The sequence below is a fragment of the Procambarus clarkii genome, chromosome 68 (assembly GCF_040958095.1).
Source record: "Procambarus clarkii isolate CNS0578487 chromosome 68, FALCON_Pclarkii_2.0, whole genome shotgun sequence".
Lineage (NCBI taxonomy): Eukaryota > Metazoa > Arthropoda > Malacostraca > Decapoda > Cambaridae > Procambarus > Procambarus clarkii.
In genome coordinates, this window is record NC_091217.1 from 634,727 (window position 1) to 689,726 (window position 55,000).

The following is a 55,000-nucleotide window of genomic DNA, read 5'->3' on the forward strand; positions in this document are numbered from 1 at the left end:
CTCTCTCTCTCCACCCCATGGACTGTGGAGAGAAAATTACGGATTATAAATAGCTGGAGAAATTCGGCGACGTCGAGTCTTTTCCAGAAAATTAGCCATAAAGTTTTAATTGCGCAAACCGAGCATTTTTCTATTCGCTTCACCCGAAAATGACAAAAGAATAATGGACCGCTTATTTTTTATTTTTTGTTTGGTATTGGAAGGCTGTATGCAAGCGTGGGGGAGGGGGGGGGGGAGCAGAGACTCATGGGCGCGCAATGTTGACTGGGTGGGGGGTGGGGGTAGATTTCTCCCTTATTATCGCTGAATTTCATTCGCCAATTAAACTGTTGGTGTTTACGTAATGGCTTGTTGATGGTCGTTTGTTAGGTCCGGTTTTCCCAGCTACATGCATACATGCATGTAACTAAAATATGCACTCGCGCACTTGTACACCAGATGAACAAAAGTGCACGCACGTGAATACACGCACAGTGACATTAATGGGTGCACATAAGTGTACACGTACACACATCCATCCTCATCGCATTTCAGCATCCAAATCTGCCGATATCACATGTACCAGTTTCATCCCAACAGCCACTTCACAGAACTTTGCCCTAACCCTTACGTCCCTCTCCAGAGCCCTTTACTTCCCCTTTACCCTAACCTCTACTTCCCCTTCCCTAACCCTTTCTTCGCCCTATCCTAACCCCTTCTTCCCTAACACTAACCACTACTTTCCCTACCTTAAACCCCACTTTCTCTTCATAACTATTCCTTCCACCAACCTCTCCTGTAGATCCGTGCTTAATTAGCTCAGTCCTCTCACAACCATGGGTTAGATTTCTGGGCAGGGCAATGACGTTTGGCGAAGTTTCCTTGCAAACCAACATCTTATTGCAGTAAATTGGTACATGGGAGTGAGTGAGCTGTTGTGGGTGGCATTCTGGAGAATGTTCAGCCGTTGCCTACGTGGACTTCGCCCAGCCTTCATATCGCTAACAGAGGAAAGCCATAATATATTTACCCCCATTCCCCAGCACGAAATCCCACCTCTCCCTCCAGTAGAACCCATCATCTACTCCACATCGATTCTATTTTCACCCATAGTCACCCCCACCCCAACGACAACCGTCAACACCACCACCTCCAATCTCCATAAACCACCTGCAGCCACTCCCATGCCTATCACCCACCCCACTCTTATCCCCCTAACCTCCTAACCTACACCCCTCCCCTCCTCCCTCTGACTCCTAAACCCAACCTCCAAAAGTGATTGGGGACGCAACTCAATTGGTAACCATAGGTCCAAAAATATATTACACAAACATTGATGGAATCCTCAGACAATACACATTTAATGAACGAAGACAGCAGCAGCAGCAGCAGCAGCAGCATTAGGACTGGCAGAACAATATCTTTGATCAGAGGAGCGCCCCAGTCCATACGTGTAGCCTTAGGGGAAGAGACTTTTGTAGAGTGATGTGAAGGACCTCGCACCAAGGCAAGGCATGGGGGACGTACCTCCCTTTAACAGGATTAGGTCAATTGGGTGCCTGTAACAAGCACGGGTTTGAACACCAATGGCATTGCCGAACATATCTTCACATGGCCATCCCCATCGACAGTTTGTTGGGACCTCACTCTAATATTTTTTTAATTTTGCCCCGAGGGGCGAGTTTATTGGGCAGCGCCACTCATCCTGAGAGTGGACATACCGCCATAGCAGCATGTACAACACTCCCCAATGGGAAGAAAACCCGCTGGGTTGTTCATCCTGTCACTTGTACCCAGACACAACTGGGACTTGCTTAACTGTCACCTCACTCTGTAGGCTCAACCTGTCTCTTTATTGCCTTTCCATTAAATTGCCAGAGATATATGTTACGAAACTTAACGAGGCAGCGACCTCTCACTAGGAGAGAGATCTCTGCGATCACTGATCACTGCGATCTCTCACATACGAGATCGCAGTACAAGGTGCAGTACTGATGGAAATGTACAAAGAAACGTTAATTCGTCAGTAAACTGTTTCCGGTCTTTAAACTAGTACCCCAGCTACTGTTGCTGTTAGAGCAAGAACTATCCCAACTGAAAGACACAAGAAAATGTAAAAACAAAGGCAGGTCTGACAATCTATCCACTTGTTCTTAAGGGGAGCTTCAAAGATTCTGTCCTAGTTTCTTGCAATTTTTTTATATATTGAGAATGGAAGAGCTGCCAGACAGCTGAAAAACGGCAAATGTAGTACATAAACATAAGAAAAAAGATAGCAAGGAGGTGCAGATCTACAGACCAGTGTCACAGAGATCCATACCCTGCTGAGCTCAAGAGTCATATACAAATCTGAAGAACCTGCAGGAGTTATTATTATTATTATTATTAACATCTTTTATTGACAAAATTAATTACAATTTTGCCTAATCTGAGTAATTCAATTAAGTCTTTTTACAGTGAGGATAATGCTGGTATTCACTGTCACACAGGACAGAGGGTCATACACAAGACAATTAGTCTAAACTGTTGGCTGAAGCACATATATATATATATGTATATATATATATATATATATATATATATATATATATATATATATATATATATATATATATATATATATATATATATATATATATCATGGGTTACAATCAATGTTTTAATGTATGGATATGTGAAAACAACTTTCTATTGTGCACTGCCACACAAGGGCAGGGATGGGTTCATAAGTGATGCAGCTTAGAAGTAATATAAATAATAATTGTTCTTCATTCTTTAAAATGGACAAGCAAATTTAGGATAAATTGTTAGGATGTCGTCCAGAACACCTGAGTCAATAAAATAGTTACACAGTTGGTGGCCAGGAGGTCTAAAGTCCTTTACGTTTTCACATTCAACAATATAGTGTTCTAGTGAGTGCATTAAAGGTTTGTCACAGAGTTTACAATCTGAGTATTCTGGTAGTGGCTCAGCCTCACTAACCTGCCAGATGTGTCTATAGCCAAGGCGAATTCGCGCAATGACTACATCACATTGCCTGGTCCGGTTACTGTGCTGACCATACAAATACCTTACAGGAGCTATACCTACAAATACATACAGATACCTGCAGGAGTAAGATGAAGAACACTGAAGGAAGGGGTCGTGTACCTGTCCAAGCGTAAGCAAAAAAAAAAAAACTCAGGTGAAATCATGATAGAGTGATCAGCAGAGTAATACAAGGATTATGTAATAGGACCTTTCTTATTCATTGTATGTCCATGACCTCATCGATACAGTTTACTCATACAGTTCAGTATTCACCTAAGGTGAAAAAAAACTATTCGAATTGGGAAATTATGATGGTGAGGACTGCAGAATGCTGCAGATGGAGCTGAACAAAGAACAGGAATGGTTACGGAAATGTCGCGTGCCCATTCGTCATGTGACTTACTCAGTCACTAAATACAATTTTGATTGGCTGGCTTCACATGCCATTACATTGGAGGCACATATTTCCGTGGATGTCACTCAACCTTGTAACTTTAGAAGGCATGATTACGACATGTGTGATCTTAATGAGAATTTACAAATTAGATAAGACCAAACTTTTTGATCATGGGATACCAACAAAACGAGAAGACATGACGAGACACACGAGTCATTGGGAAGTAAAAACTAAATTATTTATTTATTCTAAGAATAGTGAGTAAATAGTGAATTAGTGGGAGGAAGGTGCAGAAAATAGCCTTTCTTGGGGGCCGGCTGGCCAGGATGGATCTCCGAGGGTGTCATTGCCCCACGAAGGTCCTGCGTCTGTTTGAGCAAGAGAACTTCGTAGAGTTTAGTGATGTTTGGAAGACCTTGGCCCGAGCTGTGTCATCGGTGATTGTTGCTCCACTGCTTCCTCACCTGACGCCCCCCCCCCCCCCTCACTCCCTCCTTGTCTCCCCATCGTCCCCGACCTTTGTTTTTTTTCAGAATAGAAGATGGAAAGGTGTAGGCGAAGGAAAAGTTTTGAAAATGTAGAATATAGAGTGATTTACGATAGCGGGCGGGCTGTCTGCCGTGCTGACACTGTATTTCACCTAATTGTATTCACCTAGTTGTGTTTGCGGGGGTTGAGCTTTGCTCTTTCGGCCCGCCTCTCAACTGTCAATCAACTGTTTACTAACTACTTTTTTTTCACCACACGCACACACACACCAGGAAGCAGCCCGTGACAGCTGACTAACTCCCAGGTACCTATTTACTGCTAGGTAACAGGGGCATTCAGGGTGAAAGAAACTTTGCCCATTTGTTTCTGCCTGGTGCGGGAATCGAACCCGCGCCACAGAATTACGAGTACTGCGCGCTATCCACCAGGCTACCAGGCCCCCCTGTGTGTGTGTGTGTGTGTGTGTGTGTGTGTGTGTGTGTGTGTGTGTGTGTGTGTGTGTGTGTGTGTGTGTGTGTGTGTGTGTGTGTTTGGTCAGCCCGTGCTCCTAAGGTTTCACAACGTCAAGAAACTGTCGTATTATAGTGCCCTTATCCTAACCTACCAGAGGACCCAAATCAGAAAACGGGACAGTATGTCAATTTCGCGAGCCGCTACCATTTTCTAGTACCATTCCTCTCACCAGCTGCCTAATTTAGTTCCTCCCGAAACTCTCCTCTTGGGTTAATGTCCCAGTTATATGGCGTTCAACCAAGAAAGTTGATTTTATATTATCTTCGTCATCATTTTAAATAGACTTGACTTCATCAAGTCTATTTAAAGGTGTGCTTCCGGTCAGTGTCCTATAGGAAAATCTATTTCCAACCAAGTCTTAGGCTTTTACCTCAGCTATTTGGCTATTATTTGAAATCCATCCGAACGTCAGACTTGATAAGGGCGTCAGAATCAGACGAAACTCCCCCCCCCCCACCCTCCACCCCTAAAAGAAAATCAGACTCGCCTTCGTATTTCACGGAAAGAACGGCATTTCGTGTTGAGTAGAACATCATGTTTTCTGCGGCCATCGTTTAGGTCATGTGCGTGTCTCAGAAGGAAGACATATATTACACCCGACGAAGTCCCGGTCCTCAATATGACATTTGGTTCGGTGGCATGAATCAAACCTCTCACGTGGTTTATACCTTTATGTGAGTGATATTATTGACACGGACTGCGTCTAGCCTGACCTTATCTGTCTATATGACGTCCTGACCTTACCTGCCTACATGACGCCCTGACCTTACCTGCTTTAGTGAGGCCGTGATCTCGCCTACTTAGGGGATATCGGGATATCTGTAGCAGTACAATTTTGTGCAGACTACGAGTCACAATAACGTGGCTGAAGATATGATGACCAAACCAAACATTGGAAAACGGAGAAACGAAAACGTTTCGGTCCGTCCAGGACCATTAACAAGTTGTGTAAGCGACTTGATAATGGTCCACTACGGACCGAAACGTGTGGTCACACGTCAATAGTCTTGTCTTCCGAAGCAGATAATCTTCGGCATAGGTGTTTTTGTCTTCTCAACTAGTACGTCGCATTTCGAACGCTATTGTCCTCGACGTACAAATTAAAAAATCCAAATATCCACGTTTTCTATGCATTGATTGGTTAGGTTGATTGGGTTCGTACGTTTCTGATTAGGTTAGGTTAGTTGTTTGTATTTTGTACGTTGTGGCAAATGATGAGAACGGGCTGATTAACATACACAATCCCGCCCCCCCCCCCCTCTCTCTCTCTCTCTCTCTCTCTCTCTCTCTCTCTCTCTCTCTCTCTCTCTCTCTCTCTCTCTCTCTCTCTCTCTCTCTCTCTGTCCAACCACTTGGGCTGGACGGTAGAGCGATGGTCTCGCTTCATGCAGGTCGGCGTTCAATCCCCGACCGTCCAAGTGGTTGGACACTTTCGTTCTCACATCCCCGTCCCATCCCAAAAATCCTTATCCTGACCCCCTTCCAAGTGTTATATAGTCTAATGGCTTGGCGCTTTCCCCTGATAACCTCCCCCCCTTCTCTCTCTCTCTCTCTCTCTCTCTCTCTCTCTCTCTCTCTCTCTCTCTCTCTCTCTCTCTCTCTCTCTCTCTCTCTCTCTCTCTCTCTCCATCTCCCTCCCTTTCTCCCTACCTCCCTCCCGACCCCCTGAATCCCACTGTCATTATTCCACATTATGCACAGTCTTTGAAGCATAAATTCAATATATTTAACATGCTCGCTAAAGAATTTGGGCTTTGTGTGCTGACTTTGACACGCGCCGCAGCACTAAATATTTTGGTCGTCCATATTTGCCGGAGGACCCCACTTTTGTCTCGCATCACTTTTAATAATTTAGCTTTTTTTAAGGGCGAGTCTTTTATTATAATTAGTTGTTACGATAATAATAATAATGATAATACTACTACTAATAATAATACACACAAAATCACACTAACGTGATATACATCAATCACGTGTGTGTGTGATTGATGTTTTACACGTCACCGTATACGTGATATGTGGTGTTGAACTACTTTACCTATTCAAACCTTAGTATTCAAATGAGCCAGAGGGATGTTAAAAAGAACCTTTTCCTGGAATGTATTTGGAAGTGATGTGATGGAGGCTGACTCCATACACAGTTTCAAATGTAGATATGATAGAGTCCAGTAGGCTTAGGACCTTGTATGCCAATTGAAGGACAGTTGAGAGGTTGGACTAAATAACCAAAGCTCAACACCCGCAAGCCAGCGGGTTTTCTTCCTATTGGGGAGTGTTGTACATGCTGCTATGGCGGTGTGTCCACTCACGAGATGAGTGGCGCTGCCCAATAAACTCGGCCCTCGGGGCAAAATTAAAAAAAAAAAATTGAAGTGAGTAGAGCTAGGTGAGTACACACGCACAAGTACGGCAGTCCCCAGGGACTAGCCAGATCCTGGACTGGAGTCGCTCCCTCACAAGAGATGTTTGTTGTGTGAGTTGTTGTTATCGGGCCCCGAGTGTGGTTAGTGTCAGGCCAGACAGATTAGTCCTCAGTGGCCTAACTCATGCCCCGGGCCACGGCGGGAGGGAGAGTACGGCCCTCGAGGGATGAGTGGAGGCCAGGCTGGGACGAAGTGTGATAAGGAGAGGTGGGCAGCGAGTCCGTGTTTGTAACGAACCCGTTCTCTTGATTTGCAACAACATACAAAGTCCCAGTCAGAGCAAAAATGCACGAATCCAAGCAACCCACCTGACCTAACCTTCCTATGCAAAGAAAATGTGGATATTTGTGAGCCGCTACTTTTCGTAGTACTACGTCATTTGTAAGTTGGAGACCATAGAGTACAATATGAGACGTACTGGTTGAGAGGACGGGTTGGTTGGAGACTCAGAGAGCAAGTTCTCATAATCCCAGTATGATCAGCTATTTTAATATATATCTTAAAAGGTCTTAATTTATTTATCAACTCTTATTTATCTCCCCCAGTGCTTTTTACGTCTATTTTGTATTTGAACGCTGTCGAACCTTAGATGCGTGAGCGAGGTGTGGGCTTCCCCACACTTTACAAAATAGTTAAAGGGTTTCTCCAAACAAAATTAGGTTCGGAATCACTGAGCCAGATGACAGTCAGGAGCCAGTTCCAAAATCGTTACGGAAGTTGCTGTTCTCTTTTGAATTGTGCTGACCTCGTCCCGACAATGTTGGGCAGGCACCCAACAGCAATAACGGTGCAAGGAGCGGGTTTTCTTCCTATTGGGAGGTGTTGTGCATGCTGGGACGTTCATGCTGTTCAACACGCTTCCGCTACACACAATGGGCATAACTGGCCGACCCCTCACAGTGTTCAAGAGAGAACTTGACAAACACCTCTAAAGGATACCTGATCAACCAGGCTGTGACTCATACGCCAGGCTGCGAGCAGCCGCGTCCAACAGCCTGATTGACCAGTCCAGCAACGAGGAGGCCTGGTCGACGACCGGGCCGCGGGGTCGCTGAGCCCCGAAATCACCTCAAGGTAACCTCAAGGTAAGGTATGCTACTATGGCGGTAAGTCCACTAAGAGGATGAATGGCGCTGCCCAATAAACTCGTCCCTCTGGGCAAAATTAAAAAAAAATAAGGTTGGATAAGCCTATCCTCAAGCGTCTGGCCTCCAACTTCGTACAGATACAGACATTATGTTTTATTGAAAGACATGAAGGACGCGCACATATATAGAATGATTATAATAAAGTTGTTGAGGACATTGTACATCATGTACTCAGTACTTCATCATGCGGACATTGTACATCATGTACTCAGTACTTCATCATGAGGACATTGTACATCATGTGCTCAGTACTTCATCATTCACAGAGTGAGGCGCGTCCTGGCTCAGTTTGAACACTGTTATAGGACACTAGACGTTCTGATATTATTCCTTCTTTGTGTACGGTGTGTGTAGCGTGCTGGTGTGTGTCCGCTCGTGCCACCATTATCGGTGATGCGTCAAACAATCAGGAGAATATAGATGGAGAGATGAATACTGGCGCCCCAGAACCAGCCCCCACCACAAACAAATACGCCGCCGCTTGGGTAATAATTAGGCGTAATAATAATAATAATAATACGTATTATTAATTTTATTAAGATTATAAATAACTTTGTGTTGCTAGTATTATTAATTAATAAATGAATAAATTATATTTATTCTCCTAGTCGGTAGAAGAAAAGGTTAATTATCTTCTCGTGTCACAATGCCGCAGTTAGCGACAACGCAGTTGGAAATATTTATTAGCAAAAATCACTTGACTTTCAGAGATTTCGATCAGTGGGCGCGAGAAGTAACCTTTGCGTGACAGTCTTCATCGTATCTGGCCAGGCACGACCACGCGACGTACTGTGCACTCTACGACCAGGCCTCTGGCCTTCTTTGTTCATGTTCACTCCTCAGAGACACGCTCAGGTCGTACGCATTCAACGCATTCGTCGTCCCTTCAACTTCTAGTGTGTGGTCTGGTCAACGTACGCATTGTGCATATCTTGTGCTACCATGCTGATTGATTGATTGATGAACGTTAAGCCACCAAAGAGGTGGCACAGAAGACAGAAGAAGCAGAAAACAGAAGCGAAAAAGAAATAGGGAAAAAGGAGGAAACCCCACCTCCATTTAATACTTTGACCCAAATATCAGAGTAACAAGGTTATTGGAATACCCGAACTTAATTATGGGCTCATCATAGCCCGTGCTACATGGACATTTCGTTCTTAGTAGCTAAATCTAAAACAACAACTCGTACTGTTCCTTTGTTCCTTCGTCCGTCCCTCCGTATGTCTGTCTGCCTGTCCGTCTGTCTCTCCGTCTACGATATAATAATAACAAATCATTGTTCAGTATCAAATATCAGGAAACACTGGTAGTCAATAACAACGGATATGCGAATGGTGTTGCCACCAGCGGCGCCTAGTTTATTGTCATCCCAAACTCATCGTGTGAACGGTATATCATTGTACATCCCATACACAACTTGCTCTCAGTTATAGAGAGGTTGTAACACAGCATTGCTTTCACCGCAGCTATATATTATAAAATATTGTTGCACGTTGACGGTAAGTAATTTTTGCAACACTTATTTTTAATATTGAATGTTACAGGGTAGTGAAAGTGTTAGGGATGACATTAGGGCAACACAACCTATGCTATCCCAATGTTAAAATATTTGGAGCAGGACGACGGGAGTGAACCTGCTCGATCTCGCGGTAAATTTTTCGCATAGATACATTACGTCATCGCGATTTTATTGCGTGTTTTCATCGTCATTTTTCCTTTATTTATTAGAAGCGGAAAATGGACACCGAGCAAGAATTTCAGATATTTGTTCATTTGCAATTAAATTGGTTTACCGTTTCATGCAACATAAGTTTAGATCTATCTGTAAATAGCTGAATTTCCACAGAGTACAAGTTGTAATGCCGGAACTCCCGTGCTGAAAGTTAAATGAACACACATGTACAATAGAGGAGGCGAGGCGTTCCGGCTGACAGCCTCCCTGGCCGGCCCCCCACACCCTTCACTGTGCAGGGAGGCTCTTCCCACCACCACTAAACCGTAGGCATTATTGCCCTCCCATTTTCTCATTCTGTCCTCGTTGTTGTGGTGTGTTGTGTGTTGGTGGGAAGTGTTGCGGGGTGTTGTGTGCTCTCATGTACACTGTGTTGCTACATTCACTACTATGTACTGTGTACTGCTGTATGCTCTCGCGTTAACTCACCTAGTTGTACTCACCCTGTTGTTCTTGAGTGTGGAAGGGAGGGGGGGGGGGGGGTGTTGAGCTTCGGCTCTTTGGTCTCGCCTCTGAACTGTCAATCAAAAGGTGTACAGGTTCCTAAACCTATTGGGCTCCATCATATCTACACTTGAAACTGTCTATGGAGTCTGCCACCATCACATCACTTCCTAATGTATTCCATTTGTTAACCACTCTGACACTGAAACAGTTCTGTCTTCGTGGCCCATTTGGGTACGCAGTTTCCGCCTGGGTTCCTTTGTGCGAGTACCACCCTTGTTAAATAGTCTGTCCTTATCCACCCTGTCAATTCTTCGAAGAATTTTGTAGGTGATAATCTTCTCTTCCCATAACTCTTCTGTTCTCTGGTGACGAGATTTAATTCAAATAGTCTTTCTTCGTAGCTTTCACCCTCGAGAACTAGTCTGGTGGCATGCCTCTTAACTTTATCTAACTTCTTATTGTTATTAAATAGATATGGACTCCATACTGGAGCCGCATACTCCTGCATTGGTCTGATATGTGGTATAAAGCGTCCCAAATGGTTCCTTGCACAAATTTTTAAAAGCAATTCTTATGTTGATCAGCCTCTTGAATATGCCGCTGATGATAGCCTTTTCATGTGGGCTTCAGGAGGTAGGTTCGGAGGAACGTCAACCCTTAGATCTTTCTCTACGCGATTCTTGAAGGATTCCGTTTACCATTTGGTATCTAGTGTCCTGCCTCCTACTTCCTGCACCTATTTTCATTACTTTACACTTGCTGGAGTTAAACCTCTAGTAGCCACTTGTTGGGCTATTCCATCAGTTTGTTCAGGTCGATTTGTAGTCGTTTGCTGTCTTCCTCTGTCTTAATCCTTCTCATAATTTTAGCATCAGTAAACATTGGGAGGAATAAATCTATAACCTCTAGAAGATCGTTGGTTTCGTATTTCAGAAACAAGATAGGTACGAGTACAGAACCCTGTGGGAATCCGCTATTTATCGCCATTTTAAGACGTGTACAAACCCTCCTAACACTAACTCTTATTTTGAGTTGCTTAGGAACCGTCTTATTATCTACAGGAGTACCTTACCTGTTACTCTTGCCTGTTTCTTTTAAGTTATGCATCCAATCACTTTTGGGGTAATGTGTGTAAGGCTTTCTGACAATCCAAGAAAGTGCAGTTTGCCAACCGTTCTCTTTTTAATTTTTATCACCTTGCTATAGATTTCTATTAAATTTATGAGACAATTTAACATACAAAGTCATGTTGTTGGTGTGTTACAAAGTCGCTTCTCTCCAGATGTGACGGAAGGGTTTTCTCACAATCTTCTCCATCATCTTGCATGATATACAAGTTAAGGACACTGGCCTGTAATTTAGTGCCTCCTGCCTGTCATCCTTTTTTATAATAATTCATTTTAGCGAGGGACAGACAGAGTATAAACATGCTAGGCTTTTATCCAGGTTTCCGCCCCCTTTCCCCCTTCGGTAGTGTCAAACTACTGACCCTCAGGAGGCAATCGACAACAAGCTAATTCCTGGGTATCTATCTACTGCTAGGTGAACAGATGCATTAGGTGATGGGAAACGGGCCAACCTTTTCTGTCCTGGCCGGGATTCGAACTTTGAACTCCCGATTGTGAGTCGAGAACGAACCCGAGTTTAAGTTGCAGTTGATAAATGTGCTCTGACATGCTTTGACGTATTCTGGCAAAGCCTGACGTACTCTGAAGTGATCTGGCGTAGCTTGCTCTGGGTGCGATGGTCTGCTGTACGGTGGGTAACACTGTGGGCGATGGTCTGCTGTACGGTGGGTAAACTGTGGGCGATGGTCTGCTGTACGGTGGGTAACACTGTGGGCGATGGTCTGCTGTACGGTGGGTAACACCGTGGGCGATGGTCTGCTGTACGGCGGGTAACACCGTGGGCGATGGTCTGCTGTACGGTGGGTAAACTGTGGGCGATGGTCTGCTGTACGGTGGGTAACACCGTGGGCGATGGTCTGCTGTACGGTGGGTAAACTGTGGGCGATGGTCTGCTGTACGGCGGGTAACACCGTGGGCGATGGTCTGCTGTACGGTGGGTAACACTGTGGGCGATGGTCTGCTGTACGGTGGGTAACACCGTGGGCGATGGTCTGCTGTACGGTGGGTAAACTGTGGGCGATGGTCTGCTGTACGGTGGGTAACACCGTGGGCGATGGTCTGCTGTACGGTGGGTAACACTGTGGGCGATGGTCTGCTGTACGGCGGGTAACACCGTGGGCGATGGTCTGCTGTACGGTGGGTAACACTGTGGGCGATGGTCTGCTGTACGGCGGGTAACACCGTGGGCGATGGTCTGCTGTACGGTGGGTAACACTGTGGGCGATGGTCTGCTGTACGGTGGGTAACACTGTGGGCGATGGTCTGCTGTACGGTGGGTAACACTGTGGGCGATGGTCTGCTGTACGGTGGGTAACACTGTGGGCGATGGTCTGCTGTACGGTGGGTAACACTGTGGGCGATGGTCTGCTGTACGGTGGGTAACACTGTGGGCGATGGTCTGCTGTACGGTGGGTAACACTGTGGGCGATGGTCTGCTGTACGGTGGGTAACACTGTGGGCGATGGTCTGCTGTACGGTGGGTAACACTGTGGGCGATGGTCTGCTGTACGGTGGGTAACACTGTGGGCGATGGTCTGCTGTACGGTGGGTAACACTGTGGGCGATGGTCTGCTGTACGGTGGGTAACACTGTGGGCGATGGTCTGCTGTACGGTGGGTAACACTGTGGGCGATGGTCTGCTGTACGGTGGGTAACACAGTGGGCGATGGTCTGCTGTACGGTGGGTAACACAGTGGGCGATGGTCTGCTGTACGGAGGGTAACACTGTGCGATGGTCTGCTGTACGGTGGGTAACACTGTACGATGGTCTGCTGTACGGAGGGTAACACTGTGCGATGGTCTGCTGTACGGAGGGTAACACAGTGTGCGATGGTCTGCTGTACGGAGGGTAACACTGTGGTGAAGGTCTGCTGTACGGAGGGAAACATAGTGTATGCAAGTCTGCATCGATCATGTGTACCGCCTCCACTGTGCGTGCCAGTTTTCACAGACAACATCTTATATCAACAGTAAATAACTTTCAGAATCATATTTTACAATTTCAGGACAAGAGCAGTAATTTCCGTGTAAATGAAAGATTGATGCAAGCGCTGTGTACTTGGCTCTAGGAACACCAGCTGCACTTACATATTCTTTAACGAACAACTTTAATCTTAGATATTTAGTGTGATGTAAGTTAACGTTGTGCTCGAGCATGTTACATCGTCTTATAATGTAAGTAGGATTCTTCACGTAGATTCCTGTGTTTAAGCAAGATACAATGCAAGATAAAGCTCATCAGATCCTGGATACCGCTGTACGGAGCAGCGTCCATTAGCATAAGACAACTTTCCAATTAACCCGTGCTGGAGCGCCTCGGAGCCTCACCCTCGCCTCACAAAAGGCTCTCCACTAAGCAACATTCTTCCCGTTTAAAGGGTGCTATTTTTTAGCTGCACGGCGATAAATTCTCTCGGAGTTACTCTGCAGATGAGATGAAACATCATTTGACGTTTCACGAAACGCAATATCCTCTTTCGACTTGTAATTAACCCGAGTCTAAATTAATTGCGTTGTGAATCAATCGACGCCTGTAATACAGATGCTACGCATTTTGTTTTCCGTTAGAGTATTATTAGAAATATTAATACGAGTTTTTGTGCGATTATGAAGCGTCAACTCGCTCCTCAGAACTCTTGAGCTAGGGAGAGTTTGTTGACCAGTACCGTACGTAGTGCTTATATACACTTAGGAAAGTTTGTTGACTAGTAACATTGTGCTTGTATACACCAGGGGGGGGGAGTTTGTTGACCAGTAACGTAAGCTTGTATACATCTGGGAGTTTGTTGACTAGTAGTGTAGTGTATGTATACCCCAGGGGAGTTTGTTGACCAGTAACGTAAGCTTGTATACATCAGGGAGTTTGTTGACTAGTAGCGTAGTGTATGTATACCTCAGAGGAGTTTGTTGACTAGTAACGTAAATGTTTTTATACACCAAGGAAAGTTTGTTGACAGAGTATTACCAGTATACACGTATGCACAAGGGATAAATTGCTATCAACGTTTCAAACATGTTTTCTTGGTTATCTTGTTACTGGAATGTAATCTTCGTACTGTCCAAGTGTAACGCTCCGGCATGGGCACACAGGTCGTGATGTGTGTAAGTGGGTTTTACCAGCATACACAGGAGGAATTTAACCTTTGTCAGGCATTATATTTCAAACACCGGGGCTAGAAATATTTGTTTTGTCCAATCCTTTTGTTAAGGTATCCTTTTTGTTAGGTAGTCATGGTGTGATAATTACTTTATATATATATATATATATATATATATATATATATATATATATATATATATATATATATTATTAAATATGACCGAAAAAGTAAGATTAATAATTCTAACACGAATTTTCTCAATCTTTCGTACATTACGCTTCACTGTTGGAGGTAAATCAAAAATCACTTCTCCAAAATTCATTTTTATTTCTAGTCTGACGCGACACGGGCGCGTTTCGTAAAACTTATTACATTTTCAAAGACTTCACAAATACACAACTGATTAGAACGTATCTCTGATTTTATATCTACATTTGAGTGAGGTGGGAAGGGTGATGTGGCATTAACACAAGACAGAACAGGAGGGGATATTAATAGGGTATTAAAAGTATCAACACAAGACAGAACAGAAACAATGGGTATTGAATAGAAGTGTTTGTAGAAAGCCTATTGGTCCATATTTCTTGATGCTTCTATATTGGAGCGGAGTCTTGAGGTGGGTAGAATATAGTTGTGCAATAATTGGCTGTTGATTGCTGGTGTTGACTTCTTGATGTGTAGTGCCTCGCAAACGTCAAGCCGCCTGCTATCGCTGTATCTATCGATGATTTCTGTGTTGTTTACTAGGATTTCTCTGGCGATGGTTTGGTTATGGGAAGAGATTATATGTTCCTTAATGGAGCCCTGTTGCTTATGCATCGTTAAACGCCTAGAAAGAGATGTTGTTGTCTTGCCTATATACTGGGTTTTTTGGAGCTTACAGTCCCCAAGTGGGCATTTGAAGGCATAGACGACATTAGTCTCTTTTAAAGCGTTCTGTTTTGTGTCTGGAGAGTTTCTCATGAGTAGGCTGGCCGTTTTTCTGGTTTTATAGTAAATCGTCAGTTGTATCCTCTGATTTTTGTCTGTAGGGATAACGTTTCTATTAACAATATCTTTCAGGACCCTTTCCTCCGTTTTATGAGCTGTGGAAAAGAAGTTCCTGTAAAATAGTCTAATAGGGGGTATAGGTGTTGTGTTAGTTGTCTCTTCAGAGGTTGCATGGCTTTTCACTTTCCTTCTTATGATGTCTTCGATGAAACCATTGGAGAAGCCGTTATTGACTAGGACCTGCCTTACCCTACAGAGTTCTTCGTCGACTTGCTTCCATTCTGAGCTGTGGCTGAGAGCACGGTCGACGTATGCGTTAACAACACTCCTCTTGTACCTGTCAGGGCAGTCGCTGTTGGCATTTAGGCACATTCCTATGTTTGTTTCCTTAGTGTAGACTGCAGTGTGGAAACCTCCGCCCTTTTCCATGACTGTTACATCTAGAAAAGGCAGCTTCCCATCCTTTTCCGTCTCGTAAGTGAAACGCAGCACGGAACTCTGCTCAAATGCCTCCTTCAGCTTCTGCAGATGTCTGACATCAGGTACCTGTGTAAAAATGTCGTCAACATACCTGCAGTATATGGCCGGTTTCAAGTTCATGTCGACTAAGACTTTTTGCTCGATGGTACCCATGTAGAAGTTTGCAAACAGGACACCTAGGGGAGAAGACGCACAAGCCTGGAAACCCACTTCGGCCAATCATTAGCCAGATACCCACACCCACGTACAGACTGGCAAAGCGACTCAACGGCCTGCTGACTCCTTATGTTCCTTGCGCCTTCAGCCTGAAGTCTCCAAAGGAATTTGTGGACTTACTGCGGGGCACACGGGCCACAGGGATAAGAGCCTCGTTGGACGTAGAATCGCTGTTTACCAACGTACCTGTGGACGAGACAATCGGAATGATAGCCGACAGAGTGTATCGTGATCCAGCCTGTACTCCTCTTGACATGCCAGAAAGTATTCTGAGGAAACTACTCCAAGCTTGTACTAAAGAGGCACCCTTCTTGAGCCCGGATGGGCACATGTATAAGCAAGTAGATGGGGTCGCCATGGGTTCTCCCCTAGGTGTCCTGTTTGCAAACTTCTACATGGGTACCATCGAGCAAAAAGTCTTAGTCGACATGAACTTGAAACCGGCCATATACTGCAGGTATGTTGACGACATTTTTACACAGGTACCTGATGTCAGACATCTGCAGAAGCTGAAGGAGGCATTTGAGCAGAGTTCCGTGCTGCGTTTCACTTACGAGACGGAAAAGGATGGGAAGCTGCCTTTTCTAGATGTAACAGTCATGGAAAAGGGCGGAGGTTTCCACACTGCAGTCTACACTAAGGAAACAAACATAGGAATGTGCCTAAATGCCAACAGCGACTGCCCTGACAGGTACAAGAGGAGTGTTGTTAACGCATACGTCGACCGTGCTCTCAGCCACAGCTCAGAATGGAAGCAAGTCGACGAAGAACTCTGTAGGGTAAGGCAGGTCCTAGTAAATAACGGCTTCTCCAATGGTTTCATCGAAGACATCATAAGAAGGAAAGTGAAAAGCCATGCAACCTCTGAAGAGACAACTAACACAACACCTATACCCCCTATTAGACTATTTTACAGGAACTTCTTTTCCACAGCTCATAAAACGGAGGAAAGGGTCCTGAAAGATATTGTTAATAGAAACGTTATCCCTACAGACAAAAATCAGAGGATACAACTGACGATTTACTATAAAACCAGAAAAACGGCCAGCCTACTCATGAGAAACTCTCCAGACACAAAACAGAACGCTTTAAAAGAGACTAATGTCGTCTATGCCTTCAAATGCCCACTTGGGGACTGTAAGCTCCAAAAAACCCAGTATATAGGCAAGACAACAACATCTCTTTCTAGGCGTTTAACGATGCATAAGCAACAGGGCTCCATTAAGGAACATATAATCTCTTCCCATAACCAAACCATCGCCAGAGAAATCCTAGTAAACAACACAGAAATCATCGATAGATACAGCAATAGCAGGCGGCTTGACGTTTGCGAGGCACTACACATCAAGAAGTCAACACCAGCAATCAACAGCCAATTATTGCACAACTATATTCTACCCACCTCAAGACTCCGCTCCAATATAGAAGCATCAAGAAATATGGACCAATAGGCTTTCTACAAACACTTCTATTCAATACCCATTGTTTCTGTTCTGTCTTGTGTTGATACTTTTAATACCCTATTAATATCCCCTCCTGTTCTGTCTTGTGTTAATGCCACATCACCCTTCCCACCTCACTCAAATGTAGATGTAAAATCAGAGATACGTTCTAATCAGTTGTGTATTTGTGAAGTCTTTGAAAATGTAATAAGTTTTACGAAACGCGCCCGTGTTGCGTCAGACTAGAAATAAAAATGAATTTTGGAGAAGTGATTTTTGATTTACCTCCAACAGTGAAGCGTAATGTACGAAAGATATATATATATATATATATATATATATATATATATATATATATATATATATATATATATATATATATATATATATATATATATATATTTCATTGAATATGACCGCATATTCTGTATTTATTATTTTCTGGTTTAGGGCTTCTATCCCTCTAACTATTTTCTTAGCATCAGGGCTTAATTGAAATAGGAGTTCTCCAAAACTCATTTTCGCACTTTTAAGGTGAAGAAAAGAAGTGATTTACTATAGAGTGTATTACACTTATTTGTATAATTTGCACGACGTTTCGAACCTCCATGGTTCATTCTCAAGTGAACAGATCTTACAATACTAGTTGATTTTATACCCGCATTAGGTCAGGTGATAATACAATGAAGGTGAAAACATGGGGGGATACATAAGGGATAAACATAGGGGCTGCAGAAGGCTTATTGGCCCATACGAGGCATCTCCTATCTAAACACAAAGATTAATCCAGTGTAATTGGCCTGTTTGTTGGACATTGTCTTCTGTGTTGGCATCGATATGTTCTTGTCTTGTCCTTACTCTCATGGTGGGTAGAGTAAATAGTTCCGTGATTTGGGTGTTCATGGTAGGTCGCTCTATTCTTATGTGAATTGCCTCAAGAATTTGTAATCTTCTTTTCAAGAAGATTTGTTATCTTCTTTTCAAGAAGATTACAAATTCTTGAGGCAATTCACATAAGAATAGAGCGACCTACCATGAACACCCAAATCACGGAACTATTTACTCTACCCACCATGAGAGTAAGGACAAGACAAGAACATATCGATGCCAACACAGAAGACAATGTCCAACATAACAGGCCAATTACACTGGATTAATCTTTGTGTTTAGATAGGAGATGCCTCGTATGGGCCAATAAGCCTTCTGCAGCCCCTATGTTTATCCCTTATGTATCCCCCCATGTTTTCACCTTCATTGTATTATCACCTGACCTAATGCGGGTATAAAATCAACTAGTATTGTAAGATCTGTTCACTTGAGAATGAATCATGGAGGTTCGAAACGTCGTGCAAATTATACAAATAAGTGTAATACACTCTATAGTAAATCACTTCTTTTCTTCACCTTAAAAGTACGAAAATGAGTTTTGGAGAACTCCTATTTCAATTAAGCCCTGATGCTAAGAAAATAGTTAGAGGGATAGAAGCCCTAAACCAGAAAATAATAAATACAGAATATGCGGTCATATTCAATGAAACATGTTTGAAAGAAAACCTGCTGCCAGTATACACCAATATATATATATATATATATATATATATATATATATATATATATATATATATATATATATATATATATATATATATATACATATATATATATATATATATATATATATATATATATATATATATATACATATATAGATACATATATACATATATATAGAGTGCTTCTGGGGATATGTGAGTGCTTCTGGGGATATGTGAGTGCTTCTGGGGTTATGTGAGTGCTTCTGGGGATATGTGAGTGTTTCTGGGGATTATGTGAGTGCTTCAGGGGATATATGAGTGCTTCAGGGGATATGTGAGTGTTTCTGGGGATATATGAGTGCTTCTGGGGATAAAATGGATGATAAAGAGTCACTTAAAATTAATGTATCAAGTTAGGAGACTTGTGTATATATATATATATATATATATATATATATATATATATATATATATATATATATATATATATATATATATATATATATATATGTCGTACCTAGTAGCCAGAACTCACTTCTGAGCCTACTATGCAAGGCCCGATTTGCCTAATAAGCCAAGTTTTCATGAATTAATTATTTTTCGACTACCTAACCTACCTAACCTAACCTAACCTAACTTTTTCGGCTACCTATCCTAACCAAACCTATAGAGATAGGTTAGGTTAGGTTAGGTAGGGTTGGTTAGGTTCAGTGATATATCTACGTTAATTTTAACTCCAATAAAAAAAATTGACCTCATACATAATGAAATGGGTAGCTTTATCATTTCATAAGAAAAAAATTAGAGAAAATATATTAATTCAGGAAAACTTGGCTTATTAGGCAAATCGGGCCTTGCATACTAGGCCGACAAGTGCATTCTGGCTACTAGGTACGACATATATATATATACATATATATATATATATATGTATATATATATATGTCGTACCTAGTAGCCAGAATGCGCTTCTCAGCCTACTATGCAAGGCCCGATTTGCCTAATAAGCCAAGTTTTCATGAAATAATGTTTTTTCGACTACCTAACCTACCTAACCTAACCTAACCTAACTTTTTCTGCTACCTAACCTAACATAACCCATAAAGATAGGTTAGGTTAGGTTAGGTAGGGATGGTTAGGTTCGGTCATATATCTACGTTAATTTTAACTCCAATAAAACAAAATGACCTCATACATAATGAAATGGGTAGCTTTATCATTTCATAAGAAAACAATTTCAAAAAATATATTAATTCAGTAAAACTTGGCTTATTAGGCAAATCGGGCCTTGCATAGTAGGCTGACAAGTGCGTTCTGGCTACTAGGTACGACATATATATATATATATATATATATATATATATATATATATATATATATATATATATATATATATATATATATACATATACATATATATATGCAAACAAGCCTGAATGGTCCCCAGGACTATATGCGACTGAAAACTCACACCCCAGAAGTGACTCGAAGCCATACTCCCAGGAGCAACGCAACTGGTAACTACAGGACGCCTTAATCCGCTTGACCATCACGACCGGACAAAAGGAAGTGATAGCCGAAGCTATTTGAACCACTTCCCCGCCGGCATTCGGATGGTAATCTTGGGCATAGCATTTTATCAAATGACCTCATTCTTTGGGGCACATGTGAGGAACACAAATGCAAACAAGCCTGAATGGTCCCCAGGACTATATGCGACTGAAAATTCACACCCCAGAAGTGACTCGAACCCATACTCCCAGGAGCAACACAACTGGTAACTACAGGACGCCTTAATCCCTTGACCATCACGACCGGACAAAAGGAAGTGATAGCCGAAGCTATTTGAACCACTTCCCCGCCGGCACTTGGATGGTAATCTTGGGCATAGCATTTTATCAAATCCTCACGTGTGCCCCAAAGAATGAGGTGATTTGATAAAATGTACCGGAGTATTTTTGCTGTTCTGGTTCATTACTAGTATTTGCTCACGTTTCCGCATTCGTGAAGTGCCCTTTGTCCTTGGTAACTGTTTCGTAAGATATTCTCTATGACGCTGGAATAATTCTTAGAAGTTTTCATTGTTATGAAGTTGCTTTCGAGTGCCTTCCTGGGATTCTAGTATTTGTGATAGTGGCAGGATTTCCAAGAATAAAAAAACAAAGGGATGCGCATGCGAGTTGTCCGGCTGCGACGTGGGTACTAATCACGAGTAAATATTAATTAATATTCCAGTTTTTCCGCAATGCGTCGCATTTTGTACGACATCGATATAAGCCAATCCCTTAAAAACGTGGGTTATTTAGGTTCGTACGGTTTTGATTGCAAAAATCCAATGCAAAATGGTTGCATTTTTTACGGAGTGGCAAATCGAACGAACAGGCAGGGCTGTTAGTGTTCCCGTAACATTAGTATTACTACACATAAATAATGAGCGCGGAGCTGGAGGGTTTTACCGTGGCACATGTGGTATTTTGTGTTAAAACCTGCGAATTGTCAGTGGTACTAAAGTTACGGGGATACGTGAGTGTTTCTGGGGATACGTAAGTGCTTCAGGGGATATGTGAGTGCTTCAGGGGATACGTGAGTGCATCTGGGGATACACGAGTGCTTCTGGGGATATGTAAATGCTTCAGGGGATACGTGAGTGCTTCAGGGGATATGTGAGTGCTTCTGGGGATATGTGAGTGCTTCTGGGGATATGTGAGTGTTTCTTGGGATATGTGAGTGTTTCTGGGGATATGTGAGTGTTTCTGGGGATATGTGAGTGCTTCTGGGGATTATGTGAGTGCTTCAGGGGATATATGAGTGCTTCTGGGGATATGTGAGTGTTTCTGTGGATTATGTGAGTGCTTCAGGGGATATATGAGTGCTTCTGGGGATTTGTGAGTGCTTCTGGGGATATGTGAGTGCTTCTGGGGATATGTGAGTGCTTCTGGGGATATGTGAGTGCTTCTGGGGATATGTGAGTGCTTCTGAGGTTATGTGAGTGCTTCTGGGGATATGGGAGTGTTTCTGGGGATTATGCGAGTGCTTCAGGGGATATATGAGTGCTTCTGGGGATAAAAAGGATGATAAAGAGTCACTTAAAATTAATGTATCAAGTTTGGAGACTTGTATACATTTCAGTGCAAGAAGCAAGGCAATTCTGGGGGCACTTGAGTGCTTCTTGGGATATATAAGTGTTTCCGGGATAGGTGAGAGTTTTTGGGATTGTGATTTGTCAATGTTTCACATAGTTCGTGATTGAGATGAGTGATTAACATAGTTTTATCTCTCCTTCCTCCCTTATATCTTGTTTATTCCCTTATCCCTCTACCCTTCCTCCCCCTCCCTCTCTCTCTCTCCCTCCATCCTTCCCTCCTGTCTTCTCCTCCCATCCTTCCCTTCCGTCCCTCTACTTTGTTTCCCTCACAGTCCCTTCCTACCCTCCCCCTCCCTTCCCGTTCCTCTCCTGCTGAGACTTACGAGGGGCAGGTGATTGATGTGATACATCACACAGTCAGCTCTTAGTTGTCTCTTGCTTCAGCTTCTTCACGACACTCATAGTGCTTGACGGGGTCTGAGGTCCTGGTGCTTGACGGGGTCTGAGGTCCTGGTGCTTGACGGGGTCTGAGGTCCTGGTGCTTGACGGGGTCTGAGGTCCTGGTGCTTGACGGGGTCTGAGGTCCTGGTGCTTGACGGGGTCTGAGGTCCTGGTGCTTGACGGGGTCTGAGGTCCTGGTGCTTGACGGGGTCTGAGGTCCTGGTGCTTGACGGGGTCTGAGGTCCTGGTGCTTGACGGGGTCTGAGGTCCTGGTGCTTGACGGGGTCTGAGGTCCTGGTGCTTGACGGGGTCTGAGGTCCTGGTGCTTGACGGGGTCTGAGGTCCTGGTGCTTGACGGGGTCTGAGGTCCTGGTGCTTGACGTGGTCTAAAAGTGTGCTATGTGATACCTCTTGTCCTGTCTCCTGATACCGGTACCCAGCTTCATCACTTTGCACTTGCTAGAATTGAACTCTAGAAGCCAACTGAGGGTTCATACTTTTATTTTGTTTAGGCCATCCTGTAATTTCTTGCAATTTCCATTGCAATTATCCTCCTCATAATTTGTGTTTCATCCATGAACATCGAGAGAATGGAATTGATCCCATTCGGAAGGTTGTTCATATAGATTAGGAATAGGACTGGCCCCAGTATTGACCCTCCCTCTACTCTGAGGTCTCTTTTCTGACTGTGATTATGTTTCATGCTGCAGAGATATTCCTTTATATACTGGAGTACGTTTCCTGTTATTCCTGTCTATTTCTCCGTTGTGTGTATTAGTCTTCTGGTGGGTACATTATCGAAGGCTTTCTGACTGTCCAAACTCTACAGTTGACCTCTCTATCTTGTGTGACCGCAGTCCCCGGGCCATAGTACTCTTAAATTTGGGATGCAGGATTTGCAATACTTGAACTCATGCAGGTGTTATGCAAGTGCGTTTTTTTTTATTTCGTCCGACCAACTCAGGAACTTCTCATTGCTCTTTTGTGAAGACCTCGTTGAACCTCCGGTTGAGTTCCTCACACATTTCTCTGTTGTTCTCTAAGTGAGTTCTCTCCTATCCTCAGTTTTATCACGTTTTCCTCAACTGTTGTTTGTCTTGTAATGTAGCTGTGAAGCAACTTGGGTTGGGACTTTGCTATATCTCAAAATGTTTTGTTCATTCCTCGCTCCTTAATTGCTGTTTTTTTTTCATGACTTCGTCCTTATACGCTTTATTTCCTTACATCTTTGATTAAAATATGGGTTTGTCCTGTGCCTTTCACTGTCCTCTATTTTTCTGCTGCCTTTATTTCTTATTGCAGAAGTCTATCATTTCATCCGAGTTCTGTTTCCAGGGAGTCCTTTGATAGACAGTCTCTCATTTTCTCAGCTCCTTCCTCATTTCCATCCTGCCTCCGGGCCTTTTCCTTGAACAGTGCATCCATAAGAACATAAGAATATGGATAACTACAGAAAGATAACCGCAGAAGGTCTAGGGGCCTTAAGAGGCAGCTTCTATTCATACTCACCCAAACTTATTCATATACACGTCTAACCAACACTTGAAGCCATCCAGCGATCCGTCGCCCTACGCATTACTCAGTAACGTGTTCCACAAATCAAAACCCCTCTTCCCAAAACATGAATCCTGGTCTTTTCTGAATCTAAACTTATCTAATTTACATCTTTTTTTTCGTTTTCTATTTCGTGTTGATATATTTCACGCCTTAATGATATCCCCCTTTTGTTATATTCCTTCACCCCACTTGTATACTTCCATCATGTCTCGCTCTGCTCTTAAAATGTCTAGAAAATGCACATTATGCTGTCTCAGTTTCTTGATATGGAAGGTTTGTAACTTTGCTATCCTTCTCGGTACCCGTTCTCCAGTACGAGAACGGGTACCCATTCCACAGTACGGCGACCAAAATTGAACTGCATAATCCCTACTTCCACAAGGTTACACAGTGGAACGCTAGATCCCAAGTGTACTAACCTTGTGTCGGGCTCGTTCAGTGTGAATATCGGGTTCACCGTTGCTGTTTATTCTTGTGGGTCTATTGACATGTTGGCGGCGTAGTGGGCGGTGGAGAGGACTGGGAAGCGGAAGGGGAAGTGGGGCAACCGATTAGATAGCGGAGTGGGTGGTGGGCGGCAGATGACTAATTCAGTGATAGTGGTGTGGCTCACGGCTCCGCCCTGGCCGCCACTCCTGCACACTGTGAATTATTTACTAACTTCGGACGAACTTTATTAACCAGTGGGTCGGGTACAAGTTTTCAGAAAAGGGAACCCTCTCCCCCCCCCCCCCCCCTCCGCCTTGTATGTAATTTGCCTGCACCATGTATATAAGTTACTCATGCCAGTTATATAAGTCCCCTGTTCCATGTATATACGGTACCTTCGCCGTTTATAAAAGTTGCAATACGCGATTTATATCAATTATCCGTAGCATTTATATAAGTTGTCTGCGCCATTTGATCTATTATACAATATAGTTTATTCTGTAGTTGAACGAGCACAGGTGAGCGGCCTGGCTCTATATCACATGTCTTTTACACACAGTTGTTATAATATTGTGTTACCCTCTATTGCCTCACCAGAGGTCTACGTGAGTGACGAAGCCCAACCGCCTCCACAGCTAGTACTTACAGTAATTATTTGGCGGAAGGTCCCAATATGTATAGTGATGGACCGTAACAAAAGATGACGTTTTGTTTTATATTATCCATTCCTTCAACCCCCCCCCCGTCCCGTCCCAAAGCCTTATCCTGATCCCTTCCAAGTGTTATATAGTCGTAATGACTTGGCGCTTTCTCCTAATAGTTCCCTTACCTTTCTAATATTGACTTTGTACTAAGATCAGTTTTTTTAACCGCAACGTAAATCTAGAACCTCACCTAACCTCATGGGTGAGGCCTGGGCGAGGACCGGGCCGCGGGGACGCTAAGCCCCGAAACCATTACAAGGTTACTAAGTACAAGGTAACCTCTCCTGGAAATCCTAGGCATAATACACACCATAATTAGGTCTAATACTGAGAGTTTCATAAATTATGTTCCATATTTCTTAAACTTTCTCCATCACTTGTAACTCTGCTCCTTCTCTACTCTCACTCCCGCCCCCCCCCCTCCCTCACTGATGTCCTCATTGGTATGAGGATATCATATGGAGATGATGTCCTCATACCAATACCAATCTTTGAAAAAGTGATGCAATTCAGTTAATTTCTTTGAGGAAAGGTATTGAACTTGGCTTTACTCAATCAACATGTGAAGACAAAAGCATACGATCATCGCAAGAGGAGAGAAAATGATGACTTTCCAATTAAGTGGTAGTAAGCCTTGGGAAAATTATCGGTTATCGTAGGGGAATAAAAGAGAAAATGACCAACTTAGAGAGACTCAAAAGTCCCCTGGAGGCCTGACAGCTATGTCCTGGCATAGTCATAATGCATCCATTGCCTTACTAAATATCCTGTTTACAGCATCAGTTTGGTCCGCTACAGACTATGCAGCTCCACTTCTCCACACGCTCTTCTACTGAGATGAAGAACCTTGAAAGCATACTAAGTGATGCCATGAAAATCATTCGAGCAGTCCAGAAGACTGCAGGAACATGGTCTCTATGACAAGAACTACGTGAGTTTGATGTTCAAAACAGATCAAGGAATTGGATGACAACTTTGCAATAAAATTGCCGAAGGACGTCGTTATAATATTATTGATACAAACATTTTTAGCTCTGTAGTAATTATAGGACGAAATAAAAATAGGTCATAGAATTAGGATCTATCAGTATGCAGCGTCCATGAACTAACAAGCTAATGAGTCCATACCTGTAAGGACTATGACACCGTCAGCAACGAACCATGTAAAAATCAAATAAATGAGATGTCAGTGATATCCATCATATTGTAACAATAATGGAGCCACATGAATTTTAAATAAATAAATAAAAAGGCAGAATTTAAATCGTATAAAATGTTCACAGATAACTGCAAATCATACTAATGACAGGGCTTAGAGTAGCATATATTATAATGGCCAAAAAAAATGTCTAATTTGAAAAAGAGGAAAAACCCAAACTGAGAACCATGTTTGCTCATTGGGGGCAGCAGTAATTGTCATGACTGAAAAGCATAGCAGGAGGTACATGGGGGGAGTGTTAAGTTGCACTGACTCGACACACACGCACCAAATTCTTAGAAAAAAAAACAGAAAACAAGGACAATCAAGAGAGCTGAGGAAACATTAATTAAAGCAAACAGAACTGAAGAAACATCAACCAATCAAAGCAAAGATAACTGAAGGAATAGTAACAGATCAACGACGGGTTTTCAGGTTCTAATGAATCGTATCATAGGATTCACAGGAACCTGAATTTAGAGGATATGTTTATTTTATTTTCTACCACAGAGGTGGCCACACATTTACAATGGTAACCAGCATATATACATTTTCTTCAGTCCTTCATGGGCAGGGTAAGAGATGCGTTAGACATATAGTAAAGTGAGCACTCAGACACAGGTGTTTGAAGCGCTTGTACAATGCTAACTAACATACATTCTCGTGTGTCTTGCATAGACAAAGTTAGCGATCTGTTCAATATATTTTGTGGTTTGTTGTTTGTGAGAGTGAATGATCAGACGTGTTGGCTGCTTAGGCTGTAGTTGGAGACCATATTAACAAGTCATCTCCCAGCTTCTTCATATCAAAGGCATCTTCACGAAGCAGTATATTGGCAAGGTAGACGAGGAAAGCAGAACAGAACAACACCAGGACACTGCCCGAGGGACAGTTCTACAGTGAAAGATCAAAATTATGTACTGTATCATAAATCTCTACTGCGGGCTCACCATAGCCCGTGCTACTTGGAACTTTTTGTTCCAGGTAGCGAATCTTAAACAACAACAACATAAATCTCACATTGTTTCACTCAGGAAAACATTGTCAAATATAGACAATGTCCTTAAAAGTTGTCATAGCTTTCAACAAGAAACATCACTTAAGTCTGAGGGCTGGCAACTGTTAATCACCTTGTTTGGCAATCTATTCACTTGAGACGGTTGAGCGAGTCCCAGCTCACTTAATTAAGTGTGCACTCATAAGATGGGTGACGCTGCCCAATACCGTTACTATGGCGGTATGTTCACTCAAAGGATGAGTGACACTGCCTGATAAACTGTCACTCTGGCGGTATATTCAATCATAGCATGAGTGACGCTGCCCACTAAACTCGCTCCTCGATGCCAAATTAAAAACAGGTAAAACTACATTATTGTTTATTTTATCGGGGCCGAAGATTCACTAGGTGGGGTGTTAGTGTGTAGGCCCGTGGACAGGTGTGTGTTGTGGCCCGTTGACAGGTGTGTGTTGTGGCCCGTTGACAGGTGTGTGTTGAGGCCCGTGGACAGGTGTGTGTTGAGGCCCGTGGACAGGTTTGTGTTGAGGCCCGTGGACAGGTGTGTGTAGGCCCGTGGACAGGTGTGTGTTGTGGCCCGTTGACAGGTGTGTGTTGAGGGCCGTGGACAGGTGTGTGTGTGTTGAGGCCCGTGGACAGGTGTGTGTTGAGGGCTGTGGACAGGTGTGTGTGTTGTGGCCCGTTGACAGGTGTGTGTGTGTTGAGGGCCCGTGGACAGGTGTGTGTTGAAGCCCGTGGACAGATGTGTACTCACCTAGTTGTTCTTGCGGGGGTTGAGCTTTGGCTCAATCAACTGGTGTTCAGATTCCTGAGCCTACTGGGCTCTATCAAATCTACATTTGAAACTGTGTATGGACACACACCTGTCCACGGGCCTCAACACACACCTGTCCACGGGCCTTAACACACACCTATCCACGGGCCTCAACACACACCTGTCCACGGGCCTTAACACACACCTGTCCAATATCCATCTAGTTAACTGATGGATATTGTCACAAGTGTCCTTTTTGCAAGGTTTCACTGACAGTTCTCGCATGTGTCTGTACGATGACGTGTCGGCGGTTTCCAGCATGTAAAGCAGAGCACCGTTTGGGCTCTAATTAACTACCATTTCCTGCCTTAACTGCAGCTCCAGATGCTTGTCTCCTGGTCTACTGATCCGTCTGGGAAGTATGTGAAGCTGTCAGATACCGAGTTGGTTTCTGTATTGAAAACATCTGTGAAATGATGCATAGCATATGAGGGTAATTCTGAGTCTTTTCTTTGAAGAGCCATTATCTTAGAGTCTGCTGGCAACGATTCCCACGGTGCTTGCATCAGGATGTAGCCATGAATTGCGTTGACAACTTTCTCGGTGATTGTATTAGTGATCTCGAATATATTAATAGTTTATTGTATTGTATTGTGCATACCTATTACTATTGGAGATTCTGGGTGGAGCGGGGGTGGGGGGTGGACTGGAGGGATTCCGTGGTGGAGGTGAAAGGTAATGTTTGGTGGGCGGAGAGGGTTGTAGGAGGTAAAAATGGCACTCATCGTCTTTTGGTGGGTAATTATAGGTTGTTAGACAAACGGAATCTTCCTATTCTTTCATCTCTCTCTCTCTCTCTCTCTCTCTCTCTCTCTCTCTCTCTCTCTCTCTCTCTCTCTCTCTCTCTCTCTCTCTCTCTCTCTCTCTCTCTCTCTCTCTCCCTCTCTCTCTCTCTCTCTCTCTCTCTCCCTCATCCTCTCCCCTTCTCTCTCCCCCTCTCTCTCTCCTCGGGGTGATCTCACCGACGTAACCGAGCAGCAGAGCACGTGAAGCGATGTGCCTTCATATCATATTCATAGCACAGTTTGCCCTGCCTCAACACACAAAATAAAAACGGCTGCTTCTCATGATGAAAACTGGATGTTGAAAAATGGCTTGACTGGGGAGGTCTGGCTTCGTTCCCCGACGAAGTGTTCGTACGGCGTATATTGCTGTGTTAAGGCCGTGTTAGCGTGGCTTATGACGGCAGGGGGCGCGCCAGGTCCTTGCGGCTGTGATAAGACGCTGTGTTAAGACTGTGGCAGGAAGGCCCCGTGACAAATGTTGTCTGGGATACATATTTCATAAGCCTTCCCTTCCGGCACGACGAGGAGGGGGGGGAGGAAGGTACACCCTCATTGTTAGACGCTCGAGGAAGATTTGGGAATTGCTTAGATGGAGGATAGGCTATTTGCCTCTGGGTGGGAGGGCAGTTACTTTTTAATGAAGTTTATTTTCTCTCAGCGGTCTTCAGCGTCATTTCTTCAGGTTTTATATCGGATAAAAGACTTTCTTAGCATTATTTTCCCTTGAAACGTTCAGGTCAGCCGTTGTTTCTTGCGAGTGACCAGTAATCCTCCTGGGTCCTCGTCCTGCTGCATCCTCCTGGGTCCTCGTCCTGCTGCGTCCTCCTGGGTCTTCGTCCTGCTGCGTCCTCCTGGGTCCTCGTCCTCCTGGGTCTTCGTTCTGCTGCGTCCTCCTGGGTCTTCGTTCTGCTGCGTCCTCCTGGGTCTTCGTCCTGCTGCGTCCTCCTGGGTCCTCGTCCTGCTGCGTCCTCCTGGGTCTTCGTCCTGCTGCGTCCTCCTGGGTCCTCGTCCTGCTGCGTCCTCCTGGGTCTTCGTCCTGCTGCGTCCTCCTGGGTCTTCGTCCTGCTGCGTCCTCCTGGGTCTTCGTCCTGCTGCGTCCTCCTGGGTCTTCGTCCTGCTGCGTCCTCCTGGGTCCTCGTCCTGCTGCGTCCTCCTGGGTCTTCGTCCTGCTGCGTCCTCCTGGGTCCTCGTCCTGCTGCGTCCTCCTGCGTCCTCCTGGGTCCTCGTCCTGCTGCGTCCTCCTGGGTCTTCGTCCTGCTGCGTCCTCCTGGGTTTTCGTCCTGCTGCGTCCTCCTGGGTCCTCGTCCTGCTGCGTCCTCCTGGGTCTTCGTCCTGCTGCGTCCTCCTCGGTCCTCGTCCTGCTGCGTCCTCCTGGGTCTTCGTCCTGCTGCGTCCTCCTGGGTCTTCGTCCTGCTGCGTCCTCCTGGGTCCTCGTCCTGCTGCGTCCTCCTGGGTCTTCGTCCTGCTGCGTCCTCCTGGGTCCTCGTTCTGCTGCGTCCTCCTGGGTCTTCGCCCTCCTGCGTCCTCCTGGGTCCTCGTCCTGCTGCGTCCTCCTGGGTCTTCGTCCTGCTGCGTCCTCCTGGGTCCTCGTCCTGCTGCGTCCTCCTGGGTCTTCGTCCTGCTGCGTCCTCCTGGGTCTTCGTCCTGCTGCGTCCTCCTGGGTCCTCGTCCTGCTGCGTCCTCCTGGGTCTTCGTCCTGCTGCGTCATCCTGGGTCTTCGTCCTGCTGCGTCCTCCTGGGTCCTCGTCCTGCTGCGTCCTCCTGGGTCTTCGTTCTGCTGCGTCCTCCTGGGTCTTCGTTCTGCTGCGTCCTCCTGGGTCTTCGTCCTGCTGCGTCCTCCTGGGTCTTCGTCCTGCTGCGTCCTCCTGGGTCTTCGTTCTGCTGCGTCCTCCTGGGTCTTCGTCCTGCTGCGTCCACCTGGGTCTTCGTCCTGCTGCGTCCACCTGGGTCTTCGTCCTGCTGCGTCCTCCTGGGTCTTCGTCCTGCTGCGTCCTCCTGGGTCTTCGTCCTGCTGCGTCCTCCTGGGTCTTCGTCCTCCTGGGGTCTTCGTCTTGCTCTTCGTTCTGTTGTCCTCTTGCTGCCTCCTGTTGTCCTCTTGCTGCGTTCTGTTGTCATTTTGCTGCGTTCTGTTGTCCTCTTGCTGCGTTCAGTTGTCATTTTGCTGCGTTCAGTTGTCATTTTGCTGCGTTCTGTTGTCCTCTTGCAGCGTTCTGTTGTCCTCTTGCAGCGTTCTGTTGTCCTCTTGCTGCGTTGTTCTGAAAACTTTCAGCGTCCTGAAACTTCGACCTTTCCTGGAAGCTTCTATTTTTCCTGGAAAACATTACATTTTCTGGAAACCTTCACCTGTCCTGGAACCTCTTGCCTGTCAAGGACTGTCACTTTCCAGACACTTCCAGAAGTGCCTTCTCAGTGCTTGACATTCTCTTCAGTCTTACAATGACCGCTACTCATTATCCCGAGGGAAACGTCAGTATTGCGGTGCATTCCATGTTTAATAAAGCACTGGAATTTTACCGTTGTAGTCGAGTGTCATCATTTAAATGCATTATGTGAGAAGAAGTGCTGTAATTCAATCCTTTAAAAGCCTCTCATATGCTGTACTTTTTTTTAAGTACAGACTAAAAGTAAACAAATCCATCTCCCCCCCCCTCGCCTCGCCTCGCGAGCTGTTTGTATTACTACCTATTCAGTAGTTTATGGCAGTCAAATTCATACTCCAGCATTATTCACAAGAGTTTAAGTAAATATAAATATAAGTTAGCATGTGCATTTACACATTTTGCATTCATAAACCTCATGTCGAATATTGCATGACACACAACTGGTTGTATTTGACAGTATAGAAATACACGACGCACACAACAGGAGAGAGAGAGAGAGAGAGAGAGAGAGAGAGAGAGAGAGAGAGAGAGAGAGAGAGAACACGTAGGAACATTAAGACAGTAGGAGGAGCGTCTGCAACAGAGTGGCGGTAGTGAGTGGGCAGAGGAAGAATTATTAGCAACATAAATTTCCTGCTGATTTCCAAAGCCTGTCTGGCCCTTAGCCAGGCTGAGAGGTGGTGAGAACAGCGGAGGACGGAGAGGAGACGGAGAGGAGACGGAGTAGGAGGGAGGCCCGCCAGCGGAAATATCAGGAAGAGGAAAAGTAAAAGATTTACAGAATCAATATATCAGTGAAAACTATCAGAGCCACAGACGTTTTAACAACACAAACAGCAGCAGCATAAGCGCCAACAACAGCACCAACAGCAGCAGCAGGAGCACCACCAGCACCAACAACAGCAGCAGCAGGAGCACCACCAGCACCAACAACAGCAGCAGCAGGAGCACCAGCAGCACCAACAACAGCAGCAGCAGGAGCACCAGCAGCACCAACAACAGCAGCAGCAGGAGCACCACCAGCACCAACAACAGCAGCAGCAGGAGCACCAGCAGCACCAACAACAGCAGCAGCAGGAGCGCCAACACCAGCAGCAGGAGCACCAGCAGCACCAACAACAGCAGCAGCAGGAGCACCACCAGCACCAACAACAGCAGCAGCAGGAGCACCAGCAGCACCAACAACGGCAGCAGCAGGAGCAGCAGCACCAACAACGGCAGCAGCAGGAGCACCACCAGCACCAACAGCAGCAGCAGCAGGAGCACCAGCAGCACCAACAACAGCAGCAGCAGGAGCACCAGCAGCACCAACAACAGCAGCAGCAGGAGCACCACCAGCACCAACAACAGCAGCAGCAGGAGCACCAGCAGCACCAACAACAGCAGCAGCAGCAGGAGCGCCAACACCAGCAGCAGGAGCACCAGCAGCACTAACAACAGCAGCAGCAGGAGCACCACCAGCACCAACAACAGCAGCAGCAGGAGCACCAACAGCAGCAGCAGCAGGAGCGCCAGCACCAGCAGCAGGAGCACCAGCAGCACCAACAACAGCAGCAGCAGGAGCACCAGCAGCACCAACAACAGCAGCAGCAGGAGCACCACCAGCACCAACAGCAGCAGCAGCAGCAGGAGCACCAACACCAACAACAGCAGCAGCAGCAGGAGCACCAACAGCACCAGCAGCAGGAGCGCCAGCACCAGCAGCAGGAGCACCAGCAGCACCAACAACAGCAGCAGCAGGAGCACCAGCAGCACCAACAACAGCAGCAGCAGGAGCACCAACACCAACAGCAGCAGCAGCAGGAGCACCAACAGCACCAACAACAGCAGCAGCAAGAGCACCAACACCAACAACAGCAGCAGCAGGAGCACCAACAGCACCAACAACAGCAGCAGCAGGAGCACCAACACCAACAGCAGCAGCAGCAGGAGCGCCAGCACCAACAGCAGGAGCACCAACACCAACAGCAGGAGCACCAGCAGCACCAACAACAGCAGCAGCAGGAGCACCAACAGCACCAGCAGCAGGAGCACCAGCAGCACCAACAACAGCAGCAGCAGGAGCACCACCAGCACCAACAGCAGGAGCGCCAGCACCAGCAGCAGGAGCACCAGCAGCACCAACAACAGCAGCAGCAGGAGCGGCAGCACCAGCAGCAGGAGCGCCAGCACCAGCAGCAGGAGCACCAGCAGCACCAACAACAGCAGCAGCAGGAGCACCAACACCAAGAGCACCAGCAGCAGGAGCGCCAGCACCAGCAGCAGGAGCACCAGCAGCACCAACAACAGCAGCAGCAGGAGCACCAACAGCACCAGCAGCAGGAGCGCCAGCACCAGCAGCAGGAGCACCAGCACCAGCAGCAGGAGCACCAACAGCAGCAGCAGCAGCAGCAGGAGCGCCAACAGCACCAGCAGCAGGAGCGCCAACAGCACCAGCAGCAGGAGCGCCAGCACCAGCAGCAGCAGCAGCAGCAGGAGCGCCAGCACCAGCAGCAGCAGCAGCAGGAGCGCCAACAGCAGCAGCAGCAGGAGCGCCAGCACCAGCAGCAGGAGCGCCAACAGCAGCAGCAGCAGGAGCGCCAGCACCAGCAACAGGAGCGCCAGCACCAGCAGCAGGAGCGCCAGCACCAGCAGCAGCAGCAGCAGGAGCACCAACAGCAGCAGCAGCAGGAGCGCCAGCACCAGCAGCAGGAGCGCCAGCACCAGCAGCAGGAGCGCCAGCACCAGCAGCAGCAACAGCAGGAGCACCAACACCAACAACAGCAGCAGCAGGAGCACCAACACCAACAACAGCAGCAGCAGGAGCACCAACACCAACAACAGCAGCAGCAGGAGCACCAACACCAACAGCAGCAGCAGCAGGAGCGCCAGCACCAGCTGCAGGAGCACCAGCAGCACCAACAACAGCAGCAGCAGGAGCACATCCAGCACCAACAACAGCAGCAGCAGGAGCACCACCAGCACCAACAACAGCAGCAGCAGGAGCACCAACACCAACAGCAGCAGGAGCGCCAGCACCAGCTGCAGGAGCACCAGCAGCACCAACAACAGCAGCAGCAGGAGCACATCCAGCACCAACAACAGCAGCAGCAGGAGCACCACCAGCACCAACAACAGCAGCAGCAGGAGCACCAACACCAACAACAGCAGCAGCAGCAGCAGGAGCACCACCAGCACTGTGGGGCTCCTGCTTGTGGGGCTCAGGTTAGGTTTATACCTCAAAATACACAGGTTAGCACTGTGTATTTTGATCATTGTGGCAAATCAAGAGAACGGGCTGCAATAAAGAAGACAGGTTGGTGATGTGAGGTTCCCCAGGCCTCGGGTCTACGACCACTGCCGTTCCTAATTGATGTGATTGATCACTCTGACGGAGTGAGCTCGTACACGTCATTGCACCCAAAACTAATGAATGCAAAAATCGAGGAGTACTGCAGAAAGTTACAGGAAGAACTTCACACACTCCACGAGTAGGCAAATAAACAGTTGTTTGACTCCCAACAAGTGTAAAGTGGCGAAGACTGGAAGGGAGAGAGAATCTCAGGAGAAATGAAATAGTGCACAAAATTCCAACACAAACACAATTCGCACATAAACAGAGTATTATGGGCAGTATAAGGGAGCCGGTCGGCCGAGCGGACAGCAGGCTGGACTTGTGATCCTGTGGTCCTGGGTTCGATCCCAGGCGCCGGCGAGAAACAATGGGCAGAGTTTCTTTCACCCTATGCCCCTGTTACCTAGCAGTAAAATAGGTACCTGGGTGTTAGTCAGCTGTCACGGGCTGCTTCCTGGGGGTGGAGGCCTGGTCGAGGACCGGGCCGCGGGGACGCTAAAAAGCCCCAAAATCATCTCAAGATAACCTCAAGATAACCTCAAGATAGCTGGCAAACATTAGAACGGCGTTTATTAACCTAAATTAATACTTTTCCAAAGCAATCTTACAACAACCAATCTTTACACAAGACAGAACACGAAACAATGGGTATAAATTGGATAAGTTTAGATTTAGGAAAGACTTGGGTAAATACTGGTTCAGTAACAGGGTTGTTGATTTGTGGAACCAATTGCCGCGTAACGTGGTGGATGTGGGGTCCCTCGATTGTTTCAAGCGCGGGTTGGACATGTATATGAGTGGGATTGGGTGGTTATAGATAGGAGCTGCCTCGTATGGGCCAATAGGCCTTCTGCAGTTACCTTTGTTCTTATGTTCTTATGTTCTTATGTTCAACTGTTACGCCAATACTGGGATATGCAGCTCAATGCCTTGTGAAGAACAAAACTAACATTTAAAAAAAAAAGATTTGTGCTAGTACTAAGAGGATTAAACTACGAGGATATGTTAAGGGAACTAAATTTAATTTTGTTTAATCTCTACATGGGACTTGGTGATGAATGTGATTAACAAGATGATGGGAGTGTGATTGACAAGATGATGGGAGTGTGATTGACAAGATGATGGGAGTGTGATTGATAAGATGATGGGAGTGTGATTGACAAGATGATCAGAGTGTGATTGACAAGTTGATGGGAGTGTGATTGACAAGATGATCAGAGTGTGATTGATAAGATGATGGGAGTGTGATTGACAAGTTGATGGGAGTGTGATTGACAAGATGATGGGAGTGTGATTGACAAGTTGATGGGAGTGTGATTGACAAGATGATGGGAGTGTGATTGACAAGATGATGGGAGTGTGATTGACAAGATGATGGGAGTGTGATTGACAAGTTGATGGGAGTGTGATTGACAAGATGATGGGAGTGTGATTGACAAGTTGATGGGAGTGTGATTGACAAGATGATGGGAGTGTGATTGATAAGATGATGGGAGTGTGATTGACAAGTTGATGGGAGTGTGATTGACAAGATGATGGGAGTGTGATTGACAAGTTGATGGGAGTGTGATTGACAAGTTGATGGGAGTGTGATTGACAAGATGATGGGAGTGTGATTGACAAGTTGATGGGAGTGTGATTGACAAGTTGATGGGAGTGTGATTGACAAGTTGATGGGAGTGTGATTGACAAGTTGATGGGAGTGTGATTGACAAGTTGATGGGAGTGTGATTGACAAGATGATGGGAGTGTGATTGACAAGATGATGGGAGTGTGATTGACAAGTTGATGGGAGTGTGATTGACAAGTTGATGGGAGTGTGATTGACAAGTTGATGGGAGTGTGATTGACAAGTTGATGGGAGTGTGATTGACAAGTTGATGGGAGTGTGATTGACAAGATGATGGGAGTGTGATTGACAAGTTGATGGGAGTGTGATTGACAAGATAATGGGAGTGTGATTGACACGATGATGGGAGTGTGATTGACAAGATGATGGGAGTGTGATTGACACGATGATGGGAGTGTGATTGACAAGTTGATGGGAGTGTGATTGACAAGATAATGGGAGTGTGATTGACACGATGATGGGAGTGTGATTGACAAGATGATGGGAGTGTGATTGACAAGATGATGGGAGTGTGATTGACACGATGATGGGAGTGTGATTGACAAGATGATGGGAGTGTGATTGACAAGATGATGGGAGTGTGATTGACACGATGATGGGAGTGTGATTGACAAGATGATGGGAGTGTGATTGACAAGATGATGGGAGTGTGATTGACAAGATGATGGGAGTGTGATTGACAAGATGATGGGAGTGTGATTGACAAGATGATGGGAGTGTGATTGACAAGATGATGGGAGTGTGATTGACAAGATGATGGGAGTGTGACGCAGGAGAAGAGGGTGGTGATGGGTGTTAGAGGAACTATTAGTTTGTTATTTTAATGAGCTGACTTTATCATAATTGTTGTGAGGTGGAGCAGGTGTGACGTGACCATCACGTCTTCTGTGGGTCGTGGTCACGTAACACGAGTCTTTTCTTATTGGCTAATATTGCTCTCTTTGTAATTTTTTTTTTAATTTTGTCCCAAGGGGCGAGTTTATTGGGCAGCGTCACTCACCCTGTGAGTAGACACACCGCCATAGTGACAGTATTGGGCAGCGTCACTCACCCTGTGAGTAGACACACCGCCATAGTGACAGTATTGGGCAGCGTCACTCACCCTATGAGTGGACACACCGCCATAGTGACAGTATTGGGCAGCGTCACTCATCCTGTGAGTGGACACACCGCCATAGTGACAGTATTGGGCAGCGTCACTCATCCTGTGAGTGGACATACCGCCATAGTGACAGTATTGGGCAGCGTCACTCATCCTGTGAGTGGACACACCGCCATAGTGACAGTATTGGGCAGCGTCACTCACCCTATGAGTGGACACACCTCCATAGTGACAGTATTGGGCAGCGTCACTCATCCTGTGAGTGGACATACCGCCATAGTGACAGTATTGGGCAGCGTCACTCATCCTGTGAGTGGACATACCGCCATAGTGACAGTATTGGGCAGCGTCACTCATCCTGTGAGTGGACATACCGCCATAGTGACAGTATTGGGCAGCGTCACTCATCCTGTGAGTGGACATACCGCCATAGTGACAGTATTGGGCAGCGTCACTCATCCTGTGAGTGGACATACCGCCATAGTGACAGTATTGGGCAGCGTCACTCATCCTGTGAGTGGACATACCGCCATAGTGACAGTATTGGGCAGCGCCACTCATCCTGTGAGTGGACATACCGCCATAGTGACAGTATTGGGCAGCGTCACTCATCCTGTGAGTGGACATACCGCCATAGTGACAGTATTGGGCAGCGCCACTCATCCTGTGAGTGGACATACCGCCATAGTGACTTTATTGGGCAGCGTCACTCATCCTGTGAGTGGACATACCGCCATAGTGACAGTATTGGGCAGCGTCACTCATCCTGTGAGTGGACACACCGCCATAGTGACAGTATTGGGCAGCGTCACTCATCCTGTGAGTGGACACACCGCCATAGTGACAGTATTGGGCAGCGCCACTCATCCTGTGAGTGGACATACCGCCATAGCAGTATGTACAACACTCCCCAATAGGAAGAAAACCCGCTGGGTTGTTCATTCTGTCACTTGTACCCAGACACAGCTGGGACTTCCTTAACTGTCTCAAGTGAACAGCTTCTTAAACAAGAAGATTAACATCTGTCTACCCTTAAAATCTTACGTATCTTGCGGGTGCAAAATGGGGGAATCTTTTAAGAACAGAATCTATGTTTGACAAATAGTATTTTTCTTAACTCAAACAATGTGGGGTTTATTATTCTACACATATTTCTGATGTCTCTCAGGTGTTCACAGTTTCGTAGATAATGTTCTAGGCGGTGTCCGTCACTCTCACCACAGATTCTGCAACTCCGCTGCCAAACTGTTGTTTAAATTCTAAATCGCCATTGATATTTGTTTCCAAGACGGATTCTCACTATTACTGATGCTCTCCTGCGACCACCTCCTCTTCGTCCATAATGATTGGGATTGCCAGCTGCAACCACATTGTACTAGCGTACAGATTCACTGACTTGTTCTTCTGTCCTCCTTTTCTCAGTTACCTTGTCACGGTGATGTTGCCTGACAATACCTCTAATTTGTAGTAGAGTCTTGGGTATGATGTATTCAATATGGTCTCCTTCAGCGCCCTCAGCAGCCAGCACATCTGCTCGTTCATCCCCACATATTCCAACATGGGAGGGGCTCCACAGAAACTTGTCAACTCTTCCCTGATTGGTTAGTACTCTCACAGCTCTCTTGATTTCAGCGACTATCGCAGGATTTTCTGCCCGATTTTTAGTAAGGCTTTGTAGTGCTGACTTTGGATCAGTGCAGATCACTGCACCATCAGTGTTTCGTTCAAGGCATCTTAACGCTATAACTGTGGCGGTTAACTCCGCTTGCCTTGAAGAGGCATAGTTCTCAATTATTGTATTACTGTTTTCAAAATTTTCCCCATTACCTCTCCTATATAAACTCTGTTTCATTCTGAAAATTGGGTCTCAGTGTTATTTATCTATTATCGCTATGTTAATGACTGCTGGATTCCCCGCTTGTTCAACGGACCTATTGTTATTAGCTTTGGATCTTGTTTTTGTTATGACATAGTATGCCCTTTTGAGTTGATAATATTGTAATTTAATTGCACTTCACTGACAAACAAAACGAAAATCTTTTTTTTTTTCTATTTGGTGAATACAATACCCTCAGAATATTTATATACACAAACTTTTTACTGCATAGTTCAAAACAAATATATATATATATATTATATATATATGCAATTTATTCATCCAATGATATTTAAAACCTTTATGCAAATGTTTTTTTATTCGCATAATATTGTTTGATATATTTTATTCCAAACATAATAGAGATAAATAATATTTTTTGGTAGGAGGAGGAAGGGGTCTGTTGTGTTAGGTAGGGAGGTAGGGAGGGGGTGATTGGCTCTTTACACCACGTGAATGGAATGTGATGTGACGGTAGCTAGTAAGGGAGTAACGGTAGCGGGATACGATGACACGGGGTGATAAGGGCGTAACCATAGTCGGTAACAGCATATAACGGCAGCTGGCCGTGGCCCTTGCGTTATGAGGGTCGTGAACGAGGACATATGTATCAACCCGTCCTCCTGATAGCACCTCGCATTTTGACCTATACTTAACCTAAGGTCAAAAATCGTCGTATTAAAAAGTGGTAACGGCTCGCGAAATTGATATATTGTCACGTTTTGGGTCGTCTGGTGTGTTAGGATAAGGGCACTTTAATGTGACAGTTTCATGACGTTGGGAAACCTATGGAGGACGGGCTCATGTACCGTCCAACTACTCAAATACAATATTGAATCCGTTATTCTTCAAAAGGTTCTCATTATTAGGTTGTAGTTTCTAGGAGACTGTAGGCCTACTGATTTAGGTTTATTCTCTTGTTTGGGTTTCAGAACCTACCTTGCGATGGTTTCGGGGCTCAACGTCTTTGCGGCCCGGTCGTCGACCGGGCCTCCTCGTTGCTGGACTGGACAACCAGGCTGTTGGACGCGGCTGCTCGCAGCCTGACGTATGAATCACAGCCTGGTTGAACTAGCCATAATATCTCCATAGTGAGCAAGGACTTTTACTCTCCTGTTGTTGAAGTTCAAACGGCGAGAGTTCTGACTTTAATGAAAGTGTTGTTTCCCTTTCTGTCTGTATCTTCAAAGTGAGAGTGATTTTAGCGTGAATGGTGGTGGTGGTTTTTTCATTTATTTTGATTGATTGGAGTTTAGACAAGGTTTTAAATAAAGACAAACGCATGGCACGCGCGCGCGCGCACACACACACACACACACACACACACACACACACACACACGCACACACACACACACACACGCACACGCACACGCACACGCACACACACACACTAAGCCAAGTTTTCATGAATTAATTGTTTTTCGACTATCTAACCTACCTAACCTAACCTAACCTACCTTTTTCGGCTACCTAACCTAACCTATAAAGATAGGTTAGGTTAGGTTAGGTAGGGTTGGTTAGGTTCGGTCATATATCTACGTTAATTTTAACTCCAATAAAAAAAATTGACCTTATACATAATGAAATGGGTAGCTTTATCATTTCATAAGAAAAAAATTAGAGAAAATATATTAATTCAGGAAAACTTGGCTTATTAGGCAAATCGGGCCTTGCATAATAGGCTGAGAAGTGCGTTCTGGCTACTAGGTACGATATATATATATATATATATATATATATATATATATATATATATATATATATATATATATATCAACTATATGTCTTGTAATCAACGCTGCTAAAACTAAGGTATTTAACAGACAAATTGGCAACCGCAAAAGTGGACCACGAAAACTTAAGATAGATAACATACCAATAGACTATGCCTCTTCTTTCAAATACCTTGGTGTCTCTGTCCCTTGTACCTCAACTGCAGTCAATAAGTTACATCAACAATGTAGAGGCAGACTCAAGGCTCTCAGAACTGTAGTGGGGTACAGCCCTAAGTACCGTGTTAATATTATAATAGCAAAAATGATGTATTTAGCATATACAAGGTCTCTGATAGACTATCATGCACCAGCTTTGGTCCTGCAAAATGGCAAAAGTATTGATAGACTGGAAAAAATTCAAAATGAAGCACTCGGAATTATACTTGGCTGTCCTATAACTACCAAAGTTCTCAACATGCGGAAAGAATTAAATATACTTAGCATTCGAGACAGAATATTTGAAATTAATCTTATGATGGGACTAAAGCTGCTGCGTGATAACAAAAACAACATTGTGTCAGTTGCCTGTTAGAACACATACGAAATGGAACCAGCAAGTTTAAATGGATTCAAAGAACAGCCACTCATATTAAAATGATGGGACTGCACGATGAATATACAGATGAAAGAGTACAGCACTTCCTTCCACCCTGGCAGATAGTACCTTTTGACATCCTGACCCCTGCATACCCCACCAAGAAACTAATCACAAACAACCCTCATGCTCAGCTTGCTGCTAAATTAACCACCATAGAACACATTCATAATATACAAGCTGAAAACAACATAGCACAGACCATATACACTGACGGATCACTCAATACAGCTACAGGGAGGGCAGGAAGTGCTGTTATTGCTCATCAGCCCGAAGGCAGCACAATTCAAAGAAATATCCGAATTAGTAACTGGGCGTCCACAATGCAAGCCGAGTTGGTAGCGATACTGGTAGCACTCGAAATTATTGACAACACTGAAGTAGACAGCTTAATTATTTCCGACTCCCTTTCCTCACTACGAACAATAAACAGTTTGCAATCAAGTAATAACGTGCTTGTCTCAGAAGACATAGATATATAAGCATACTTAGCAAGAGGGTAAATATAAAAATGTTGTGGATTCCTTCTCACATTGGCCTGCAGGAACATGACAAAGTTGACGCCCTTGCTAAGGCTGCAGTAAATAAAGACAGTATTGAACGGAATCTTGAGTTATCAAATAGGTCCCTTAAAAGTGTCATTAGACGAGAACTCCTGGATGGATTTGAAGAAAGTAGAACTGTGCAAACTGTAACTAGCAGGTCCATTGTTCATCACAATGAAATGTGTGAAGTAAAACATGTGTATGGGGCAAGTAACAAAGTCAGTAGACTAACAGATGTTGTCACAGCTCGTATAAGACTTGGCTACAAGTATCTCTGGCAGTTCGGCTTGTATAGGGATCTAGATGAAGTAAAGTGTAAAGTGTGTGGACAAAGACAGGGACACACACTCGAACACTATATCTTGGATTGTAGTAAAATTGAGCCATTTAGAGATAAATCTAAGCTCACTCTGTATGATATGGCAACCTATCTTATTACCATGGATAAATTACCTGAAATCCTTGCACTGTATCCATATTTCGCTTCCAATAGATAAACGACATATGAGATTAAGAAACAAGTAGTGTATTGTGAAGACTAATAATAAACAGAAGCTCCCCTATGACTCTGTAATATCTCCATTGGTCAAACTATTATGTATTAGCGATAAGATCTACCATTAATGTATAATGACTTACTGTCATTATACATTAATGAGTGAGTGAGTGAGAGAGAGAGAGAGAGAGAGAGAGAGAGAGAGAGAGAGAGAGAGAGAGAGAGAGAGAGTGAGAGTGAGAGTGACAGAAGTGACCGGGTTTGAGTGGTGAGGCAAGATCCTCCTCCTCTTCCTTGCAGGGAATAACGAGACCATTGTTGGTCAGACTTGGCGAGGGAAGACACGTACACAAACACCCTGATGCGCCTTGCACTCACTCATTCACCCCTCCCATGAGTGAGTGGGTGAGAGAGGGAGGAGAACGTGAGATCTGAATGAGGGAGTGCTGATGAGTAACGAATCCTATAAGGCTTGGCTACATTAGCAGTGAGTGAGAAGATATTGTGGGCGAGAGATGTGAGTATTTTGGGATGAATGAGACTAAGGGTGAGTAAGGGGAATGGAAGAGAGACGTCCATTTAGTAATACGAGTTATAGCTATCCCAAAAAAGATGTATCCATATAAAGTCTTCATTAAAGTTTTTTTCATGGTGGCGCTGTGCTCCAGCATTGCCTCCTTCAGGAGTCGCCGCCATCTTACGCTACGTGGAAATATGGTGTATATCATTTGAGACTTGAGACTGACCAGGCTATGATGTCTGTCAGTATGTTTGTTGTTGTTCACAGTGCTGGAGCTTATCCCCTGGTTCAGACGTACTGCCTGCCACAACAGCCGCCTTGGTTGACTGTTGACCGCTCAAGTATCAGTAGCGTCACTTGTGGTGCTGGTCGTCAATAGTGAGCCGTCCTCACTATTGTCCACTGTCTTCACTGGCCCCATACGGACAGTATCCTATGAGGTGGTGTGAGGGTTGTGAAGAGGCTTCGTGTCCAGCCCATCATCCTGTTGTGGTAGTACTTGTAGTAACGATGAGGACCATAGTACATATATCGACGTGCAACGCAGTTAGAAAGTAGGAACCACCACTATTTAATTTGGACAAACCGGAAAAAGATATGTAAGTTGCAAAGACAAACTAAATTACCTAACCTTCCTAGTCATAATACACGCTATCTGAGGCCTAATATAGTACATATGTGTGCTATACTAGGCTTAGGAATATTTAAGTTTGTTTATAGCTTCTTTTTCGGACTCTAAAAGTGAATAGTACCAAATTCTACTATCTAATTGCTTTGTACGTCACTGTTTGTACTGTGGGGCACATAGTTACAAAAACAGGAGGATGCGTTGTGTTCTATTAAGTGTTGATACTTATAATATTCTTATTTGTCTTTGCTTGTCCTGCTATGCGAACTTCTTAAGTTTCTTTTTGCCCTCCTTATCTCTTTTTAACATCTCTAACCAGTGGGACGAATTCTTGTTTAAAACAAGAATTCGTCCAACTTGTTAGAAATGTAAAAAAATAAGATAAGGAGGGCAAAAAGAAACTATGAAGTTCGCGTAGCAGGGCAAGCAAAGACAAATCCTAAAGTGTTTTTTTTTCAGTTCTATCAAACAAAAGATTAGGGAAAGGATAGGTCCATTAGTAACGGATACAGGTCAGATAACTGTTATTGACGAAGAAATGAGTAGTATTTTTAATAAATATTTTATCTATATTACTAAGGAGGAACTTAACATTATGCCTTTAGCCGAACAAATCTAGGTGGGTGGAGAAGAGGATAGGTTGACTAGTTTAGCAGTTACCAGGGAGGATGTTATTCAACAATTAGTGAAACTCAAGCCAAACCAGGGCCAGACGAAGTGTTTGCCAGGGTGCTTAAAGAATGCAAAGAGGATCTTTGCGAGGCGTTGTCTACCATATTTAATAAATCATTTGAGACGGCAGAGTGCCAGAGCCATGGAATGTTACTAATGTGGTATCAATTTTCAAGAAAGGAGATAGATCACTTACGTCAAACTATCGGCCAATTAGCTTAACGTCTATTGTGGGAAAGTTGCTTGAATCGATAACTGCAAATACCATTCATCTTCATCTTTAAAAGCATAGATTAAATAAATGATTCACAACATGGTTTTACTGGTGGCCGTTCATGTTTGACAAATATGCTATCGTTTTATTCCAGCATAGTTGAGGGAGTAGATAGTGGTAAGCTTTGTGATGTTGTGTACCTTGACTTTAGCAAAGCTTTTGATACAGTGCCACATGAAAGACTGATTAAAAAGATAGAGGCTCATGGTATTGGGGGGGGTGCTATTTTAAGTTGGATTAGGGCATGGCTATTCCAAAGGAAACAAATAGTATGATTGGAGTTAAGTTAGAGTGGGAAAATATTGTACGTGGAGTGCCTCAAGGCACTGTCCTGGGACCTCTGTTATTCATAATATATATAAATGATTTAGATTCAGGTTTGAGCAGCAATATTTGCAAATTTCCCGATGAAACGAAAATCGGGAGGGAAATGAACACGGAATAAGAATCACTATCACTTCAAGACGCTCTAAATAGGACTTTGAAATGGTCTAAAGATTGGTAGATGCAATTTAATGCTGGCAAATGTAAGGTTTTGAGGCTAGGTAATGATGATAAAAGTTACAAGTTACGAGGAGCTAGATAGTGTTGAGATTGCGAAGTCGGATTGATTTATCGGGGGGTTATGATTAGTAAGAATTTAAAATAAAAAAATCAATACATAAATGTTCGTAATAAGGCAAATAATTACACTGGGATTTATATACCTAAGCGTTAGTAGTAAAACACCCGGTGTTGCTCTTCGTATACCAATTCTTTTTATACCTCCTCCCCCCTCATACCAATACCTCACACCTCGAGGACAGAGGATGGTGAAGCCAGTGTGAGAACACGCATAAGTCAGCTTTAAAGTCACATAAACAACTGTAGAGGAGATGACGCGCAAGGCAAACTATCAGAGGAAATGGAGACGTGAGTAGAAACCCGATATTATTGAACTTACAGAAAGTGTAGGAAGTCATAACAGTGTTTGCTGAGTATTACCGGAGTGGAGGAAGGTAAGGTATCGTAGTGACCACGACGACGACCATGGGTATGTGATGGCATGAGATTCCTGATTTTTGGAACTAGCCCCAAGTAATTGGGTACTGTATATATATATATATATATATATATATATATATATATATATATATATATATATATATATATATATATATATATATATATATATATATATATATATATATATATATATATATGCATGTATGTGTGCTTAAGGCGTGTTGGTAGTGAAGAGAGAGAGCAATATCAAGGTCAAGCAAGATGTAATACACGTGGAGGAGGCAGTACATGTGGCGGAGTGGCTGATATGTGATTTGAGGGGGAGTGGGGGGGGGGAGGAACAAGTAGAAAATAAACAAGGGATAAAGGGAAACAAATCAAGCAAGACCAAAGTAAAAACTAGAACAGAACATGGGCAACAGGCGGAACATCGTAACTCTGTGACACAGAGAAAGAAGAGAGTCGTGAGAGATTAAAAGATACACGTATGCAGAGAATGACATGAGAACCAGCGTTAACTCAGGCAGAGAAAAGCTTGCAGACTGTCAGGTAGACAACAGCGACAGGACGGCGTAAAAGACAGGGCGTGATTGTTTTGTATTTGGAAAATAGTCGTGTAGTTTCTTTTTTATTTTGACAACCCTCTACCATTTTTGTTCTGATTTTTTATAGATTTTTGTGCTAAATTTTTCCACCGTTTGTTTTAGGGGGAAATATTTACGCTGTTTGAGAGGTCCCTTGCTGAAAGCCGTCCGTTGGCAATACGAGAAAATTGTCTTCTATTTTTAGCCTTTATTTCGAAAATTGAAAATGCCATTCACGACCAGAGGTAAAAGCAATGTACCCGAGGCACACACAAAGCATTCCCACTTGAGTAAAGGTTGCATCAACAATTACCACTAATATACACAACTATAGGTATATCAACGCTACCAGCGGCGGCGGAAAATATGTCATATCTCACCTTTATGACTATGTTTGCAGATGATTCCAAACTAGTAAGACTAGGGAAGAAACAGAATATTGCTAGTGAACATTGTATTGAGATATCATACTCCATCATTACTTGGAGTGTGATAACCGCAGTTAGCATGAAGAAAAGCTAAGAAATATTTGATTTATGTTAGGATGTATAAACTTGTTTATCTTTCATTTTATCTGTATTTGTATGCATTATGCTTTAAAGGTCACCTGAGTGGAGTTAAGTTGAACGCCTCCTCCAATGGGAGGAGAGCTACTGTACCAAGTGTCAACAAGACAGTTCATGATTGGGCGGCTTGTTTGATGTTAGGAAATGAGAGTGCTCAACCCAGGTGCTCGATGAATACTCAAGCACCAGTCTGCATGTTAAGTAGAGGACCCACTCTTCAGCAGACCTGGTCGTTTGTCAGAAGTCTATTGTAAAAAGACGGGCAGAAAGTCAAGAGTGCTCTAATGTATGGCAAGAATTATTCCTCAGTTAAATATTGGATGTGAGACACTGTTCACCTCCCATTTCCTTGTTTCTGGCATTCAACAGCAAATCTTACAGAGGAGCATCATGTAATATCTACAGATGCACTGCTTTCGCCACACCACACGAGTCGTGGGAGTACTGGATACACAAACATACTCATTCTGTTAGGAACAACCCTACTGTTTGTGCTAATCAGTGGTCGTCAGTTATATTGCAAGTACATTAGTCTCGACAAAAGGAGTCATAAAAATTGAACCAGACATTCCACAACTGTTTAAAAAGGAATCACATCAACAATACAGGTAAACAACAGTTTAAGGAACTGCCTTGGGATTCTACAGGTAAGTGTGCTACCATTGTGAGCTGTGAGGCTCGTGTAGCCTCCCGCTCATCCGCTGACTCTGCAATGACCAACTGTTGCCACCTGTGAGTTAAAGTGATCAAAGTGTCAAGGATTATATATAAACATTTTAGTGGGCAGATGCTGATCTTATCCGAGTTATCTTCCCTGATTCGTCAATGAATCTGCTAAAATGAGCAGAATGTAAGGCACATTATATATATATATATATATATATATATATATATATATATATATATATATATATATATATATATATATATATATATATATATATATATATAATTAGTATATTTTGGTAGCTGTCTTTCTTGTAAACATATGTTGTTGAATATGACCGAAAGGGTAAGATTAATGATTCTAACACGAATCTTCTCAATATTTCTTACGTTTTTCTTTACTGTCTGGGGTAATTGAAAAATTAACTCTCCAAAGATCATTTTCACATTTTTATTTATGGTCTGACGCCTAAAAAGCGTTTCGCAAGAACTTTTCACATTTTCAAGGACAGATTTTTACACACATCGTTTCATGCTTATATTCGTTTTTGGGTGAGGTGATATGACAAATGTTTTTGGGTGAGGAGACAAAAGACAGAACACGAATCAGTGGATATATTGCATATTTGCTGCTTCTATATTGCTATATATTGTTATATTGCTCTTGCTGCTTCTATGTTGGTTCGGGGTCTTGAAGTGGGTAGAATATAGTTATGTGTTAATTGGCTGTTGATTGCTGGTGTTGACTTTTTGTTGTGTAGGGCCTCGCTGATGTCGAGTCTCCTGCTATCGCTGTATCTATCAATTATTTCTGTGTTGATTGTTAAGATTTCTCTGGTGATGGTCTGGTTGTGTGAGGAGTCATGTATGGGCAGATGGGCCTTCTACAGTCTCCTTAATTCTTATGTCCCAATGTTCTAATTTATTGTTATTAGTTCTGTGTTTGTAAATCTATATACTGTGCAGCATGTTATGCCTCTATTATACCAACCTGCCTAATGTAGCTTTTATTGTGTGACCACCTAATAATATATATATATATTTTTTCAGAATTGGGAGTAGATGGTTCTTCTGTAATTGGTAAGTACAGTTGTCATAATGTTTTATCATAATAATATTTTAGTTCACTTATAAGCCTAGCAATTGGCACATATTTTCTAGTCTCATAACTCAGTTTTTAGACCATCTGCTGGGCTGTGTCACCGGAAGCTTACACAATGTTTTCAGTGTTTTTCAGCTGCACTCTATTTATTAGGTTTTTTGGTGCTTGCTATGAGAGTGCTTCTATATATGTGCACATATGTACATGTATATGTATGTATATATAAAAACCAGTCCAAGTGGTAGGGGGCTAAGTCGGAATGGAGTTACTTACCATTATTTTCCATATATGAGAGTCGGCAATGTTAAGGTAAACACACGGAGCCTCTCTACCACTGACACAGGAATACAAACATCAATAATGCTCTAGGTAGTGGTCTTCTCTCGCTCGCTACTCGACACCGGTTCTTGTTCCAAGCGACGAATTTGCTTCCTCATAATGACAGACTGCTGAGGAAAAACTAGCCCAAACCCCTGTTGGTGGAGCGAGGCGGTAGCGCTGTGTAGCAGTAATATTAGGCTGCCACGGTGGAAGTCTTTAGCGGGATGTGATGTTAAGAACTCTCGGGGAAAAGTCTTTGATGCCTCGCTGTTGACACACAAGAAGTTTATTAAACAAAAATGGCCGCTCGCGCCGAGGATGCTGCGACGTGATTGACGAATTTGTGAGGCGATTCACAGGTGCTGTAATGTAGCAGGAGGCGCTGTGATGTAGCAGGAGGCGCTATGATGTAGCAGGAGGCGCTGTGATGTAGCAGGAGGCGCTGTGATGTAGCAGGAGGCGCTATGATGTAGCAGGAGGCGCTGTGATGTAGCAGGAGGCGCTATGATGTAGCAGGAGGCGCTATGATGTAGCAGGAGGCGCTGTGATGTAGCAGGAGGCGCTATGATGTAGCAGGAGGCGCTATGATGTCTGCGCAACGTAGCGGCATGCAACAACTTGTCTTTAGGGTTATTTGTCTCCCCCAGAGGGCTACTTTACTGTTTTTTTTTTTTTACTGACAAATTTGTGCTGTTTTCAAATCGTAATTTGGGCTCATTAAAACTAATATTACAAAAAAATACTTTTTCGTGATACCGTATTGAAGCAAGAGATAAAAATATCTGAATAAAATACAGAGACGAGAAGGCATAAAAGTAAACGAGGAGAGCCGAAGAGCAAACACAAAAGCTGACAATGGATTCCATATTGTTGAAGTTGGGTGGTGGTGAAGACTTTATTACCTGGGGCAGGGGAGGGCCCGCACCTCACACGTGTTGTGGGGCCCACCTAGTATCCCACTATACAGTGACCCAGGCTTGTTAAACTGAGGGTCCCCAGAGGGCCATGTGGGCCACATTTGTGTTGTCATGAGGGCCACACACCACAACTGAGGGTCCCCAGAGGGCCATGTGGGCCACATTTGTGTTGTCATGAGGGCCACACACCACAACTGAGGGTCCCCAGAGGGCCATGTGGGCCACATTTGTGTTGTCATGAGGGCCACACACCACAACTGAGGGTCCCCAGAGGGCCATGTGGGCCACATTTGTGTTGTCATGAGGGCCACACACACCACAACTAATAGAAGTAATTTAATAACAATTACTGCAGAATATTTGTATTACTTATACTTAGAAACGTACACTGTGCACGGAGTAGAGCGGTTTTACGTGTACATCTTCTTTCTGTAAAATAAACGGAAAATAAAGTGAATTTTAATGAAAACACATTTGATTTTCATCATTTGTATTGGAAACAACAATTTCACATGCATTTTATTGATCTAAATAACACGAAATCTCGCTTTATGATTTGAAGTGAAAATCATCGAATTTGGAAATATACTGACGTTTTTTTTCGTTTTTCATGGTTTGTGATTGTAAGTAAAAATAATCGAATATATTAATATTTCGATAATATTTCATGCTTTCTCACGATTTGTAATGTGACTTCAAACCTCAGAATACAAATGGGTTAGCGGCCAGCCATATCCATGAATGCAAAGTAATGAAGTATTTTAACAAAAAAAAACTAAATTTTAAACTGCAACATAGAGGTCTATGCAACAGTAACAAATACATTGTACAAAAATTACAACAGTTCAAAGTGAACATTTATTTACGACTATTCAATTGTTTTAGTGTTTTGTCCTGAGGCTTGACACCTTTTTAAGGACAATGTTTGCTATGGCTGAAATGTTTGTGCTGTTCCCACTGTGATCAGAAGTGACAAGTGTTGATCAGTCAGCCTTGTTCTCTGAGAAGTTTTTGTTTATTTCATAAAGGAAAATGGCTGTTTCCACACATAGCTAGAACTTTTAAAAACAATTCATCCCGGACGTAGGTTCGAACCCTCATCACGGCCCTTGTGGATTTGTTCAATTTGTTCATCACGCTTTTGTGATCTCTGTGTGTATAGAAGTCTTAACTCGCTTGCCTCACATCTGCATTCGTGTTTCTTTTATGCTTTTGAAATCTATTAAAAGGCGATGCTTTAAATTATATAAACTGCAATTTTGGCCGTTAAATGCCCAAATTACAGTATCCTTTGTGCAGGCCTCAGGTGTGGCACCGATCTTGACGGGCAGGTGCTTCACCACCGGGAGTGTTGGGAGCAGTTAAACTGTCTCTAGTGACCAGGTCAAGTACCTTTTGATCTTCGCTCTGCTACGACTCTCACAACTCCAAATACCTTCTCATGGATCTGGCAGAAGCACGTGTTTGATGACACGTGTATCGGAAACCATGTTGTCCTGTTTTAAATTCAGCTACTCGGAACAAAATGTTCCAACTATCACGGTCTATGGTGAGCCCTTAGTGGACTTACCTGGTACAGGAGCGAGGTACAGTGACTTCGTACAGTGGTTTATAGTGGCTCACCGGAGCCCGGTCCAGGACCTGCTTTACCTCCCCAAAGAACTCTTCATCTTAAATTAAGGCCTTCTTCCCGCTCGTCCACGCGGCTTCATTACTGTCGGTCACCCTAAGGTCTTGTGCAACAAATTTCCTCGAAAGTCTCTTCGAGTCTAAAATTATGAGTTTAGACCACATAGTATTAGGGAGGCAGTGTGAGGCCAGGATGACCTCCCATAGTTGTCAGTCTTCAGTGTGAGGCCAGGATGACCTCCCATAGTTGTCAGTCTTCAGTATGATCTAACGCTCTTCCTGACCGTGAATGCGAGTGACAGGACCTTCAGCGTATATGACTGTGAGACGATCCTATGTACGTACTAATAGGTATCAGGATGGGCATGTATGTTGTTACGGCCCTTTGGGTAGCAACGGGGTTCTTTCTCTGATGTTAGTAGAGCTTGGGTATCCGGCCCCAAGTTAGTAGTGACTTTCAAGGGGTGTGCTCCGTAACGCAAGCAAATTAAAGGGGAAGGGATAAAACTGCACTTAAACTTAAATATATAATTATCCCATCACCAATAAATAAGTATATAAACCGTCACAAGCGGGGCTGTTATTACTACACTTATTTACAATAATAACTTCTTCGAAGACACGGGATGCTCCACGGTGCTGAACGATGCTTAGCCCTTGATCCTCTTCTCGTGGCCTCTCTACGAATCCTTGGATTGTCCTAGCGAGTCTACCCCGGCCACAGGCCAGCCAAATCACAGTTCCACTGGGGGCACCGTCGTGGAGGCCTTCAACCACAAATCCAGCCTGTAGCTGGCAGGTTCCAATCAGCTACACTGCATAGGCCACTCCACGACCGATAATAGGGTTGCGAGCCATAGGCAGGAGCCTCGTGTGATTCTACAGATCACTCTCCTCACCACAACACCCCAGTGGCTAGTCTTCTCCACTAGTCAGCCCCGGGTACGACAAATCCTCAACTGCCACGTCACAGGCAGGCTAACACAACAGTGTTCATCCGGGGGGTGACTCACAACTTCTGCAGCTAACACTTGGAGATTCTACGGCTGCCTTGGGTAGACTGATCCAACGTTCATTACAGCAGTCCCAGGTCGACTCTGTAATCAGACATGTCATCAGTACTAGTTACACTCTAGGGCACCTCACTTACAGGCTTAGACACAAACGCCCACCTATCCACTCCATAGATGGCGTTGCTGTCTAAGCGTCACCTCACCAGAGGTCAGCAGCGGCTGTGTTATGAGCTGATCAGGACGGGAAACCAGCCCTTGTGGCCGGTATATCCTGTCCTCACTAGATGGCGTCGTCCATTTGGAGGGGGTTTCGGGAGCTGACCCATAGATGGCGTGGTCGTCACTGCTCCGGGCTCGGACGCTGGACACGGGTCCGTAACATATGTACATCACGTTCCCTCCAGGTATGGGTACTCTGCCGTAGCATGGGGCCGCTCCTCCGTGGCCAACAGACTACCCTTCATACCAACAGTTCCCTGGCGTTCAGCGTTTCTTGAGCCCACACAACAACACCGTCACTGGGAAAAGCGGCTCAATCTTAGTACCATCATCGTCTGTCAAATGATGCAGAATTCCGGCTCAGCGCTGGGTTATATAAGACCCTAAAACCTTTACTGAATATAGGATTACTTTTAGAAATTGCTGATGATTCCGGTTACAGCTCATTTCTCGAGTGTGTTCCAGGTTCCTCGAGAGGCGAAGGTACCTCATCTTTACTGGGGGGGGGGACGCCAGGGGGACTCCCAATGTTTATAGGGGGGATAGACGCCTGGGGGACTCTCCCAATCTTTACAGGGGGAGAGCCAGGCCTGGGGGACTCTCCCAATCTTTACAGGGGGAGAGCCAGGCCTGGGGGACTTTCCCAATCTTTACAGGGGGAGAGCCAGGCCTGGGGGACTCTCCCAATCTTTACAGGGGGAGAGCCAGGCCTGGGGGACTCTCCCAATCTTTACAGGGGGAGAGCCAGGCCTGGGGGACTCTCCCAATCTTTACAGGGGGAGAGCCAGGCCTGGGGGACTCTCCCAATCTTTACAGGGGGAGAGCCAGGCCTGGGGGACTCTCCCAATCTTTACAGAGGGAGAGCCAGGCCTGGGGGACTCTCCCAATCTTTACAGGGGGAGAGTCAGGCCTGGGGGACTCTCCCAATCTTTACAGGGGGAGAGTCAGGCCTGGGGGACTCTCCCAATCTTTACAGGGGGAGAGTCAGGCCTGGGAGACTCTCCCAATCTTTACAGGGGGAGAGTCAGGCCTGGGGGACTCTACAACAGTCACGGATGCAGCTCCTGCTCCTCTCCAGCACGTCCACAGATACTGAAAAATGTATCGAAAGAATTCTTCATGTGTGAGATTGGTATTGAGCTGGAGACATGGTAGTGAGGTGAGTAATGAGCTGGAGGCGAGTTTGTGAGGTGAGTAATGAGATGGAGGCAAGTTTGTGAGATGAGTAATGAGATGGAGGAGAGTTTGTGAGATTAGTAAGATGATGGAGGAGAGTTTGTGAGGTGAGTAATTAGCTGGAGGCAAGTTTGTGAGGTGAGTAATGAGATGGAGGCGAGTTTGTGAGATGAGTAATGAGATGGAGGAGAGTTTGTGAGGTGAGTGATGAGATGGAGGAGAGTTTGTGAGGTGAGTAATGAGATGGAGGCAAGTTTGTGAGGTGAGTAATGAGATGGAGGCGAGTTTGTGAGATGAGTAATGAGATGGAGGAGAGTTTGTGAGGTGAGTAATGAGATGGAGGCGAATCCCCACCTTCCCCAACTGCTACAGGGGGAAGGAGGAACAGATTATGAGAGAGGAGGGAGATGGTTGAGAGCGAGGGGATTGGGGGGGGGGGGAGGGAACAGAGGGTGGGGGGGGCAGGTTGGGTCTCGTACCCCCTTGTTCCCGGTCGCCCGTGACACCACCACTGCATCTTTTAAAGACAATTTTGGTTTCTGTTGAATAAAAGGCGACTCACGTATGTCTTTTTCAAGTCGCAAAATTTTTAAGATCATATTTTAGGGTGAGAGCGAAAGTGTGTAAGTGCGTCACTAAGTCGAACGTCAGGGGTATAAGTGCGTCACTGAGACCAGCGACGGGGGTATAAGTGCGTCACTAAGACGGACGTCAGGGGTATAAGTGCGTCACTGAGATGGACGTCAGGGGTATAAGTGCGTCACTGAGACCAGCGTCGGGGGTATTAGTGCGTTACTGAGACGGACGTCAGGGGTATAAGTGCGTCACTGAGATGGACGTCAGGGGTATAAGTGCGTCACTGAGACCAGCGTCGGGGTATAAGTGCGTTACTGAG

General features: G+C 44.7%; 3 protein-coding genes across 3 annotated transcripts; all 3 read right to left on the bottom strand.

Moving 5' to 3' along the window:
- Nucleotides 1-11,713: 11,713 nt before the first annotated feature.
- LOC123774688 (adhesive plaque matrix protein-like) lies at nt 11,714-13,174 on the bottom strand. The gene has a single exon (XM_045769198.2). It carries the CDS (start codon nt 13,172-13,174, stop codon nt 11,714-11,716), a length of 1,461 nt encoding a protein of 486 aa, XP_045625154.2.
- A 16,588-nt stretch (nt 13,175-29,762) lies between these two features.
- Nucleotides 29,763-30,785, bottom strand: LOC123774687 (protein IWS1 homolog). Its single transcript, XM_045769197.1, has one exon. The coding sequence runs from the start codon at nt 30,783-30,785 to the stop codon at nt 29,763-29,765; it is 1,023 nt and encodes a 340-aa protein (XP_045625153.1).
- Nucleotides 30,782-31,255, bottom strand: LOC123774686 (troponin I-like). The gene has a single exon (XM_045769195.2). It carries the CDS (start codon nt 31,253-31,255, stop codon nt 30,782-30,784), a length of 474 nt encoding a protein of 157 aa, XP_045625151.2.
- Nucleotides 31,256-55,000: the final 23,745 nt, after the last annotated feature.

What these genes read in the sequence shown, in the direction of transcription:
- LOC123774688 (XM_045769198.2), bottom strand. Translation starts at nt 13,174, where the DNA reads ATGTTTCCCTCCGTACAGCAGACCTTCACCACAGTGTTACCCTCCGTA.
- LOC123774687 (XM_045769197.1), bottom strand. Translation starts at nt 30,785, where the DNA reads ATGACGCAGCAGGACGAAGACCCAGGAGGACGCAGCAGGACGAGGACC.
- LOC123774686 (XM_045769195.2), bottom strand. Translation starts at nt 31,255, where the DNA reads ATGACAACTGAACGCAGCAAAATGACAACTGAACGCAGCAAGAGGACA.